The sequence below is a fragment of the Gymnogyps californianus genome, chromosome 2 (assembly GCF_018139145.2).
Source record: "Gymnogyps californianus isolate 813 chromosome 2, ASM1813914v2, whole genome shotgun sequence".
NCBI lineage: Eukaryota > Metazoa > Chordata > Aves > Accipitriformes > Cathartidae > Gymnogyps > Gymnogyps californianus.
Genome location: NC_059472.1, coordinates 44,243,040 through 44,315,128, shown reverse-complemented (window position 1 = coordinate 44,315,128; position 72,089 = coordinate 44,243,040). Strand labels below are relative to the sequence as shown.

General features: G+C 38.9%; 1 protein-coding gene across 3 annotated transcripts; it reads right to left on the bottom strand.

Moving 5' to 3' along the window:
* Window positions 1–25,392: 25,392 nt before the first annotated feature.
* Window positions 25,393–71,402, bottom strand: PCMTD1 (protein-L-isoaspartate (D-aspartate) O-methyltransferase domain containing 1). Of its 3 annotated transcripts, XM_050892880.1 has the most exons (7): window positions 71,204–71,402; window positions 50,746–51,172; window positions 46,600–46,702; window positions 34,199–34,370; window positions 33,614–33,634; window positions 32,475–32,598; window positions 25,393–28,063 (listed from the first exon to the last, which is right to left on the bottom strand). In XM_050892880.1, exons 2-7 carry the CDS (start codon window positions 51,050–51,052, stop codon window positions 27,693–27,695), a joined length of 1,098 nt encoding a protein of 365 aa, XP_050748837.1. In that variant the 5' UTR covers window positions 51,053–51,172; window positions 71,204–71,402; the 3' UTR covers window positions 25,393–27,692. The 3 variants fall into 3 exon arrangements, with proteins under 3 accessions (XP_050748837.1, XP_050748838.1, XP_050748839.1); XM_050892881.1 differs by lacking the exon at window positions 33,614–33,634; XM_050892882.1 differs by lacking the exons at window positions 46,600–46,702; window positions 71,204–71,402 and having other exon boundaries at window positions 50,746–50,795.
* Window positions 71,403–72,089: the final 687 nt, after the last annotated feature.

Here is a 72,089-nt window from a genome sequence, read left to right as displayed (position 1 = left end):
AGCTACGGTAGGGCACAGATGTAGAGGACTGCACCATGTTCCTAGATGTATTTTTTATTTTGCTGTCAGAAGCATAGTATTCCTTTGAAGCACTACGCTAGTTCCATTGTCTATAATGAGACCCCTCGTGTGAGAAGTGTGCGTAGATCGTGCACAAGTATAAGCAACATTAGGGGCTTTGTATTTCAAAGATAAGAGAACTTGGAGATATACCTCAGTAACATTTTGATAATATTTCCTCTTTACACTTGGTGAAATTGTAACAATCCATTTCAAGACCCAGAAAAACAATACAAATAGAGAGCTACCTTTTTATTTTCCTTTTGGAGACAGAATTTCTCTAAGTATTATTGTACTTTTTGGCTCACTGAACTCGAATTTTCTGGGAATAAATGGACCTCATGCATGTTTTATTTTGTAGTTACATGCATGTTCAGTCTGACCAATTCTGCTGATCGTGACCACACAGAGATGGCCAAAGCTATCAATGAATTAAAACCCCACTATCCAGCCTAGTCCCAGCTCTGAATTAACATCTCCAAGAATGAAGGCATTGCAAGTAAGCAAAACAGCTGGGCTGAATATTGTACACATGCAAGATCAACACAAGAAGGGAAAAAAATTGTCATATTTAATTTAGTTTTTTCTTCTGCATCGAATTGGATTGGATTGAATTCACATAGTCATCTAAGGATAAAATGTTAACAAATATTCACACTTATGTATCTACATATGCTGAAGTAAAGAAGTTAGGTAATGCGTTCCTAGGAGTACATGTTCTTCCTAATCTCTCCAGTTTCTCCTGCGACACAGCCCCTCGGCCAGTACTGTAAAAGCTTTGTCGTTTCATGCAGCTGAACCGCTCATTAGTACAGTAGTTGATAGCATTGCATAAGGCAGCACACATACTGTGTTGGAGCGGAAGATAAGAAAGAAAATGAAAGTAGTAATTTTCTTTTGCTCAGGCTTTTTCTCCACTTTGATGTGATTTGTTAGAACGCACTTAGTAATTTGATAGCGTTCTTTTTTTCCCCAGTCAAGTTCCAGCAGTACTTTAACAGTGCCCCAGGGTGCCTGTCACTCTCTGACATCTGTTACAGTTGAAGGCCATCAGCTGGGTTTGCATGTCGAAAACAAATTCTCAGTGGGTTCTGCAATTCCTCTGTGCTGTTGCTGTGCAGCAAAGTAGTATCTATTGATCATTGACTGGAACTGTGGTAGGTCAACCATTACTGCTGATGGGAGCTCTCCTACGCCTCAGTGTAGCAGCACGCATTTATGTTGCTCTAAATGAGCAGGTGGAGGGGAGGGTACTTGGGTATATGAGACAAGGAAAGGCTCTGCCCCTGAGAAGCACTTTTATAAACAAAGAAACTTTAAAGCACTTAAATGTATAAAAAGAAAACCACATTATCTAATACAGAGTATCCATCTGACACAGGAAAAAAAAAAAAAAGGCCAGGAAAACTGAAACTTGCACAAGATGAAATTAAATATCTACATCAAAAAGTCAGAGATGATAATGAATTATTCCTAAACTCTCTCAATGCTCCGTCCTACATCTGGAGTTTCAAATACAAACACACACACAAGGAATTAAAGAAGTACTAATGTATTCTGAGAAGTACTAAAATAATTTCTGCTTAGAAGTGAAGCTATTTTAGACAGTATTTCTTCCCTTCCCTTTTACAACATTACAAGATTTTGCAACTTCAATCAATGCAATTCCACACTATAGTCAAAATTACCATGCTAATTGTAGGTGGGAGAATAGTAGGTGATTGCACATTTTTAAACAGTGCTACACAGATTTAGACACTTGGGGGGGGGTGAGAGAAAATAGAGAGCATGCAAATCAAGCCAGAAGTTTGGCAATGATGTGGAATAACACATGTTGCTTTGTATCAAAGGAGGTAATACATAAATATCAAGCCAGTCTCACTGCCCAGAGCCTTGGTATTATGGCGATTAGATTTCCCAAAGATCTTGTTTCAACCTTGGTTACTAAGACAGAGTGCAAATGGCCACCAGCAGGTACCTGGAATGAATGCAGTTTGTGAAACTTCACTGTCAAGTCTGTCGGACAGTTAACAAATCTGATTTCTGTCTTTCTATGTCTTTCACTCTGGAAAGAAACAGTGTTTGAAGTATATACTCTACCAACCATGCCAAATGCACTGCTGCCAGAAACAGGACCAGGAAAACTGTTCTCAAGTTCCCTAGGCCAGCTCACACAAGGTTCTGTGTCTTTACCCAGTATGATCAAGGTCTCTGTTTCTTCCCCCCGACACCTCCTGGTGAGGAGGCTCCTCTCCTACCAGGCTACACGACCACCAACTCCGGGAGCTGCTGCCTGGGGGACGAGATCCGGCGGGGCTGGAGTTCCCTCACCTTCCCCCCATCTCTGCCTCTCCTGTCTCCCAAATAAACCTAAACTCAAAAATGCAAGCCCTCTCCTCTCTGAACAGAAATGATATTTTGCCTCTGAAGTAACCCATAACACACCTTATACTGGTACATTTGGTAAAGGGGTACAAATAAGCCCTGTCTTAATCTTGTAAGCCACTCACGAACAGAGCAGAGACACTCAGTCTACTGCATTCATGTTTTCACCAACTCTACTCCCCATTTTGACATGAAAAGGAGACTAAAGAACAAACACACACAGACTGACAGACTTTCTTCTACAAACAGAAAACTCCCTTCATCTGGAGAAAAGAGTCTTTGCCACTCTTACCATGACACATTAAGGATGCATTTGCTTCATGGCACCTCAGCAGAGAGCAGGGATGGGGGGAAACAGGAGTTAAGCACTGGTGGTTTTGCATCAACAAGCAAGAAAATATTAACTAGAAACATATCTAAATAGAAAAAAAATACATTATTTGTGTTAAATCATAGCAGACACTTTAAAGTTGGAGGCTGCACTTGAAATAGCAGAAATGCCTAGAAAATAACAGGACAAATAACTGATAAATCAAATCTGAAGTTTATGAAAGTGCAAGCAAGAGCCGTTTGAATTACTCACACCAGTAGGACTTAGGCAAAGGGGCTAAAGCATTTCTAATAGTGCCTCTTTCTACTAATTACAATGACACTACATGGAATTAAACCATGGCAACAGTCTTGCTGCTTTCAAAGAACATGATTTGAAACTTCTAATAAGTAAGAAAGAGACAGAATTACAAATGAAGTAGAGTGAAAAGGTTTGTGGACTCAGTTGTGCCCAAACAAATATTTGGTAATAACTATAATATTTAAGATGCTCTCTTTTGGAGCAATAACAACGTTGTACTTCCTTTGCATTGCTTAAAACTTTGAAAGCATAGGAAGTACAGCAGAGGCATAAACTTTCTTGTCTTAGATATGTGTCCATTTGTTTCATAGTCAGCAATTCTAAACCATCGTTGAATACATAAAAATACCTTTTCTGCATCTCTAAAAAAAGCTGTTTTCCCTTCCCGTGTTTAAAAGGACACAGCAAAGTGCAAGTAACTTGGGACACAGTTCTAGTGCTGATACACCAGCGGCATCAGTCACAGCAAATACAATTATATGAGCATAAATCAAGTCAAATGCAGACGCACACAGTTTATTCAATCAACTGATAAACTGTTCAGACTGCATTTTTCCTCTTTTGCTCTAGTCATTTCTGAAATAAGCTTGCCACGTGCAACCACAAACACTATTTTTGTGGCCTCTGGTTATAATCTCCTTATGCTTTTCTGCTTCTAGAGTCTAGGGCTTCAAATTCACCATCATGTCTCCAGTATACAAATGGTTCAGTTTAGCCTAACCTGGTTTTCTTACCAAAATCTAATCACTTTCTTTGTCAAGCCTTAACTCTGGATATCACGGGAGTCTACCACAGCAGATTTGCTGCACTTCTATTTATGTTGTTTTCTTCCAGTACGATAAGATTATGTCTCAACAACTTCAGCGCACTCTCAAAATCTTCTATGTTTTCTACCTCTTTCCAAGCTCTCTATAAATTTCACTTTTATGTGCTTTGGGGTTTGGGAGGTGTGGTGAGGGGAATGTGTTTGGGGTTTTTTTTGTTGTTGTTGGTTTTTAAATCTTACTCAGTTTGTCTTATTCAAATCTCTCTTGCCCAGTTAAACAAAAAGAAAGCAATCAAATAACCCTGGAAACCTTGTTGTTGTTGTTGTCGTTAACACCTCATTCTTTCATTCAGGTTGTTTCTTCCTTTTGGTTCTTTCTGGCACCCAGCAGCAGGATGCATGCTGGTTCACCCACAGTTTCAGATCTATCCGTGAGAATCTGCAACAATGAAAGGCAGGCTCCAAATTCTTCTTCCTTTGCCATTACTACATAAAACCATGTGCAATATGATCAGCGACGCAGAATTTAAAAATGTAGTTAATGACATTTTTTTAACCTTTACTTGGAAGCTTCTTTTAACAGTATAAACCAAGTCTAGTCACTTCATTAAGAATTTCAAAATATATAAATAAAAGCTATGGTTCCGTATTCTCACATAATAATACCCTGATAGAAGACTTATTTATTGTATTTAGGTATCATTTCTAGACTATTATTTCTATTTTCTTTGCCCACCTTTTGATTGATTAAGAGAATTGACAGGTTATATAACTGTAAGCCTTTTGAGCAGTGTAAAAAAACGCTAGATTTCTCACACTGACAGTAACAGCTAAGTACAGACAGAAAAAGAACAAGCTTAGCAAATGTTAAATTGCTCTATGAAAATGGGTTCTGTACAGATACTGAGCCAAGTTTCCTATTTAGCACCCTAATGAGCAAAAAGAAAAAGAATTTGAAAAATCAAATTCTTATCAGTCAGGTAATCTGCATAACATGCACTTTTAGGTCTCTGCAACATTGCAAAGAACTACCATATGGAGTAATGCTGCTAATCCTACTTGAGACCACAAACGTAATGAGACAATTTAAGTAAGCCAGGGAATAAGCTGTGCTCTTCTGTGCAATGTTGAATTTCATGAATAAAAAAGGAACAAGAATTACGATTAGCAGCCTTTGTAAAAGTAGCAGAAATACTCCTAAGAAAGGAAGAGCAATTGAAATTGCACAAAGTACATGCCACAAAGCATATTAAAGTATGTCTGGACAGAAGCAAAAATTGTATTTAAATTGGATAAATGCAGCGTACCTTGCTCTTTTACAGTTTAAATTGCAAGGCAGTTCCAAATCAGTCAGATAATTTAAAACACAAAAAAATAATGGAGTCTGTTTCCATATCACTGGCTACATGCAAAGCAAATTTTGCTGAAGTAATCCAATTATTCTTTCTACTGTTTAATTTGATAGCATGCTGCCTCCAACTAATTATCAGAAAAGCTGGACAGATGTAGTTCCATAGGAATTATGCTGGTACCAGCAGCTAACATTCAAATACCATGTAGGAACCAGCAAGTGGAACACTTCATTCCTGGATAGTGTTACTTGTTGTCATAAAGCTTTTGCTCAGAGATACTCAGGCTCTGGCAGTTCCTCTGATGACTCTTATTCTGGTGATTTAAGATTTTATCTTCTCCAGATACCTGGTAGGCATCTGGCTTGTGCCAGAGATGTGCAATCTACACCTCAGCTACCCCAATTCCTAAACTGACTTTTAGGGCAAACAGTCAAAAAGGGGCTTTGCTGGCCCATCAGCAGGTGAGCCTGAGGTATAGAGATGTCCACTTTGGTCAGCTGAAGCTGCCATAGCTCAATCAGGCAACGTCTGTGAGGGACATGGACCTTTGCTGGCCAAATCTCTGGAGACAGTGTCTGCTGTGGTAGCACACACAGTGCTTTTCTGGACCTTACATTTTAGTAGACTGCAACATGTTAATCATGGCTGCAGTCAACAGATTAAATAAAAAGAGGAAGATGTAAGAGTTCCTCAGAGACTGTTAATATTTTATTTGTAAACATCGTTTTTTCTAATGGGACTATATTTTATGTAGAACAGGTAAAAGTTATCATATATTTTTATTTGGGATCCAGTATGACTTCTGCTAGTCTCTGGCAAAGTTTCCATTTGACTCAACAGAACAGGCCTGCATCCTGTGAGTGGCTTTTTTTTTCTTTTTATCTTTTTTTTTTTTTCCTTTTGGAAGAATAGGCAGTAATTTTTAAACAGTTAGGAGACTGTATCTCTTGCATAGAATTATGCAAGAAAACTGATTTACCAAACTCGCTGCTAAGTCAGTCCTATCATTTTTTTTTAAAATTCAAGTTGAAAGGAAAAGCAATTCTTTCCTCTCCGCTAAATTAAAACTTTTTTTTTTTTAAAATGGACATCAAATGGGACAATTTATTGTATCATAGAACCAAAATGTTCTGTCACAGCTCTGAAATGTATCTCTTGTCAAAAGTACAAGAGAGATATTTGTTGCTAGGAGTGTATTATATACAAGGTCTTCCTAAATAATCCAAGAAAACTCCATGCTGAAGCCTTGAAAATCTACTTTTTAATTCCTTGTCCATATTCATCCATTCAGTCCAGTAATTCACCTTCTCCCTGACGGACTGCTATTAACAATTAATTATTGCAGCAGTGCTACTTTCACACAGAACCACAGCCTTTGACTTTTTTCTCTTCAGTCCAAATGACTGATAAATTTTTGTCTTTTTTTTTTTTAAAGATCCAACCATTTCTTCTGAAACTTAATGTTTCTAGTTATAATGAAATAAATTCTTTTAGCCTTGTTTATTAAGACACAATTTTTGCATGAAGGGGCATTGAAGAAAATTGAACCTTCAGTTTTTACAGGCCCCTATCATCAGATATTTCCCACTGTTAGTCTAAACACACAAATTACAACCTACATTCGTGGCTACTGAAATTACAGACTTCAGTCCAAGAGGTCTTCAAGTAAAATTATCTACGGTAAACTTAAGTGTCTATCTCATTTTGCTTCCACACTCCTCCCCTGCAAAACTGACTGCTGAGTCTAAGAACATGAACCTGCAAAGACTGATAGAGTAACTTTAGTTGCAGATGCAGAGATGTGGCCCTCAGCGTTGCGTGTGTACACAAAGCAGGCGTTTGCACTTTGGTATGCAGATTTTAGGAGTCTGATATGATATTTACTGCCCCAAAATCTGCATCAGGCTCTAAAAAGATCATCAAAAAGGTCACAAGGAATAAATAAAAACAAAGAACAGCAGCAAAGGCATGTTACATTTGGCTTTGCTGAAAAGCAACAGGAGCATAGTGGAGTCAGTAAGCAAAGATTCCCCACTTCAAATGTAGTAAGGAAGTATTTTTTGAAATAAAACTCTGAAATACAAGACAATTTTGCATAGACCAGCACTGATATGGTGGGCCTTGGGGTTTACCCCTTCACAGAAATCAAAGGAACAGAACCAGCAGTGTCCTCTGCGTGTCCTTCCTTTGCTGGCAAGTGGTGCCAGCTCTGGGGCCCCCAACATAAGAAGGACATGGACCTGTTTGAGTGAGTCCAGAGGAGGGCCATGAAGATGATCAGGGGCTGGAGCACCTCTCCTATGAAGACAGCCTGAGAGAGTGGGGTTGTTCAGCCTGGAGAAGAGAAGGCTCCAGGGAGACCTTACAGCAGCCTTCCAGTACCTACAGGGGGCCTACAGGAAAGACAGGGAGGGACTTTTTACAAGGGCATGTAGTGATAGGACAAGGGTAATGGCTCTAAACTGAAAGAGGGTAGATTTAGATTAGATGTAAGGAAGAAGTTCTTCACTGTGAGGGTGGTGAGGCACTGGAACAGGTTGCCCAGAGAGGTTGTGGATGCCCCATCCCTGGAAGTGTTCAAGGCCAGGTTGGATGGGGCTTTGATCTAGTGGACGGTGCCCCTGCCCATGGCGGGGGGGTGGAACTAGATGATCTTTAAGGTCCCTTCTAACCCAAACCATTCTATGATTCTATGTTTTTTCTGTACCTTTCTGTCCCACTTTTCAGCATGTGAACTTTGTTTTAACCAGGAATTTTCTTCCAGACTTACTTACCTGTAAAGGTTAAGACATGAACAAATAGAAAATAGTAAGCATGGCAATCATTAGAAATTCCAGCCTATCAGGAGAAACTGCCTAAAAAATTGTTACATGTTCTAGAAAAAAAATTGAATTTGCAGGCAATTGCCACAAGCTCTACCCAAACTTGCCTGTGATCTGTGAATATGCTAGATACTACCTCAGGCTGCAAGCTGCACTGTTACTTGAAGCTAGAATGAATTATCAGGCATTAACACCATTACAGTAGCATACACTAATGAGATCTGTACTTACACTAAATCTGTCTTGATGTCCTCCCATTAAGTGAAAGACATGAACCTAGGAAAATTTGTATGTGATTTTTTTCCATTATTATTTAAAAAAAAAAAACAAAGAAAAAAAATACTGAAAATATTTTGTAATTAGAACCCATTAGAAATTTGAAAGCACACCCTTCTAATAGTTTTATATTCCTTTATTTTTCCATTATTGACAGTGAACTTATTCACACTGTTACTTGTTGTCCTGGTTTCGGCTGGGACAGAGTTAACTCTCTTCGTAGTAGCTGGTACAGTGCTGGTTTTGGATGTAGTGTGAGAATGATGTTGATAACACTCTGATGTTTTAGTTGTTGCTAAGTAGCGCTTATCTTAAGCCAAGGACTTTTCAGTTTCCCATGCTCTGCCAGCAAGCAGGTGTGCAAGAAGCTGGGAGGGAGCAGAGCCGGGGCAGCTGACCTGAACTAGCCAAAGGGATATTCCATACCATGGAACGTCATGTCCAGTATATAAGCAGGGGGGAGTTGGCTGGAGGGGCGGGTCGCTGCTCGGCACGGGTCAGTGGGTGGTGAGCATTTGCATTGTGCATCACTTTTTTTTTCCTTTCCGCCCCCCTTTTTTTTGTTATATTCCTTTTCATTACTATTATTAGTATTATTATATTTCATTATTATTATTGTTAATTTTATATTTTACTTTAGTTATTAAACTGTTCTTATCTCAACCCACGAGTTCTGCCTTCTTTCCCGATTCTCCTCCCCATCCCACAGGGAGCCGGGGGAGGGGGACGGGGAGCGAGGGAGCGTCTGTGTGGTGCTTGGCTTCTGACTGGAGTTAAACCACAACACTTGTAAACCATTAAAAAAACCTCTACTGATACTTGCTTCATATGCTCAGAAATCTTGCCTTTAAATACAAAAAATTAAAAAGCTTATATTATATTAAAAAAAAAAAACAAAGAAGAATATGATCCATTCACAACTACTATCCAACTCCACCCCTTTATGATGAGGTAATTCTCAAAATAACTTCTCCTCTAGTCTTTCATTGAGCCTCAGAGGAAGGTTTGCCCCATGGACCCGCCAGTAACCCCTCTGGTGAATGTCCCCACCTGAACCTGTGCGTTCAGCCACCCAGGAGCCCATCTGCCACACCACCGACCCCAACCCTCCAACGTGTTTGTAGCCACCAAGACAGCACCAGCACCCTCCATGGTGCCTTCTGTTCAATGAATTTCAATAAAAAACTTTAAACCACTTTCCCTCAGTTTTGCAGAGGAAGAGGTGTGCATATACAGTCATTCACCATCAGCTGTAGTGAGCGATGACTACTCCATCATTGGCTAAGGCTAGAAGGTAGCTGAGAAACATGAAATGGGAAGTCCTGTAGGATCAGACTGACAGTGCAATCAATATAGGATTTGTCTACAACTGGACCAGTACTGTAAAAAAAAAAAAAAATCTAATAATAGATGGGATAACCCATGTATCGATATTTAGAAACTGGAAAACAGCCTGATACATAAAGTTTTTTCCCCCTTCTTATACCAAAAAGCAGCCTGCCCACCTCAAAAAGACTATACAAATTATTCCGAAAACATTTATGTCATTTATATATTCCATGAACCTGTCTTCATCTTTACCCTGCAACAAAGTCAGTATCAAGAAAAGTACTGATAAAGGAATTTATTAAATAGTGAATTCATAACAACATACCATTGATACCCAGAAACTGAGAAGTTTATGGTTTTATAGATCATTACCAGCTAGCATGGTAACTGACAATTTTTGAATGATGCTCTGAAATAACATTCTTTAAGTAATTTCCAGTGAACTACATAAAAATGAAAATAAACTGCACTTCTCCCTGTTCTATACAATAAAATCTGTTCTCAGTTTAATTTTGTGGAACATAAATATACATAAAAGAAAGGGAGTGTAAAAATGCAATATATTGTCCTACAAGCATAGTTAAATCGGAAAGTTTTGCTAAAATATTTTCCTTTCTCCACTGAAAGCATTCTCTTGTGAAGTCTTGAGATTCCTCTGCTATCCATCTCTGCTTGCATATTTTACATGAGACTTTTCTGGCGGCATATTGCAAAAGGAAATGTGTCGCTGTCATTAAATTCTTTTCAAAGTGACATTGCTGAGCGTATTGGAAGTATTTTCCATGCTCTTCATGAATGACAGGCTGCGCGTCCCAGGCATCAGCTGCGTGCAGTTCATTAGTGCTACAACTGCAGCAAATCAGATGACTGTTTTACAGGGCTCTTCAAAGGCAGCGATAAGCAGCCAGCTTTCACTGACTGAGGAAAAGATGATTCCTACAGCCACAAACTTCGGCTTATTTTCTTTTTTTTTTTTAGAAAACAAGTTGTCAGCCAAGGAAAAGAAGAATGAAAAATAGATTTCTAAGAGACATGGAGACTTTTACAAGAAACTTTTCTAAACAGGGCAAAATGGAGAGTGGGAAATTGTTTGCTGGAAATTGTTCTGAAACAATTCTCTATTTTTCCTTGATGCTTTACTTCATAATTTGTGGAGGTTTTTAGGGCAATCTAACACAGACTCAGGAGCATCCAATATCTGGAAAGGGTACACAGAGACACTTTGCTTGCAGGAAATATACTTGAAGTTTCCTTAAATGTATTCATATTATACACTTTAAATTTGACTTGTAATTACTAATTCAGGCAGCTTTTCTATAAACCTGGTTATTAATGTATGCAGTGGGATCATTGCATTACCAGTAGCTCAGTTTCCTCTAATGGTTTGCTGTAGGACTAGATTTTCATGAATGGAAGTTGAACCAGTAGATTAAAGTCTTGCATGCACCCCAATAATTTGCAAGCATAGATGGGGAAAGACTAGAGCAGGAGTCTCTTAGGTCTTGTTTATGTAGAACCATTCTGAAGATTAGTTATCCTTACACTAAAGAATAGGATATTCCTTACCAAAAAAACTAGACAAAACATTTTTAAAAGGTAGAGGGGAATGTTTTACAAAATGCTCTATTAGTCCTCTAAAACCAATTTGTCAAGTTTAAAATTGAACTCGAACTCATGAATACTTTCAGAAACTCTTAGAATCGAGGTAGGGTGTTGGAGGGGAGAGAAAACTTCCCCTCTGCCAAATCATACTGCTAAGAACTACAGACTGACATGTAAACAGGTACATACAGAAGTCTGAAGCATAAACTGGACTGGTTTCTGCATACATTTGCCAAAGCATCCTGCTTCTCCTGAGATATATCTGACAAACTCTCCCACAATCCAGGACACTGACAATACCAAAGCAAATTTGTGCAGCCACATGATACCATACAACAAAATACACATTTAAAGAACAAGAGCATGCCACTTTTGTTAGCATGCCCCATTGAAAAAGTTACTGGAATCCAAACATCACTTGATCTTTCTGAAGGACCTCAAACCTGAACATCTGGCACCCCTACTATAAAATTCTCATGTCTTCTTTGCTCCTTCCTTTCAATTTTGGAGAGGTAAGACACCAGAAACGTTCATAGCAAACTGCAGAGCAAAAGACTTCAGGCTGGATAGACACTGTCCACGCTTCCTTTGTTTCTAAAGTCAGTTCGGATAAGCTTGTGACAAGAGATTGCTCAGCTACTGAGAGATTCATAACTAAACGTAACTAATACACTAAAACCAACCAACCAAACAAACAAAATCATTCTTAAATGGCTATTGGTGAGTGGCTGGTTTGACAAGACATCAGGTGGAGACGTATAGATGAAGGATACAGACTCTATTCAGGAAACCAGGTATCAAATTGGGTCCAAGCTCACAACGTTTCTACAACTGAGTGCTTTCATAAGCATCTCGCAAAAAAATTATTTTTGTGCATACTGAATTGGCTTCCAGCTCAAAGAATAACGCCACACAATACAAGAAAGAACCCCTCTCACACTTGATTACAGCTTTAGGCATATCATCTGAGATGTGAAAAACAAAGCTGTATTAGATCACCATTCCCACTAAGGAAAAATGAACTTCTTTTGATCCAATAAAACACATAGGTTAACAGCTGGAATGAGAACTGTCAAATCTCAAGCAAAATCCTATTTTGTCTTTGACAAAGCAGAAATGATTTCTTCAAGATGGAAAAGTATCTTTTTGACCGACCTTATTCTTTTTACAGTTTGTTTCATTTCTTCACAGGAATAGGTAAACTCTTCATTTCTACACCAAGCAAATCATGCCATAAATAGATCAAATATAGATTTGACACAATCCAAGTGAGAGAAATGCATCCTAAAATATATGAAAGGAATCCTAAAATCGAAAAAACCAACTGTTAAACAGGTGTTTAAAATTTATGTCTGAGAAAGCACTGCCTATATTCAAACGACAACCAAGTATTGCACTTATTTATTCGACCTTTTCGTTAGTTATCTTTTATATACTTACCCATACAATTCACCAGAGAATTGTATGACGTATTGCAACGATGCAGAGCACTCAACTGAAACAGTTGAGACAATGTTAGACTCTTTGTTAGCAAGCAGTTAGTTTGCATCTAAAAAACCTATATTTATTATCGGGATTTTTTAGATGTCCCAGTGTTCCGATCCATTTCAAAAAGCAGAAGATTTAAGCATCTTTTAGGTTGATAAGGGAATTCATGCTCTTTGAGGGACTTCATGGTATGTCACATGTAGGTATAACCAGGTTAATATTGAAGATAGAGGATAAGAGTTCAAGCAGATTTAGTTCTGCATTTAGCTTATTTGGTTTATGCTTAAACAGCCCTAGTTTTGTACACTTTGACAGAATAAGGTTATAGCTTAAATAATAAATAAAGTAAACAGGGCCAATTAAATGCATACAAACCTTTCCCTAGTGTGCTTGTGGGTACATTTGCAGTGCTAGGTAATTTTTTTCTTATGGTAAGTAAGCAGATCTGTTCCAGAGCAGAGCTTTTATCACTCGGATCTTTTTTCAGGTCACATGCCTGAAAAATAGCACACTGTGGGAGTTCAAGGCTTTGCTTATAATACATTGCAAACTTTTTTTACCATTAAATTAATTAAAATATTTAAAAATAAATCTCTCTGCTCCCAGAGGTTTTAATTTTCTATACATATTCCACCTTCTATGGAGCATGCGGTCTTAATTCTCTTTTAAGATCCCATATTAGTGCTGTGGAAGAAAACACTGATTAATTATACAGCACCAAAGATAAAGAAAACTACCAAGATAAAACCATGCTCCTTCTTGTGGAAGGTATGCCACAGTGATGATCATTATGGTAGATGGTAGATTCCTCACGTGCAGCAGCCTGGAGGGGACTGGTGTCCTCCCAAGTGACACAACTTTTCACAAAGAGAACCTCATAGGCATCCATTGAGGAAAAGCAACATTTCAGTGATTTTCTCTACAGACTTTTCATCTGCTCTCTTCTATTCTGTGTATATAATGTCTTCCCAGTGCTATTCCACCCCCTCTACCACACTTTTCCACATTTCTTTCAGCTGTGGGTAGCATCTCACCAGGTCCCCGGCTCTGACTGGGCAAGCCGTGCCGCTCAGGAAACTGGCAGCATTTATGTAGGACCTCACTGCCTTCCACAGAAGAGGCTCCCTCGTGGAGGAGCGATAGGCAGGATCTGACTTTATACTGCAAACTGGTGCATGGACCTGTGCAACGAGCTTGACATGTGGGCCCTTCGTGAATGATTTGTGACTTGAACAGTACAAACAACAATAGCAATGTTTTTTGTAATCTTGTTCTAATTCATCAATTAATTCCAATATAATCCACAGATGACTTAACTTCTTAACTAAGGCCTCCAGCATTCAGCTGTAGGTAGGTGCTGTGATTGTAAATTGTTCTTTTTTTCTTTAGGAGAAATAAGGGCGTGAGCTAGGGTGACATTTTTATTGATCTGAGCTTCAGGAAAGATAATTTGAAGGAACAACTCACAGTGTTGCGGCTATAAAACTTACTGCTTAGCAGCTTCAGGTAATACACTGTACTTGAGAAGATTAATTCAATTGTGATCAAATCCAACCCAAAGTTCTTTCATTCCCCTGTAACTTCCAGCCATCCATTGTTCACCCATTTAATAAACTGCCACTTGCTTCCTAGGCTCCAAAAAAGCATCAGGCAAACCGCTATTGAGGCTATAAAGACAAAAACAATGATTACGAAGTTCTCAACATTGCCTTCAGGAAAGAGTTACGACAAACTAGCACAACTCCTGACTCAGATCATCCTATCCACACACACAGAATTGGACAGGCAAACAGAGCATGTTTGTCCACAGCAGTTTTAATCAGTTACAATCAAACTAATTTTGATTTTAAACAGTTCACAAGGAGGTGGCAGGCTCAAAAACTTAATCACTTACAAGCACATACTCTGAAATAATAGTCATTTGATAATCCCATGCTGCTGTAATCATTATCCAGTGTTCCTTGTTCATATTACACTCCCACAAAACAAGCATTTCCAAGCATCCCCTTCTGACGTACAAACATAAGGAGAGCAAAAATTACATGTGGGAACCTTAACTAAATGACAGTAGAAGCAATCAAGCTGAAAAACATCTGCTATTACTGGCTGTGCAGTGAAGTTCACTATAAAAGCTACAGTGCAGGAGGCTTATCTCGTGAGCAGAGAAAAAGGTGTCCTGGCTTAGCAGCAAGGAGCACCAGCAAAGCCCAAACCTGCAAATGCACATCAGCCTCCTCCACCAGCAATTGCACTGTGGAGTGTGGGAAATAAGCACTTCTCATTTAAGCAGACAATTTTCTGTCCTGCTGCTGCCACCTTTTATTCTGCTCAGAGGTCCTGCCAGCACTAGGCTCTTTGGAGCTGCTGCACTTTCACCTTCAATATTTCCAGAAATTCAAATATTTTGAGGTTCTGCTCATGCACTGGTACAGTTTCCCCCTTCCCACTGCCCCCAACCCAATCTCTCCTTGCCACTCAAACTCTTCCAACCCAGGCAGTCACCTGTGGTCTGACCCTTCCCCGGAGCTCTCCTGAAACGTGGCAGAGCAAGGCAGCTACCCTGTGGCCTGGGGTAACATCTGAGGAAGGTGTCTGCATGCCAGCAGGCGCAGAGACTTTTCAAAGGGAAAGAGGAGGCAGAGAAAGAGCTCCTCCTCACCTGAAAAGTAGTGAAAGCTAGGCCGGACAACTTAGCTGTGCAAGTGCCTAAAGGGAAAGAGAGCAAATGTTGCTGATGCCAAACTGTCTTGCAAGGGGAGAGCTGCCAAACGCAGTCCGCTTCCAAAATTCCTCGGAGGTAATATCAGACTGTGACCAGCAAGAAGCTATCTAGATGCAGAGCGTGAAAGCTACATCACATTCTCTGCAGTCTGGGCAGGCAACCCCCCTCTCTTTTGCTCTTACTTCTTCTGTCTTTCCCCATTCTTTCCCAGTAAGAAGAAACTAGCAGGAAAGCAGCTCGCAGACTAGTTTTGTCCTGCACTAGGATCTAGGCCCAGCTGCATAAGGTCTCATTTAAATAATGAAGTGCTTCTTATAGTGAAGTAGTCCTTCTTGTAAAAGCATTTGCCAAAGGGGTTCAGTGACACAAAGCACGTTTTCCTGAGCGGTAAACTGAGGCACGGGCTACTGACATGTACAGTCACCAACAGACCACTGAAGGAGCCTCCAATTCCCCCCACATTTCTTGCCTCCCTCTTACTAAGAAAGGCTGTTTCCTCAGATCTGCTGGCAGAATTGGAAATTTGTGGCTATATCCACTGAACAGCTTAGATCTCTGTTTTAACATTAGCATTGCATACTATTCCCTGACTTTTAGACATGTTGCCTACAGATTATAAGTGCTCCTATTGACAGGCAACACTTCAAAGTTTTAAGAAAAAAAATTTGGAGACAGGCTTTTTGTTTACAGCTTCGCATTTTTATGAAAATAGACTGGCATCTTTAGAGGAAATTAATAGTTCCCTTGGACCACAGTGTAGTGCATCTATATTTATTCACAGCCTCCTGTTGGGCCCCATACCAAAGAGAGATTCCCCAGCAGCCCTCTCCCTCCCTCCAATCAGCCCCTTGTTTAACTGCAGATTTAAAGTTAATGCATGGTACCCTGCATTAAGCGCTCTCCCCTCCGTGTCTGTGAGGCCCCAAAATCAAGGCTGGGGCCAGGTGACAGGGGAACCGCAAAGGCCAGGGAGAGTATGCAGCTAAAAGGAAATGCTGAAGAAAAGGTGGGACTGGAAGTTGAGTCTGAAATCTTAGTTTTAGGCACAGGGTATTTCATTGAGTCCTACCATTTATCTTCACTGAGACGGAAAGGGCTGAGCATTCACCTGATAGATGCCTGTACTGCTCCTTTCTCATGAAAGAAAGTGCGAATGTCAGCGCTTTCTTTCCTCAGTAGTTGAATTACTACAGGAATGGTTTTCTAATATTTTCTCTGCTCCCTTGAAGGAAACGTGCTCTGCTGGTGGGAGATGGGGTGGCATGGCAAGCCCTGGCTGGGGAAGGGCTGGCCAGACCCCGCAGGGAGCAGGAGCCAATGCCCAAATCAGCCCTGAGTGACTGCCAGTGAGTTCATCCCACTCCCTTTTTGGGGGCAGCCACAGCCTTTCCCCCCCCGATCTTTGCATATCTGCTACCTTTTACCTGTTTCCAGTCAGAACTGTCTCCATTTTTGTGGCTCTGCCCCTACCCAGTTCCCACCACTTTCCCCTCCTCTCCCTTCCATCTCCATGTCCCTTCCTCCCTCCTGGGAACTGTGTTTAGAGATGTCTGAGCCAAACCCTTGTCTCTTCATCACTTGTTCTCCCCTTTTTGGACAGAAAACCTACCTGGCTTTTTCTGGATTTAGTTTGTTCCTTGTGAGGGTGCTCAAAATATTTAAACATACATTGGATTGCAGGCTGAAATTCAAGTCCCTTCTCTCCCCAGTGAGGACCCTACCCACCAAAACCATTTTTTTAGTTGTCTCTGACCTAATGTTTACTGAATTATTCCATGTAAATGAAAATAATTTCAGTTGAAGAGATTCAGAAAAATCACATTTCATCATCCACAGAGAAAAATCTACAGGTCAAAAGTTAGTACATTCAAAAGACAAGGAGGATTTTCAAACACTGATCTAGCACAGAAGTGCAACAGGCATATCACATACATTCAGTGGGCTATTGTTTCGTGTTTTTTTTTTTTTTCTTTGAGGCCTTACATACATTTTAGATTGGACCCTGAAAGCAAGACAGTTGGAGAAATGAAATTTGCAGAACCAAGGGATTTCAATGTGAACAAGACCAACTCACTCAAGAAGTAAGGACTTGTGCCAGTGAAATGTTTGATGCATCGGAATAAACTTTCTTGCCATTCTCTGAGTTATTTGGACAAATCTGGGAGAATTAATTGGTATCCCCTTTAGTCAGACTAGGTCAGAAGTCAAGCAAGGCTGTGCCGTAGCAGCCCAACCACCACCTACCACAGCAAAGAGGTCCCGCTGGGGCTTTGGAAGCTTACAAAACTTCAGGAGCTTCCCATGCGGGGTACAAAAATCAGCAGCTTGCTCTTCCAAGCTACAATACTATCAAAGCCATTTCGCATCTTTTCTTTCATTGCTGTTCATTGGTCCTACTCCCTCTCCTACTAGTAGAATCCCAGAGCAAACTAGGTGCATCCTTTCTGCCTGTTACTCACAGTTCCCTCTTTTTCCAACTTTCCTCCTTCTCACTTCCTCCTTCATCTGCTCAGCTCATATCCTAGCGAAACCTTCATGCTCCTGTGAAGGCTCCAGTTCACATCAAACCAGAAAAGGCCTTGCTTTAAATTTTAACAAATTTTTTTAAGAAAAAATAAAACATAAAAACTAATGTGACATGAAACTGGTTACACACTACTTACATACCATATTCCTTTCCTACACGCTTCATCTCTTCTTACACTATAAACTCTTCAGAGACAGGAAATTTTTTTTTGAACAGTGAAATCCAGTATTTATTGGAGGTGATAGCAGAGCCCCTATTGACTTGAATGGAATCAGGATTTCATCGTTTTCAGTTACTCCTACGTAGACTGCTGCTCTTTATCAAAATACATTAAGAGTTACATTTGCAACTGCTAGCACATTGACATTATAGGTAAAATCCAAGTCAGAAATTTACATTCTGTTTAAAGAGGTAAAGTTTCTAGAATATTTCTAGTATGTCAGAAAACAATACAGTGAGAAACTTATTGTTCAGCTATTTTTGTTAATGATTTTATTGTCTGTTCTTAGCCATATCCCCAAGCACTAATTAGGAAATTGCTTTGACACAGAGCTTTAAAAATTGTTGAAGCAGCATAGTTGGCGTTTGTGACCAAACACAATGCTTTCAATAGCCTTTTCAATCTCCCTTTATCGATTCTGAAATCTCCAACTTCACAGCAAAGCAAGGCTGCATCATTAAAGGCAATTTACTTACAAAAGCTATCATCTCTGCGGGGGGGGGGGGGGGGGGGGGGAAGATTTGAACCTAACAAAGCACATGTAAGCAAATACACATTTTGCTCTGTGGCGCCAAGACCATGGTGGGGCTTTTTTTCCCCAGAAGGGTTAAACAGATTAAGTGAGACCTGATATCCTGCTACCTGTCCACCACACATCTGAGAGAACTTGTGGGGAACAGCATGGCATTCACAGCAGTCAGCACAACGACATGGGAACCAATTCAACCAGCCACAAATATTGAAGCCTAAGAGACGAAAAGATGGCTGTCATTCACTTCCATAAATTCTCCCAACATGGAAGCTAGATCTCTTACCTGTCACTGGGGAACTTTCATTGAAAACCTTTGTCTTCCTGGTTTCGAGAGAGCACTTATATCAGCATCTCTTGCTGTTTGCAATAGCATCACTCACCTTCTCCAAGGTCCGAGGCCTACTTCAGCAGGAGCATTTTGAACTTTCACGACAAACTGAACTGGGGAATACCTGCTCCGTGATCCTTACTGGGACTTAGGTGACAACTAAGTTATATTAAGCCCCATGGCAGGCAGGTGGCAATTGGAGGTAGCAGTTGAGTTGAGAAGCTATGGACATACGAACTTTTATTTTAGGTGCCTCCAGTGGCAGCTGGACACTTGAACTCTTTTGTGGACCTTTGCCTATACAATTTGCAAGTCCTTTGATTTTTTTTAATTTGTACTTGCTTGAAAAGGATCTCATTACTCCATTAACCACTAGCGTTCAACGTTTCATCTGTGATCAGTTCCTAGAGATGACATTCTCCTCCCAGCATCTTATACAGGCAGTGGCTTGCAATTAGCAACCACTGGAGTCCATAGATTAGGCACAAGGTGAAAGATCAGTAGTGGATAAAAAAAGCAAGGTTACTGTGACAGAACTAAATCTGTCTCACCACAATTGCTACCACCACTGCAGAGAAAAGGACATTAGTGTGATGATTTTAATAGCAGTAAAATTAGATATTATGTTTACAGAAAAATAATTACATCAGAATTTATTATTAACCGCAAGTTAGTATCACTATCGCTCCCCAAATCCTCGCCTTCTCCACAAAAATTTAATGAGATATATTTTTGTGCTCAAGGGGAAAAAAAAATAGCCTGATTAATTTTTAAACCCAATTTCTTGAAGTGAGATAAGGTCATGGAGATGCATGTCATTATTAAAAAGATTTAGTAAGGGTTAAAGAAAACCTAAAATCCCAGTTGCTGGATATGGGAGAAGTCACCAAGTGCAGGTACTTAAGATGATGATCCTGTAACGCCTTTCTACAACATATTCACACAATGTCTATTTTAAGGAGCGTCTGAAAGTAGAAAAGAGGAGCTGTGGAATGAAGCACTAGAGGTTTTCATAAGGAGATGGCTCTTGATACCCCCTTCCCACATCTCAGCATGTACGGACTCTGGTCTGAAAGCTGCTTAGTAGCACTTTGTGTACCTTGTGCTATCTGAGCTAACAAGCCTGCCAACCTTTGCATCCATGCAGAACCTCACTCTGGCCTTTGAGCATTCAGCATTCACGCCCTCCCTCTGCTGTCACAATAGTTCAGAAATGTGTTTTGTTTTTCAAGAGAAGTTGAAACTGCATCCGAATAAGATTGTTGCCAACGCTCATCTCAGCACTGGCCCCATTAGCAAAGCTCATAGCACGCTGTGGAAACAGTATGACAGATCTGTTTGTCTCATGCTTTAAATACGACACTTGCTTTTTTGGCCACCGTTTCATATTTTTCCCAATTTTCAGAAGTAAATCAGCAACTGCCAGAGACTATAAACTCTCAGGACTGCAAAACTGCCAGTTCGCATAATCCAGAGGCTTGGACAGCTAGCTTGGTTGTTGCTGCAGACACTGAAGGTAGGACTGGGATCCATTTGTGGCATAGCTCGAGGATCTGGAATGGACAAAATTCTTGTTGGGGCCCCTGGCAGTAGAGCAGCAAGCAGTGGTCCAAGGTGCTTCCCCCTGAAGTTACACCTCTCTCCCTGAGAAATGCTGTCCTGCTGGGGCCAGGCTTTAGCGCCACATGCTTCACAACATTTAATTCATATTTGCTTCACAACTATGGCCTTCCTTCCAGCCAGTGTCTCTGCAACACACACTGCTCTGGAACTCAGGAGACGAGCAGCAGCACTGTACAGTGGGCACAGCAGCAGCTGGCTACTGCATTGCATAGGTCTGCAAGTCATGCACAGGTATGGATGACATCACACATGGCAGTTTTCTGGCCAGCCATGCTTTCCTCACATGCCCAAATGTCCAGTCCTCACATATGGTCTCAAGTAAGCATTAGTACGAAATCCAAAACAACTCTGGCAGGTGAAGACATCTAATGCCCAATTACACAGCTAGTCAAGCCCTTACAGACCCTTTTACAGTGTGGTACCTTAAATTTCTATGAATGGAAGGCTTTATCCACATCAGCAACTCTGGAAAGGTCTCAGCTTACATTAAAGCATGCCCCAGGAAAAAATCTATTACACTATACCCCTAAACCAGAAATTTCAGAAGATTATTTGGAAAAATCATAAAAAGTCTCTGAGAATGATTCTATATCTTCCAGACATATATCTAAGCAAGTTACTCAAAGAAATATTTCATTATAAAAACATCGATGTAGACGTTTTATTTGTCTTTTCTACCAGTTGTCAGCACACTGCCTCTAAGTTTCCTGTAAGGCCATACTGCCCTCTTTTGGTGTAATTCATTATGCACAATGTTTTTGATACAATTCCTCAGCAAGGTCAGAAAGCATTTTTTAGGGATATATTACTTTTTTATTTTGTAGAAAACCAACCGAGTTTTTAAAAGAAAAGCTAAAACAAACAAACTACTACAAATAACAGACTTAGTTTTGTAGGATGTTGATCTAAAAATGTCACCACAACAGATTACTAAAAGCCAATGTTACAGAATTTGTTAGATGAGGAGCAAACAGTACAAAAATAGTGCATTATACATTTGCTCTTACTGATTACAGCACAAATACGCACTGTACCATTTTGCAGAGACAAACTGAAGGTCAGGGCAACTAAAGTTAGAAAGATTAAAAACAGGTATTTAAAGTCGTTAAAACACCAAGCAAAATCTCCTTTCAGGCTAACATACAAAGACTATTGATTGTACAGAGCTGGGAACTGGCAGAAATTAAAGATTTTGAAACAGGAATCAAAACTTCTCGCTATATTTTTTAATGATATAAACTGACCTGTTGCTACTGTTTATTTATGTCACTTCCCCCTATACAAATTTCCCACCTCTCACTCCTCCTTTATCCTTTCTCCTAGCCCAACCCTAAAAAAAAAAAGCTTTATCACTTAGTCAAGCAGAGATATAAAAGCTTGTTTTCACCCTTGTGTAACCCTGTAATACGGTATTGACATTGCCAACAGCAGGCCATACACTTTGTACTGAGTTTGCAAGGCCTCTGGACTGGCTACATCTGAGTTTTCCTTCCCGTGCCCATAGCTTTTACTCAGTTTAGCTGTGACAGCAATCTCTGTAGTTGACCTGGTGTCTATAAGTAACCTGTTTTGCTCATGTTTATCTTTGTGTGCTACAAGCCTAGTTTTATACAGATAACAGTAACAAGCCATTACTGTTGGCAGAACGACCTATTTATCATTCTCACACAATGCCGTAGTGCAGAAAATGCAGTGCTGGTATGTGAGCAAAGGCCCCGAGAAGCAGGGACACAGGAGGCCGTGTCGGTGAATACTGGCATGGGGTGGCAACAGATGAGGCCCACGCATGGTACTGGAGATCCCACAGCTGTGCACAGCTCTATAACGGTCAGTTAAAAAAAATGCAGACCTGAAGCTTGACAAAACTGATCTTAAGGGTAACAAAAGAGAGTATCTAACATACGCAGATTATCATGTATAGAAAACTTGGATACAAACTAGAGCTACAGAACAATGAAGAAAGAAGATGCAAAATCACATGACCCAACATAAAAATGACTCCCAAGCTGACCCCAGGGGAGTAAGAAGGAACCAGCAACATCAACAAAATATTCCTCCCATTAAGGACTGCAGAGGCGCAGAACTCCGTGTTACCCTCTCCATCAGCTGCAAGCTGTGGATTTAACACTGGGGGGAAACGAAGGGAGGTTGAGCCTAACTCCAAGAGAAGGAACAGAAATGAAGAACTGCATATGCTACAATTTTAGTTGTATTACTGTGATTATTACTGTGATTGTCTTTCCTCTATATAAAGGTATTCTAACTGCACTGTTCTTTTCTAAAATATTTAGATCTAGACTAACCATGATTCTTAAATCAGACTATTAAGATCTGTGTGTGTATATATATGTATCTGTATCTATCTCCCTCTGCCTAAAACAATGATTTTGAGTGTAACACCTTCCAAAGAGAAAAACTACCTACCCCTTCCTAGGAAGCAGAGATTAGTGAGCCTCCAGATCTTGACTAGGAATCAGGTGAAAGCTTCAGTAAAAATGACCACTTCAGTCATGATGGTTTATATCAGAAGATTGAAAGAGTCTTTATCTCGGACACACAGGTTGTCATATAGATTTGTAATAAAGATCTGCAATTTACCAACACAATTTCAGAAGAGTCTAAAGTAAGGCTCCTGAACTAGGTAGTTTCCTTATTTCAGCAGCCTGATTTTCAGAGATGTGACATGAACAGAAGCCACTAGGCTTCAAAATCAAGGTATACAGAAACCTGATCAAACTGAATATACTGGTGCAAGAACTCAAAAGGATGCCTGACAGAAAAGACTACCAGAGTGTGTATCAACAAAAAAACCCTGTAGGTCTATTTGCCTGCAAGGAACATTTCTCAATTTGTGGAGATCATCCACGTGTACTAAAGATGTTTGAAGTAGGGCAGTCAAGTAAGCAGTAGAGCAGTAGGAAACCCTAATGAATTATTTTTCAGTCAGGACAAAGAGGCTAGCAAAATGGCAAGGAAATGCTCATAAAAAGACAAAACAGCATTTAGCATGTACTGATACACTTTTGCCCTCTGTTCCCTCTTCTTCCAGCCTATGATCATCATGGCTGCTTGTAAATGCATGAAGGAAGAGGGAGAGAAAACAATTCAGTGCTTTCTGCAGTGCTTTTGTTTCTCTCCAGCACGTACTTTGCAAAATATCCTGGCAAGGTATTACATAGATTCCTAGCTCACAGCAGCAGAGGACAGAGCTTTAACAGGGAGGTGTAAGTTCCCCTAGCTCCCCTGACAAATCTCTTCAAACCATCACAGAATACAAAGGACGAAAATCAGAAGACTCTAGAAAGAAAATGTTACCATCACGTTAAAAAGCACTGATAAATCAGCGTTAGATTCTTGGTTCCATACTGGCCATAAACATGGTGCAAGCCTGTGGCTAAACAAGCCAGCTTTACTTGAACAGAGAGAGTAATTCAGCAAGTTGACACATACACTGTGAAGCTACAGAAGCCAAAGAGACAGGTACTTATCAAGCCAGCCATCTAGATTTTACTGAAGTTAATTTTACTAAAGGATATCAAGAAACACACAACTTTAAAGCCTTACTGTTCCAGTTACACACCAATGACCTTCTCAAAACAAGTTTATGGAAAGGACCTCATGCATAATTCAAGTGTTGTCAAAATAATTAGCAGCTCATTAAGGTGGAGTTCTGTATACATCTCTAAGAAGAACATAGCACACAACTCTTTTATAATTGATTAGTAAATCACACAAAGGTAGAACCCTTCAGTTTTACTCAATTATGTGAACGATGGAAGGAGACACTCTTGAGGAGATATGGATTAATATTTAATGAGTTAAAACAGCTTTAATCAGAACATAGCACATTTGATTACATTCCCTATTTGTTTTCAAACTGACAGGTAAAGATGCATTTTAAAAAGTAGTTTAGAGAAAAAAATGTCAGGATTTAAAAAAAAAAAAAAGAATAGATTAAGTTGCCAGCACCTAAACAAGCAAGAGACAGTGCTCAGCTGAAGCGAGCTGTTCAGGCTCATTTCAATGAAAACTGTTTCCCAAGTTTTTGGGAGGTAGCTGTTCAGTCTTTCCTGAACAACATGGGATTAAAAACTCCAGGTCTTCTGAAAAGACTGCACTGGTCTTGAGTCCTCCTCCAGATCAAAGATAAAAACCCCTGGAAGTTCCAATTCATCACACCCTTCCTTACAGTGACCACAATTACAGTATTGCTAGCCAGCCTAGTCTACCCATCTTGTATTTTTCCTCTAACTGGTAACAAAGTAAGGCTGCACCAAGAGAGGGAGTTTCAATAGGAAGCGTGACTCGCTAGTTGCTCACCACCCTTGCTGTTCTTACCTCAAAATTTTCTTTATTTATTTTGACCCAGACAGTTGTTCTGTTAAGGGTGAAAACAATCTCAATATTTAGAAGAAAAAACCCATTAAACTCTTCTTGAGTATATAGTTCAAGTATAGCTTCTGGACTCTCCAGAAGAAACTAACTCTCTACATGAGTACTTTGAAAGTAGTGCTGGGCCCAAAATAGCTTTCCTGTGTCATGAATAACATCTCATCTTCCAACCTTTGCAAAAATTCAAAATTTAGCAAGAAGGTATATTACTCTATTTCTGAAATTCAAGAATAGCCTTTATTAAGAAGTTACTGACCTAACTATGAACAAACTGGTATCTGAATTTCCAGATAACTGAAAATACTTGCACAGAAACACAGAAATTCAAGCAAGCAGAAACCACAAAAAAAATCCCCATTTTATTGCAACAATGTCCCCATCATCAACTGAGATGGCAAAAATTAAGTTTTAATTCATTTTGCGTTTCTACCTTTTTATTTATGTAAATATAAATTCAAGAGTGTAAAATAAATCCACATATAAAACACAGAAGAAACATTCTCTTTCAGTGACTCCAAAAAGAACTTACATACTGAAGAATCATGACAAGTCATCCGCTGTCCACTTTTCCAAGTATACAGGCGTGAAAGAATGCAGAAATTTATTCTCCAAAAGCATCCTGTATAAAGTCCTTAAAGTATTTAAGTAATATTTAGTAATCTCATACTCTTGAGCTTATGGATGTAGATTCCAAGAAAAGGAGAGACAAAACATCTCAAACTTCAGATTATTTAAACTCTATCTAAAATAATCCATTTAAAACAAGATTATGTTCAATTCTTATAGCTGAAGCATCACAATTACTGTATTAGTATCATTATTTTTGAAAACCATTTATTAGTTTTTCCTGCTTTTAAAATAGTCAGAATATTTATTTCAAATAGTTTTGTTTACTTATACTGTAAATATATTGCGGAAAGTAAGTCCACATGCTGGTAACAACAGGCCTTCATGAAGTTCCACTTAAACATTACTATGATGTACCTTAAAAAACAGGGACTACAGCATGAAATGCACCATAAACAGTGTCATGGGATTACGTATTCTCTTCCTTCTCAGATGCAACAAAATGCTTACATATTTTGAAGTTAATATTGGACTGTTAGACCACATGAATATTGGCTGGTTGTAAATACTTGGACTAGGAACATTTACTGTTTTAGAAAGATGTGATTATTTTGTTTTATTGTTATTACACAAAAAAATTGTTACCAATATTATAAAATGTATCGTGCAGGATATTCAAGAGGAATGTTTTTCACTGGGTCCAACAGAGCTATGTTTCCAATGATTGTGGCTTTTAATGCATATCATGCCAAGTTCTTAATAAACAGTGTTTTCCCTCATGGTTATGTTACAACAGAATGAAGAAATTAAGATGGTAAAAGCAAACAAAGTTAAAAATGAGAACTGCAAGTAACTTCACAACTAGAAGAGGAAAAATCATAGAAGGATTTAAATCAGCACTATTGTGGGTCCCCACAGTTGCACTGCTACTCTTAGGTTTCCAAAAGATGCGTATGATTTTATAAATATTTTTGTGCTAAGAGCCATGCTCAGGAACAAAATATAGGCTAGCACAAGTCTACCTTCTTGGAGATGCATGTTAAGTATAAAATTCACTTACTAAAGTGCATTTGCTGAACAAATTCTAACTTCTACTATTATAGCTATCTCAATAAGCAATACAAACTAAACTTCGTTGAAATTCTAACTCTACTTAAAAGCAGTAAATATAGATGACTGAAATCTAAATTACAATCTTGTATTACCAAACATTTTGACTCAATGCTGTGAGCTGCAGAAATAAACAAAATGTACTGTCCTAAATTTCCCACAAATGAGGAAGTGCCTCTAGTTAGATATACTGAAAGTGTAGAATGGAGTTAAATATAAGCAGAGCTGAAGTAAGCATTGCTTTGCTTCTTATTCAATATGATGTTTCTTTAAGGCTCTGAGAGAAGCTGTTACTTTTCTCAAGATCTTTTGGCAAAAGATATAAATGCAGAAGTAGCAGGGTCATCTGACATTTCAGAACTTGTATTTTCATATTTCATTAAAGCCAGCTCATTCAGTGTCTGTATACATTTATTGCACTTGTGTTGTTGGAATACATCTATACCAACATAGTAATAATGATTGCAACAAAGCCATAGTAAAATAAACTTTAAAAGGGTCTGATTCTGACATTAGAGGATAAGTGTCTGCATGTTTAAAATGTTCCCCTAATAATAATAAATACAGACAAATTGCTCATCAAGTCAGATGCACATGTTTAACAATTATTTAGCATATATAAAATTTCACTCATCCTTTTATCAATACAAATCTGTTAGGGATCAAAAAAGACTTACCATGCAAAATATTGATTAGTGCTGCATAATGGAATATATATTTCTATCAGAGTTAAAACAGCATTTTCAAAATTTAAAGAAAAATAGATTTTTAAAAAGGGATTCTACTGTTGAATGCAAGTCTTCCTTGTAGCAAAGACAAGATAGAGACAAGTTACGATTTATCGCTGTACTTCAGTCTTGATGAAAGACTAATAATAATTTGTCCACCTACTTCTTAATAAATGCTACATTTTCAAGAATAAAGGAACTATCAGTAGGCATTATTTCTACTTAAAACAAGTTATTTCTCTCTGTAATAGGTCAAGTATGCTTTTAAAGATTCAGGTAATGGTAGACTCATAATTTTCTCTCTCAACAGATTTCGAGGAGGCTCTTCTGGCTTCAAGGCCTCACTGTGATCTTTATCCTCCTCCTCTTTGTTATCATCTTCCATTCTTTCGTCTTCTTCACTATCTAGAGGCTGAGGAATGAGCTGATTACCAACAAACACATAGGTGTTAATCCTGCGTCTACGACATCTCCTGCGTTTTCGTTTTGGAGGAGGCTTCTGAGCAATACCCTTGGCTTTCATCTCCTCATTTATGAAGTTTCTAAGGGTGCGTCTGATATATATTCGAGCTAGGTCCTGGAGATTCCTAACAGCACATGGAGCTAAAATGAAAGAAGAGTAGGTTATACTAAGTGAAATTCCCCTCTAGCAAAAAAATTAGCTGCAAGGCAGTAAGACTAATGTTCAAGAACAATTGAAATTTTAGTACATGATACAATACGCAAATGAAACAAGGGCAGATAGAGCCACCTTGACAAACCCTGTGGCACGCTCCAAGAAATGAAGAGGTCTTTTGACAGATGTGCAAGAAAAGTAGAAAGCATGAACGGATTATTAATGTAAATTTAAGAAAGCATACAACAAATACTGTCACCTTTTAGCACCTGGCAAGTCTTGGGACGTACTGCTGGCACTGTTTTAAGATCCTGCTGCTGGGAAACAATTTCTACCCCTATATGACATTTGTTTAGGCTAGTGCCTTTCTTCTGCCTCCCTCTTCTACTCACTATGCTTTTCCCTACTTCCTACTGAATCCAACTGATGAGGGAGGGCCATGTCAACTTCACAGCTGACCAACCAGGTAAGGTACTCATCGTTGCAGGAGAAAAGGAATCAAAAATCACTGAAGTCCTGAACAAAAAAACCAGCAAGTAACAAAAAGCCAAAACCCACATATTTTCCAATGACAGACAGGCAGGTGATGACTAAGTATTGCTGGGCTGGTGGATGCCTGCCCTAGATGAGCTACAGCTGGCTAATTCCAACAAAACCAAAAAAAGCACACCAATCAAAACTGCAGCCTGTGCAACTTTCTTGCTTGTCATTTTTCTTCCTGTACAAAGTAGCATAAAATTAATGGGGACTACAGCAAAGAACTTAGTGAAGAAATAGTTTTGATAATTACACTTCCAATATTGCATTCAGCTGAAAAAAAACCTCAATGTATTTCAAACAAAATCTATTGTTTCACACACTGACTTCAGCTGCATGCTAGTTACTCGTATCTGAGACAGAAAGGATGTTTATGACTGACAATACTGATTTCAGCTAACGCCAACAGCAATAAAAAAAAAAAGCCTCATTTGTTTAATATAAAACCAACTCAAAATTCAAGAACAAAACTCTAACTATCCAAAACACATTTATAAGATCAGGCTAAACAAGCTATGATTGTAGATTGTATGCCAATCATAATAAATGCAAGCACAAGGTATATAAAATTGAAGTTATGGACTAGCAGCCATGCGTCCCATATACAGAACTGTGTAAGAGAGACTTCATAAAATTAGAAGGAATAAAAAAAAAGTATTTCCTTCAAAAGAGGATGAAACAACATTTTGGAACACTGAATCCTGAAAAAGGTGTAAAAGCAGTAAGCTCTCAGCTTTACCCTGTAAGATAATATAAAACAACCATATTATTTTTAGTGCTAGTTATGATTGATTATATTCTATTTGATTTTGAAGACAACAGCATCTAAAAGATTTAAAGACAAAGTAAGCTCCTCACAGTCACATCCCGGATCATAAGCTATAATTGGTAACTACCAACAATTCATACTACATAAAGGAAGTCAAGCCCTAAAGCTCCTGCACTTCTGTTCAGAAGTCCCAGACACACACAGATAACATGAAGAAAATGAACTTTTAGAAAACTTCAGACTTGCTGCATTTAAAAAAAAAAAAAAAATGCTTGATAGGTAGGAAGGATAGTTAGGAGGTCCTACAGTGAGACAGTCAGAAATCTCTCCTACACAGGTAATAAGATCTGTTTGAATACAGAACTACTCAGGAGGACACCTAGGGAAGACTTCAAATAACAGAAGTAGCCTTAAGTTCCACTGATATTCATGGATTTAAGCCAAATTGACCAAGAAATACAACTCACTTTTGTTTTGATTAGTGATCTGCTCAAATGTGCTTGATGTTTAAAAATTACATGAGGGTAGCTAAACTTAAAAATCTAGTAAAATTTAACTGAATCTAAGAAGTTTCATCTTTTTTCCTTCATTACGATTAAACAAAAAAGAAAATTAGACTTCAATAAAATCTATCATTGTGACTTATCAGTGATGTACTGGACTCATGATCAGACAGAGTTTTTAGTATATACAGTACACTGTGGGGTCAACACGAGTTTATTTCCCACACTAAGTTAAGCATGAAGATACGCAACCATGTTAACATCCTGCTCAAATGTAAAACTTTGTTGAGATGCAGAATATTTACTTTACCAATGCTAGTGGTGCTTGACCTTTATCACATAGCTCACAGCCTACCCAAAGACAGAGTTCATCCTTACTTGCAACATGCCACACAGGTGTAACCACTCTGGTGTTGAATAAGCCATCTTAAATCATTTACACATAACATGAGAATCTGGATATGGTTTACTGCCAGTCTGTCTTAGTTTCTCTCCCAAAAGCATTAATCAAACTATTCACATTATTGATATTTTCTTTTAAATGAGAGGAATAGGATGTAATTTTTGGATGTTTAATGTCCACTTCTTTCCAATCGTCTAGCAGCAGTGAACTGTGTCCTAACCAATAACTAAGTTGGTAAAATGATCCTTTTCGCAACACCTCTGTAGTTTTCTATGAGAAAAATATTCTACTTTGAGAATGACTGGCTGACAGATATTGTACTAAGCCCTATGTACATATGAGAGTTATAACTGTAGTCTATATATAACATTACGTATGTGTCACAAGGCATTCAAGGGTTGTCCGAAGTATGGCATAGACTCCATGTTTACTTCATAGTGACATCTGCAATTTCTGGCTAAAGTTTGCAGAATAATGTTTACTAGACTACTCTGAACTTAAGATAATTTATAGGTGTGTGGATTTGAAACAAATAGACAACGTTACTATAAAAGAGAAATCGGCTAGAATTTTTATTTCTTGAGCTTCAGATCACTACTTTTTACAAACACCCCCTTTTTTTCTTTTTTAAGCTTCATGATAGAACTAGACCAGCCTGAACAGTGGAAAGAAGCCTATCTTACTGATTTCATTTTAGAGTGCAACTTCAAGCCCCTAATGTTGTTGTTTTTTTTTTCTTTTAAATAGTGCCAACTTAGCAGCACATTTGTGTGTTATTTTCCTCTTCTCACTAAAAAGTCATTTCAAAATAATTATATTAAGCTACTTACAGGAAACACCTTTATTGTACTACAGTTCAGTTCTGAACTCTACTGGTCTGCACTATTTTCATTCTGAAAATTCAGGAATGGTGATAGAGAACACTTGAAGATCCTCTTCTATCTTCTAGGGTATTAGACTGTATAAAATCATAGTAAGACAAGGAAGTTTGACAAGCCACCTCTGTATTTCACTGTGTGTCATGATACAGCCTATCTATTATGGACTACATCTAAAGCAAAGAACAGAGGAAAAAAAAATCTTGTATTAACAAGTTAATTTCAGGAAATAACTTCTGAGGTCTCAAAAAGCAAGTGTTAAAACAACCAAAATGAATTATTTCTGTACAAGACCTGATTACATAAAGGAAGGGATCTTCTATACTTTGAACAAAAAAAGTAAAGGTAACTGTAATAAGGAACTATCCTCGGCAAGCTCACACACACTCTCAAAATTAATAGCCAGATCAGGAGTTATAGGCAATGCAACCTGATAGGACATCCTGGACTCCTGAAGGGTTTATACCTGTTTCACAGTTAAAAAATGTGCATGGAGGCAAGAAACATGCGAAGAGGACAGGGGGATTAGTTCCCTTTGGTTATATGTTAACAAAACAGGAGAGAAGAACTATTATCTTCTAGGCTCTTTGTTGGGTTTATTTAAGTTCCCACATGCTACTGAAGCTCTGTGTATTATTCTACTCCTAGCCCTGACTACTCTGACAGAAAATTTCAACTCTACATCTTTTGCTGCCACTTTTTTCCCCTTCCCCTTATCATGCTATCTAACCATCTTGGCAACAGATGTACTTTCAGAGACTTTCTAAATACCTTTACTAACGTAATTCAAAGCATTGCAGCTAGAAAGCCAACCCCAATGACTAAAAAAACCAGCTACGCATGACTGTATCAGTTGCAGACAGACAAGCACACTCAGCTATTAATATCCTACCATACCACAGCTGCAGTTTAGACCTGTTCCTTCCATTTCAGGGGGAAGAGAAGAAAAATTTTTCTCTGGGAGACCATCAGAACGTTAGCACTCCTGACAGACCTACTATTTATTAGCTTGCTATTTTATCTGTACCTCACTAGAAATAGAGAAGCTGAACCTAAAAGGAGAAGAAGTCTGGAAAAATAAGCTGGAAACACTGTATCATTTTAATTCAGAATATTAACTGTTAAGCAACACAGAACATGTGCCAGGGGCACAAAAATGTATCGGTGAGCTACTGCTTTGCTAAACTGTATGTTCCTGTTCTATCACATTATGTCTGTATAGCATAGTCTCCCCACTTCCAGAGCACCACCAGCAGGCACTATAACCACCCATCAAGCCCAAGGGTTGCAAGCACAAATGACACTTACGCAGTCCTACAGTGTCATGTTTGCCGTTGTCATTTCTGTTTGGTTGCACTAGTGGAGCAAAGGAAACAGCAAGGATATTTTTACTTTCCCACGTGTTCTGTCCTGTTCTCAAGATTTGTGTTAGCTGCATAAAAACAAAAACAAAATAAATCAGTGGTTACAGTTTTGTCATACTCAATACTATTCAGATTGGTGTTCAAACACACTGCTGTTTTGATTTGCTTCAAAATTAATTTAAAAAGGCTGTTTTATGAACAGAAAGGACTTTCATATTCCTTGACATATTACTTGGTCGCTAGAGTACTGAATAAGGCTCTTTGGCAATGGGAAGAGATGTAGCTGGAAAATTAAGGCCTGAGGTAAGTTTTGCTTTTTCTGATTTTTTCAAAAGATCACAGAATACTTTAGACTGGAAGCACCCTCTGGATTCCTACCTCCTGCTTGAACAAGACCAACTTCAAAGTTAAATCAGGCAACTCAGAAGCTTTTCTGATGAAGTTAAAAAAGATCTCCTAGGACTGAGATTCCCCAACCTATCTAAGCAACCTGCTGTAGTGTTCAACCACTCATTATGAAAAACTGTTCTCCTGATAGGCAGACAGAATGCCCCATTGCTGCCATTTGTAACATTCTCCTTTCAGTTTGCTGTGTATCTGCACGGAGAATTGGACTCCTATCTACTAGGTAAATTCTCCACCCCTTTAGGAAGCCAAGTCAGGAATTAAACGTTCCCTTAGCTGTTTCTCTGTGGGCTGGATTAACCCAGATCTTTCAGCTGCTCCTTATACTTTACATACTCTAGCCCCCTAACCATTTGTATATAAGGTAGAAATACTCAGTTTTAATTTTGCTTTCAAATTGTGACTACTTTTAAGTTGGATTCCATCAGTATCTTAGTCCAATAAATACTGAAAAAAAGATCTTTATGGAACTGAATCATGCAGGCTATGTTTAAATCACTTTGGTATTTTGAGAAAGTAGATACATAATGTGATAATTCTTTTTGGAAGATAAAGTAACTAGTATGTTTATCAACAAGCATTTCAGTAATTATCTGTATTTAGGATGACATCAACTTAAGTCACATAATCTGTCTTTCTCAATTTCCCTATTAGTAAAACAGGGAGAATACTACTTACCTTTGTAAAGCCTTTTGAGATCTAAGGATGAAAAGTGATAGAAGTGCGAAGTATTATTAAAATAATACACCTGTCTGAAAAACGTTTAATCTAACATGGAAAAGCAACACTGAAAACTGCTGGAAGTCAGTCACATTTTTTCCTTCAGTTTTTTCCTCCCCTTACAATGTCCCACTAATCACAGCTATTTCATATTTCTCTGAAATAAATTCTCTTGGTTTAGAGAGTGGTTTCTTTGTTTTGAAGTACTGACTGAAAACGTCTGTGTGGCAGGGAGACTACAAAGCAGTTCTGGGACTGGTATAATACAACGAAAACACTATGAATGGAGTTCTAGTTTCACTGAAGACACAGTTTTGCCACGGACTTTGTTGGAAGCAGGATATTGATGCTTTCCTACAAGTTTAAGGGAAAAAAGTTCAAGACTTCATTAACAAGACTAATATCTGCTTAACTGCAACAACACACTGAATCAGGATATCATTAGTTGAATATTAACTTAGTCAAATACACATTTAAAAGCATTCCTTAAATTATATATTTCTCATACTAAAAGATAAAAAGGGGAAATTGTCACTAAGTCACCTGATCTTCTATAGGCATTACTAAAATGCCTCCAACTTTCAATAAAATTTTCATGTAGTTTTCATGGTCTTTCTGGACTCCAGCTCCACAGTAAATCCGGTCATATTGATGACTGTCTGAGGCTATTTCCAAACAATTACCAACCACAAAGGCAGGTTCACAGAACTCAAATCTAAGGGGAAGAAAAAAAAACACAAAGAGGAGACACATTTCAAATTAGGATTTTTAAGAAAAGCCAGTCCAAATAAAGACAGAAAAATATTTTTCTTATCTTCCCTTATGTAAGGAAGAAAGATAAGCATACATACTTTAGAAGTCTGTATTAAGGCAATACTACTTTGAAAATAATCTTTTTCTGCCACATCAGGGACCACCAAAGAAAAACTCTTAAGCAGTTACAATTAAGTATTATGCAAAACAGAAAAGGCCTCAAAGCATCACCAGACTTCCTAACTGCAAGCGAATAGATTTGTCTAAAGAAACCTTACAAGCCATACAGTAAAAGTGACTTTAAAATAGTACTTTTATCAACAATGTGCAATATCCAGGCTGTTGAATAAATATTGAAACAGTTCATTTCCTAATAGCCCCCCTTAATTTTTTTTAAATTAGGCTTTTAAAAGACTTGTTTTCCTCTACCTCCCAATTTTCCACCTTGAGCCCAATCCACTTTTCCCCAAAAAAGGAATTTAATGGAAAAGTCTGTCATTTTCTGACCACACACAAAGCAAGGAAAAAAAAAAAAAAAGATTAATTATCTCAGAAGCATCTGTTCTAATTTTCATTAGCAAATGAAAGTTATACAACTGCTTTTAAGTGGATCTAAGTTTATAACAGAAGTTGCAAGGACTGCAAGTACTCTTTGTCACTGCATAAAATACCAAAGGAAAGATGTACAGGATAGAGCTTTATTGCCAAAGCTGCATATATTCTCTATTACACTGATATTTGCTGACATTTTTCAAATCTTTGCAGCACCTTACTGCTTCAGCTGTTAACACCATAATAAAAGTAATTTACCTTTTTGTAAGAAAATTCCTTCAGTGAATAACTTTACGTTTTCCCCAAGCACTTTAAAATTAAGAAGAGAGGTTACAAAGTAGCTCAGAAAGGATTTATGGTTTTCTTTGAAAAAATATTAAGTAAAACCTAACACCTTGTTGTTGCATGAAATAGTTCATGAACTTCATCTGGCAGTATTAAAATCCAGTGCATCTCAAACTTCATCCAGAAGGAATGAATTTTTCTAAAAACTTATTCAAATACATGTAGCCACTTTATGAACTTTACAGCTGACTGTCATTGGAAAAGAATTTTTTTTACTTGGCTAGCAGTAGCAAGTCCCAGTACAACACCTGACAACATTCTAATCAGTATTTCTTCAGTTACAGTGAAGCTTGGCAGCTTTCACTGCTTAGGGATGCTGCCTATAAGGCTTGGCTGACTTTCCTATCTACAGCACTGCCATTAACAAATCAGAATTCTATTAAACAAGTTTTTGTTTGAAGTATATTTTTTTTCCCCAGGATGGGATGCTTGATCTTGAAAATAATGCAATGCTTCCTTTGACTAGTCACAGACAGACCCCAGAATCCTTTACCAACTACTCCATAGCTCTCCCATTTACTATATGTGGCCAACAGTCCATAATGTTGTTTCCTCATCCAAATCCAGAGGAAAAACTGAAAGCTACAAACAACACTGGTAGATTAAAAAGAAAAAAGGAGAGGGAAGGGGAGTGGGGAAGGACTGCCTTGTTGCATAAAAGTGGGCAGCTAGCCTAGCCTGAACTGTGGTTGAAGTAATTTCAGATTAACACAGAAACATCTAGAAATACATTAGGCAAGGTTAAATGCTGAGAAGAAAATGAAACCCAAGGCACTGATCACTTTGCTGAAGACACGATCTCATTTCATAAGCACTTGGACTATCATGTATTTTTCCACAGTCAGTAAAGGTCAATCAGGCAGTTCATGCTATAGTTTTTATATCAGGTTGCCTACAGTTTAAGTCAAGCATCACCACATCAATTTAATTTGAAAGTCTGAGCAAAGTACCTTTTTGGACTTCAAAAGTACAAGGGGGGGAGGGGGCAGGGAGAAAGAGTATATGGTACTTCTATAAAATGCAGTTTTAAATCATGAGACAGTCCCTGGTTAGTTCTAGAAAAATGAAGACAGCCTGCCTGCTTAACCTGGCAACTTTCACAACTTCCGATCTTCTCAGAATGCTCCTCTAAAAGCTGGCAAGCTTATTACCAGATACTCCTAAACTGCTGATTCTACTAGAAACCACCCTAAAGCTCATGAAGCCACTGGTCACACTCTCTTAAAACAAGCAGGAACACCAAACTCTCCAAGGAATCAAAAATACAAGACAAAACAAAAACCTGCAAAACATTCCCCAGACACAAAATACCCTAGACATGAGCTGTGGATGAAAATCCACAGTGGTCTTCACAAATATAGTAAAAGCTGAAGAGAATTTCTCATTTAGCTGCACAGTTTGCAACCAGAAGGGCACAAAGTGCAAATGAAGGCAGAGAAGCAACTTGCTATTACACCTACAAGAATGAGATGAGTTAAGCACTAGAGACAAACTCTGTCTACAGGCACTTTAAATTGGCTGGACTCTGCTCCACATTCTTAGCACAGTTTTGTGGAGACACGAGGCTTATGACCAAAACAGCCAGTTATTTATTAGTCCATTTACTTCAAAAAATACCTTCTTCCCCCACATAGCTTTAGCTAGTTTCAACCCAATTTGTCAACAGCTGGAGTTTCCTGAAAGACTAATTTCCCACAGCAAACCTAAACGCTGTATGGACTAGGGTACGTGTAATTCCTGAAGACATCTCTTTAGTCCACGTCAGGTGAAAAACCAAGGGTGTCTACTCAGCTTACCTGGCCATGCAACGGTAACACCCAGCTGGCCTGCATTGATATGCTAGCTGCCCACTCAAACATAGGCAGTTCAGGAATTGCCGTATGTAGCTTCCTGTTACCCAGAAAGCTAAAAGTAGGTAGAAGAAATGGGAGGAAAAGGCTATAAACTGTCTCTGGTCATAGCAATATGCGAGTTCAAAAGCCAACCCTCTTCGTTCGTGTTTCCCACAGAAGCGACTGCTTCCTGTGGTATGATATGAGCAGTGACAAAATACCAGAAATAAATGCATAGAGTTCATACTTAGTAGAGTATTATGGACTTCTCAAACCTAGTTAAGTTGTACAACAGTGAACCTTACTCCTCCTTGGGAACACTCCCAAGTAAACCTCACCAGTGATGCAACAATACTCTCTCCCTGCTCCCTGAATCTTCAGCTGATTCCATTTTCACAAAAAGATACACACACCTCTGAATCACAAAGAACTGATAAATGCCTGTACCATTTTCTTGTATTTACCTAATCCAGTAATTTGTGATGACCTTCCAACAGAGACTGAAGTATAATTTTGAGAAATTGTTCTACTAACTTGCCCAAACAATTTTCAAAATGAGCAAAGTTAAGTTCAGTTTTACTCAAGTATAAAAGACTCCATCATTTGATCAGGAAGTGATCCAAAATTTAAATACAAAGGTTCTGCAAATTACAAGTAAGCAAGCGATTTTAAGAATACCTACCAACAGCATCACAAGCCTGTTAGTCTTACAGTATGAAAGTAGTATCAACCACATTGTTTTTACAATGGAACTTGACCTAATCAAACCCAAATACTTTTAGTCCTAATTGTCATGATATCCAACAAGTTGATTTTATTCCTATTGCCCTTGGGATAGCAAAACAGATCAGATATTCAGTTTCCTTCTGTGTTACACTGAGCTATCTTTTATTAGATTAATGACACTACTGAAAATAAATGGTTTATTGCTTTAACATGCAGTATTGACAATCACAAAAGCTACCTATCAAGATGAGGCAATATTTCACCTAATTTTTTTTTTGTAGTTACTGGGTTGAAATGGAACTAAGAAATGCCAAGTGTTCTTTACCATTTGTTCACCTCTACCAAATGGCCAGAGTGGCCTTACAGAGCGTTATATAGGTAACATGAAAAAACCTCTTATTTCATATATCAGATGCCAAAAAAAGGCAAAAAAAGTGCTGGAACAATCTGGAGAAGTTTTAATCACATTACGTTCTTCAGTTGAATCTGGTATCTTGATTACAAGAGAACCAACAGCCAACAGAACAGAAATTAAGAATTCCCATTATAGATAACAGCAACAGAAAATTTCTGTTTAAACAAGCACTTGCCATAAGATAAATTTAAGCACACACAGATCACGTTTAGCAATGACCCAAGATAATCAAGCAGTTTCAAGCACATAAAACATCTGTTGACCTGATTCTGCCCTGCCATCTTCTGCATTTTTGTAATCTATCCCTCAAGGACGGGCGTTTCAAGTTCGTCGTCAACACAGCCACAGTACTTTTCTTCCAGCTAAATGTAAAAAAAATCCTGTATAAAGTGCATTTCTGTCTTTGCTGCAGCAACTTAAGAAAATTTTCAAGTAATAGATTGTTACTGCCCATGTTCTTTTAAGATTCCCCATAGATATCAACACAATGAAGTATTACTATTGTAATAAAATGAACATCCATTTTAAAAAAAAATTATAGCAAAGAACTAAGATTAAAGTTTGTTGCTCTTGTATCCATATCCACCAATCTAGTATTTGTGTGATAGCAAGATATTAATAAAAAAAAAGTGAGAGCATAGTACAATAACCTACCCTAATAGCAGGGGTTTTTTTACAAGCGGATTCATTGGTTCGTCCTACCATAACACCCACCCAGAGAACCTACCCTTTGATTACTTCCAACCCTGAAGATGTACAGGATAATTCTTGGGCTAAGCTCTTCTATCTATACAACCTTCATGGATGCAGGATGTTATCCTGATGTCTCTTGCAGATGAAACTAGGTGCAAGTAGGCATGAATTGTCTTTTTTTTTTTTTCCAAGTGGTAAACATACTTAATTCTTTAAAAAGGAACAAGTTGAATAAAATTGGGGAGAAACATCAAGTAATTTGAAGGAAAAACAACTTTCAACATCCACAGGCTTGTGTTTGAAGGAAACAGTAAAACATGTTACAAGATGCTTAAAACAGCAATACTGAGGAACCACTTAAACTACTTACACCTGTCTTTTGCTAAGAGAAAAATTAGTTAGTTCTTAAAACCAGCATTACTCCAGCTACATTTTATACCTCTCAACTACTACATTCATACCAGGATATCATCTAACAGTACGCTTCTGCCTATCCCTAGATTTACTAACCACACTCATATCTCAGCTTGCTGCTCACAGCCCTTACAGAAAGAAAACTCATTTCAGTATGAATTTAGTATACTGTTTTCCCATCCATACTCATTTCCTTTAGTTAGTCAACTCAATACCTCCAAAAAGTCTGAAATCTCATTCAGCACCATCAAGCTGCTCCAAGTAATTCCCCTCTAATAGGAAATTTATTTAAATTTATATAAATTTAGGGCACAAAGGACTACTCTTCAACTTTAATAATGTATAAGAAAAGGTTGGCAGGTTGTTAACACTTGCCATTTGAACTACAGTGACACTACATTGCAACAAAGAATTCAAAAGCATTGCAAGGCAAATTTCACGCATAACTCTTCATGGAAAAAACGCAACAACCCAGGTTTTAACACATATTCCAAAACAGAACAGTAAATCCAGTGTAAGAACTCATAAAAATAGCTTTATATCAAACTTTCCTTAAACCATCAAATACATTAATAACCAGACATTGAAATGAATCTCCAAAATGTGTAGACTCTGAAAACATATGATAAACGTTAAACTATTTTTGCTACTGTGACAAGGAAATAACACTTACTTTTGTCCTATACTAATATACTGCTGTCCTAACTCTAATATACTGCTGACCATATTTTCCGCAAAAGGACTCCTCAGTATGGGGGAAGAAGGGGGGCGGGCGGGCAGAATCAGTTCTGTCAGATGGGTTTAGAAATTTCTTACTCTTTTCACCAACAAAAAACTGGCCTATCTTTTTAAAACACAGCTACAGCAGCTGAAAAATAAGTGTTTCCTGCGGTTATTTTACGACACAGACTGAAAAGCTACACATAATTTAGTCTAGGACGTTCTGGCTCCTTTGTCCATTTGCATTAAAAAGACAATACTCTCAGAGCTTCTCCTACGTCAAACGTAAGAATTTCATAAATCAGTAATCTTATTCCAAGTACTCCTAGAACCTGTTTACACACTAATGCACTCACTGAAAGAAACCTTGAAGAAGCTTTCATTTAGTCAATTTTTCAGGATTTAAACTGACATAAAACTTATCTTCTTTGAAAACCACAGATGAAGGTCAATACTCGCATGGCTTTGTGTGATATAACATGCCACAAGAACATGCAACAGAATAATGAAATACTTTCCGGTTTCTATGCCTCATTAGCCTTTCTCATTTTACTCGACTGCAAAAGTGCTTAAAAACTAATAACAATCAGATTAAGAGGTACTTCATATATTGCAGGAAAAGGTTTTCCCATTTGTTTCTCAATGGATACTTCCCATGTTATATCCTGTCAGTGATGTCTATTTAAGATTAAGTCACTAGTTAACAAACTTAAAACCTGCATCAGTTAATATGGGAAAACAATTTTTAAAGAGTGTTAATTCTTTTCCTATTAAGTGGGACAATAGCAGGGCAAGATGGCAAGTTCTTTCCACCTTATTTTGTATTTTTTTTTCTCTATTGTTCATTCCATCTCATTTAAGCATTTTTTCAAGCTCTTTGAACTAGTCTTTGGTTTATGTATAAATGGATATTCATGGATTGCTAGCACGTTTTATTGAAAAGTTACACAGATTTTACCTATTAGTATTATTATTTGTGAGACCTTCTGCATGTACACTACAAAAATTAGAATAAACAGAAACAAATAAAAATATTACATCTTTGAAAACAAAATCTACAATGACGACTTTTAAGTCCCTTGCATCCAATTACAATAATAGTAATTTTAATCAGCATTAGAGTAATAGCCAAAAGTGATGCTGGTAAAATTTCTATTCAGTAATTTTTTCTTGAACATTTTTTCAGCTTCCAGACCATGCTGTAGGGACAGTAAGTGAGAAACCCGTATCTCTACTTCACTTGTGTTTGTCATCTCCATTTTTGAATAAAAATGTCTTGGTTCTTCTATTATATAACCTCAGCTATCTTGTTTGTAATTTCTGATATTCTCATCAGTTTCACTGAAGTGGACCAAAACACATTACTCTTAATTATTTCTGAAGAAAAATTCAAACACTGGTTCTTAAAAATACTTATGACTCATCTCACTCCACCTTCAACACTGGTTTACAAAATTTAAAACTTCATTATGTACTGTATCTAAACTTTGGTGGTAAAATGAAGAATTATATTGACAGAATACTTTTTATCAATTCCACAGTGAATTTTAAGAAAAGTAGACAGGAACAGGGAGGCAAGAAAAAATTTCTGTCGCTTGAGTTTATTGTCAGGGCCCTAATACATCCACAGATAAAAGTCTGGAAAACAACTTATCTGTTTACAAAAACAGAAGAATATTTGCTTTCTTTTTTTACTGAAGCAGAAAAGTGGTTTTATAGGTTGAAACTGTCATATTTTATACTGCGGGTTTTTGTGAAGCAACAGATTTTATAGGAACCATGCACTGAGCATTGGCATCACTTGCTTTAATGTAACAAATGTTCTAAATACTACCAAAACTTGTAGCAATGAGAGATTTCCAAAGAAAGGCAGTGTCCACCATGGGATTTATTTATTTATTTCTACAAGATATTTTATGTGTGGTTCTGAGAGGGCAGGAGTATGTATTTCTGCAACTATCAAATACTTGAAAAATGCAGGTTTAGTTCCTTCCTAGATAAGAGTAGATTCAGTTGTCATTTTTGGAGCCTTCTGGTTTACAAGGTGTACTATTAGAAACAGTACTTTAATATCTCTAAATAAAGAGATATCTATCTTTAATATCTTTAAATAAAAAAGGGATATTCCAAAAGCTTAGTTTCCTTTCCTTTTTGTTTAACATAACCTGTGGTATCAAAGAATCCCACCAGAATTCTTGTAGTCCCTGTGTTGTTCTGGTTAGACTAAACCTCAACAAGAATTCATTCACCACTACAAAAACCATTATTTACACTATTTGAAACTAAGTTATCAGTGAGGTTTAAACTGAGAAAGCCATCAGTGAGCTTTGGAGACAGTTTGCTTTTCCTGCTTAGATTTTTACTGCAATCATTAACCAGCTGCACAGGCAGGAAGGAGCTTTATTTTACTTGTGTGTACACAAGGAACTTTCTTTTCATTAAAGCAGATTTGAAACGGAAAGTGGGCCTTCAGAGTCCTAGCAGGAGCCCTGAATTTCAATGAAGACAAAAATATTCTGTTGGAAGATTAAGCTTACTATTTTTCAGTGCTAACACAATCTACTACAGGACTTCAGAAGAAGTTTCACCCAGAACAGTTATCCCAGAAGTAATACTAGGGTTCTTGTCACTTACCATTGCAGTGGTTTCTTTTGATCCTGAGAAGGGTTGGTGATTTTCTTTCACAGCAGGGACTTCACCAGCTTACCCAGGTTTGGTTTTTGATAGGGTGCTAGAAGATGGGCAACCTAGCCTTGCCCTGTGGCTCTCTCTCCGAGCTGGATATTCTAGGTCTAGAAGTTGACTGGGAGCAGAAAAGACAACACATTCCCCTTCAATAAACAGGTGAAGCGGGGCCTGGTACTTGCACATAAGTGTTTCAGACAGAGCCTTCTTAAGGAATGATTTTTTTCCCCTTAATTGGCATGCATTCCCTGAAGGTTTTAAGAATGAAAGAGAGCCTTACATGTATTTCAGACTCAGACAGAGAACTTTCTTTAGACTGTACCTAAAATCTTTGCACCTCAACCATGATGACACTTTCAGATGGAACTTCTCCTTTGCCTCTACTGGCAAACATATGTTGTCAAGTAAAATCAAGGCAGCATTTTACCTCTCAGAATGAACACCACCTGCATTTGAGGAAAGCTATTTTTATAGATTGGTGGGATATGGATACAGATACAAGTGACTACTGGAATTATTTGTCTTTCTGAAACGGGTGTCTGAAAAGCTTTTCCTCCGATGAACAGTTCAGGAGGCCAAAACTGAGAGAAGCCCAGCTACCAGAGGTAGACAACTCTCCCTTCAGGCAGAGAGGACGTCTCAAATCCTTCTGGACATGCTATTTTTACATTGCTTCCAGTCTTTGGTCAAGCACCTACCCCAATAATAGAGAAGTTAATTACATTTCAACAACATTCTTACCAGGAATCAATGAAAAAAGTTATATTATACCACACAACACTGGATTATTCCCCCATAAAAATGGCATCAAAGCAATATTCCATCTTGCTTTCAGGCAAAAACCCACCTAAATCATCATCACCCAGCGCCACGCAAAAGTCAGATGCAAAGCCAATGGCCTATTGCTCCAAGCAAAGGAACACCACAAAGTTACACAGTATTTATTTAGGATCTAGGTTGAAGCTTTCCAAGTATCTACCCATAAGATTAAACCCCTGGTTTTTGTTTCAAAAGGAGATAGCTTAAAATATTCAGACTAGACTGAAGAACATTATCCACTGAAGAAAGAACGCAGGGAAGTAGCATTGCAAAGTTTTACAAAATTCCCCATTCACGTAACTGTTACTGCCAGGAAAACAGATCGTGGTCTCTGTGCTCCTTCTGTCCCCCGCGTGCCTCAGTAAAGGCTGCTGGCAAGTGTACAGTATTTTTCCCCATCACACACACACATCCACTCAGACAATTAACTTCATTCATACCAGTCTGCCACATAAAATCTATTTTCAAACAGTAAGGACGCCTGCTAGGTATACACCAGTGTTCAACAGTAGACAGACACCGCACACCTTTTTCTTGGGTGGTCTTTCGTCCAAATACTAAGCTGACCAAATCAGTAGTTAAGTTCAGATGCCACAGTCCGCACAATTTTGGGTAAATATCTTTCACTTATAAATGAAGATGCAGGAAAAAGTTACTGAAACAAGAATCAAAACCAGACTTACTGACCCAGAGCACATTACTTTGAAAGGCAGATTAAAATACAAGACATGCTGTACAAATTTGCTTACATTAAAAAAAAAAAACATAGAAGCACCCCATCACAGAAAAACCCACAAAACATCTTCATTAACTACATTAAAATACAGAGTATTTACAAAGAAAGCAGTTAGCCAGAATCAGCTATGCAGACAAGTTACAAATCCCCCCACAAAACACAAAATCCAACCAGCCAATCAGTATCACATCAGCTGCAGTGCAGCTATTACCAAGTAGATTTCTATCAAAAAGCACTTTCACAGAAGTATAATTTTTGTTAGGTTGGTGAGAAGGGTGTTTCTGGAGCCATTGCTTAGTATTTTACTGTTGTGAGGAAAAGGTGGATTGTTAAACAGCATATGACAAGATACAATACACAAATTAGTGATAAAGTTTAGATCATATTCACCAACCTGCTGACTTTTTCCCCCCCTCATCAGTATAACACTGTATAACTAAAGATCAATTTAACTATCATTGTAAATAGCACACAGCATTTATAACACTGTCCCCAGAACTGATCTTCCTGAATTAGGGGAAAATACTCTTCTCCTTTAAGAATACTTAGATCATTTACTATGTATGATCACTTACTCCTTCAAACACAATATACATACAACACTAACATTCACTGATGCCAAGTTTAGCAACACTGGGTTTTTTTTTTCCAGTTCTTGCATGTTTTAAAGCATAAACCCCAGTGTTCTGATATTCATTTACATAAATATCCTAATCAGATTTTGTTTAAACACTAATAACATTTCCTTGCTATCCCTTCACTCAATTTCTCTTAGTTTCTCTACAGAAACTTATCACCAAATTGGAAAGACATTTCAATCAAAACCAGCTTTTCGTATGTCTGAGTACACACACCTACAGGAATGCAGGAGTACAGGTATGTGCAGGAATTGATTAGGTGGCAGGTACATCTAACTTAATAAAGCCACTAATGCACTATTAGTAATGATCACGAGTGACCACATTTCACACACTTCTTTTAAGACAGATTATATAAAGTGCATCATAAAGTTCCTGACTGAATCCATTTTTATTTGTTCTTGCTTCTATATATATTAACCTCAGCTAACATAAGTGCTTGTATTAAAATTAAGAAAGTAGTAATGAAACATACATATTTTCTCTTACATAATTTTATTTATTCTAATGGGGGAACACAGTACTAAAATCACCTAGCCCATATCAGAAGTACAGAATTGAATTCAGATATGGGTAACACTAGGATGATACTTTAAACTTAACTTCATACTCTAATTAAGCACCTTCTGTTACTTAGGAGCATAAGGAGTAAGGCCTGTGGTCAGACCAGAGCTCCCAAAGTTCGGGGTATGGAAAAAAGTGGATTGAGCTCCAGCCAACGTAACCAAGAGCATGGCAGTTCATAAAGCACATTACAACAAAGGTAAAGGGATAGAAAGAATTTTCTCTCCTGCCCACTGGGAAAGAGAAGAGGCATAGGATGTGCAATTCTTCGGCTACTCCTACAATTCAAAAGCTTTTCTGCCTTTCCAGAAGCTACCTTATCATCACTGTTGGAGAACTTACTGCCTGTAAGGAAAAAAGTCTTTACAGAGAACAGCCCTAGCTACAACCTTACTTTCCCTTTCACAGAGGCAGAGAGGCCCAAGATCCAGATTCTTATGGGCCAACTTAACAATAATAATAATAAATTATTGAGTAGGTAGAACCAGTAAGGTTCAAAGCCCTGTAACCCAGAAGTATACCAGTAAAAATGAGTGCTGTGTGAGCACAGATGAATACTCCTAAGTCCATCTCTTCAGGTAATAAACATGAAGACAATCAGATAAATTTACTCATGTCTAGATCAACAGTGGTAGAGTACAGAAAAGTTAATACTGTACAGAAAGATGATGTACAATTATATAATAAAAACTGACTTAATGGATACAAATTACTCTACACATGCAAAGACACCTGCATATCACATCATTCTCTTAAGTACGTATGTATATATGCACGTACGTGCACATACATATGTGTGCGTATGTATACACATGATCAAAATGCAGGGAAATCAATTTTGTTAAGTATTACACAGCAGGAATACTCCCACACTTCTAAAGAGTGCTTTCTTAAGCCTTAACTTACCGCATGAACTAGTGTCAAACCAGAAGTTTTACGTTTTGGTTGTGTGATGTCATTCTTCTCCCGTCCCTAAACTCATAAGCAACGATGCACTCAGTTTAAAAACAAAAACGTTGCTGCAAAGTGAACTAGACAAATTAGATACTTACTTATCAAAGCTATCACTATATTTTATGAAGCTCTCCAATTTTTCCTTGGCATATTCTACCACATCTGAATGAAGCTCTATTCCATGATTTATCCCAAAAGGTCCTGTAAATAAAAACAGCAGGGTGGTTTTTGGGTTTTTGTTGTTTTTTTTTTTTTTTCCTTTAAGCACAGCACAACCGCATGGAACAGCATTATACCTTTCACGTGTGAAAGCACTAACATCACATAAAACACAGAAGTCTCCCAACACCGCCAGACAAAGTTATTTTTTGCATCTGCATTACCAATGCTTAAGAGGAAGGTAAAAGGCCAAAGGATCAATGAAAGAACAGGGACAGAACTGTGGCAAAACAATTTTATAGAATGAATTTTCTTCATAAGCATGCAGAAAAAAAAGAATCTGACTACACTTAAATCAGTCTGAGCAACTTCTTTTTCAACACAGTATTTAGTTGGAATACAACAATTTCAAACTATAATTTAGTCTGTATTTTGGTATTTTGAAGTTTTCTTATGGCAAAATTTTCAGCTTTTGACAATTCAGAAATCAGGTATTATATCCCTTAGCCACATCTGCTCTTCTATTTTGCAGGTTCCAAAATCAGAAGTCTGCTCCTGATTTACTTATAATTTCCATTTAGACCATTGAAATTGACCTTGTTATGTTCACTCATCTCAATCCCATCACAATTGCAACACTGCTTTTCTGCAATCAAATCCATGTATATTTCCAAGTCAATTTGTGTGCCAAAAGTTAATGCTATTTTTCAGGAACAAGAAGAAATCATGAGACAGTATTATGAGGATTATCCACATCAGGAAGGAATCCGAATCAGATAGTCACATTTGCTGTGGGGATTCTATATTTAACATGCACTCGTAGCCCAGGGACTTTAGTCGTTGGAGCACAGAACTGGAAAAGGGAGAGGGAAGGGGAAGAAGGGAAAGCAAACATCAGCAAGATTAGACAAAACTTATATCCTCTACTGCATTCTAAATCTTTCCTAAATATTCAGCTCAAAGACATTACTCCAATGAAACAGAATTCAATTTGTCTTTTCTAGGACACCGATTAACAAAACAGACCTAGGGTTACTGAGAAAGGTTTCATTTTACAGCAAGAAAAAAAGAATATATGTCACTAAGCTGATTAATAATTGCAATACTTAACATAGTTTACAACATTTTCCACTAGGTGAAATAAAACCAATCCACTAGACTACCATAGGCAGTGCTCGTAAGACCTCTCTGATGGTAGGCAAGAGGTAGGTGGATCATCCAAGAGATGTTCTTAGAACTTGTGAAAACATGCACCTCCTGTTAACACTCATACCTACTGCAAATTTAGTTTATTACCTATCACATTAAGCGAAGCATTAGCATAGGCAATCCCCTCCTAGCTGTTTAATTATTTAATGTTCCCTTGCACAGTAATAAGCTATGATGTTTCTAACCAGTGTAGTTACAGTTCTACAGCATGCAGCAGCATCCAGGTAGATGTTTTCTTTAATTAAAATTAATCACCATTCCTTTAACCTCATAATTTGAAGCAAATTAAAAATGCATCCACATCATCTGTTCCAAAATTCACACACATTCCTTTCAATACTCAATTTTGAAAAACAAAGAACTAAAAAAACCTGTAAACGTCAGTTGCTCCAACAGCTTGAAATTAAATCTATGAATGCAAGACACCACCACATCATGATACACCACAGTATTCATAATTTGAACAGAAATACGAGAAACTTGTTCTCTTCTTTCATCAGGAAAGTCCCAGCTGTACATTTAAGCAAAGAGTCAGTCATTCTAAAAACACAAAACCAATTTCTCTGCTACTCTCCAAAGTCAACTGGCCTCTTTCAGCATAATGAGCTAGCAATTCCACCATCTAGTCTGAACTACATTTACATTTTAACAGTATCAGCAACAGTTAATTTCATCTGCATGGAGTGGTGCTTTTTTTTTTTAGTATGTTGCTATACTTACAAGTGTTCACCAGTTTCAAATTATTTGCCAATTTAATCTAGTCATTTTGACACTGCCTACATGGCAGAAATACCACTCACTACATTGTCAAATTGAAAGATACCCAACTACTGTAAAAAACCCACATGGTTCTCTGTTACGAATTGCAGTGCACACTGAAATCAGTTTTAAAAAAAATGTGAGCTTTTAAAAATATGATTTGTCAGAAAATTATGTCTGTTTTTTTCCTTGTTAAAGCAGATGTTCCCTGGTTTAAAACAGACACTAAAATAAAGAATGATTATATGTAACTAGTAATTTTATCAAAAGGGAGCACAGTAAGAAAATAAAGGCACACAAATTGTATTTACACCTTCCACGCCTCATCCTAGCACTCAAACCACATTACAACACTAAGCAGACTTTGGAGACTGGGTAGAGCACTACAGAAACATGGAAAGTCTACTTCTGTAAGTAGCTGAGCAGTCGCTGCTCCAGGCTCCTCAGCACTGCTAGAGAAGTATCAGCACCTGAGCTGGCTCTCTGGGAACATCTGCAGTGTAACTGTGCTCCTCGGGGGCTGTCAGCCAATCTCACCCTCTGTAGAAGACATGCCTTTTCCTGTTTTATTTCTTCAACTCTGCATATAATATTCTGAAGGATAGGAGTTCTGCTTGATAAGGAGATGTCAAACCCAGGAGCATTCAACAGCCAACCAACAGACACTCAAAATAGGTTAGATAAATACACAGATACAAGTGCAATATATAAGCCACAACTTCTTTTTTAAACATCATAGTTAAGAAAGAATAATGAAATAACAAAGCTTTCCACAAGGCAGAGAAATAAATTAATACCATCACTCACTACCCTGAGCAAATAACTTTAGAGAAAAAAATGCAGCAATATTTACTGTTTTAATACTGAAATAGAACACTGAACTTAAAATATTAGTCTAATTAAAAATACCTACTCTGAAATAGAAACACTATTGAAAAGCGCAAAGCAACATTCTAATAGAGCAGATACTTTTTTTTTTTTTATTTTTACCTGTGAATGAACATAATTCCTGTTTCCACAAGAGAACAGTGGAATCTGTTGAATTTATTGGTATTAACTGGAACAAAAGACACTGCCGGAGATGCCAACAAATGACATTTGTTATGTACTATTAGGAATAATTTCTGCTCTTTAATAAGTAAGAACAGATGACAAAGTAACTAAACTGAAAATTAACAAACCAACTCTTCACACCTCAGTTGTGTATAGAAATAAATATATGTAAAATCTGTATATTACCTGTCAGCAAGGTTTCTGCAACCAAGGAAATATGAAAACTCCATGTAATGCAGTCAATAAAATTGTATCTATGAAAACTACATACTAAAATAAATGAAGTTATTTCACATAATGGAATTCATTTGTAAAAAAATTATTTGTTGGTACACGTGCTCTGTTTTCTAAATACTGGGGAGGGGGGGAGAATTAAAGCATTCTTCTCTAAGGCAGGTTTTTTAAATTTAAGTTTAGACAGCAATATTTCATGCCATCTTTTTTCATACAGGAAATATATTTGAAAACAGAAGAAAAAACACAGTGCTAATCTGTTAAAATAGTTTTAAAAACCTACAGACCTGCAGTGCTTAAACAGTCTCATCGGTCTACATCCCAAAACTTTCTCACTAATAAAATGATTAAATAAATGTATTTTAAAATAATTTTTTGCATGCTGATGAGAGATTTATTCTTCAATTAAGTTTCTTCAAGAGTCATTAGCCTTCACAATTTAGATTTTTCTTTCCATAAACTGAAGATCAAAACAGTAACCTAGAGTAAGGGCATAAACATGATGCAGACTAAAATTTTAGTCTTCAAAAATCATTCCTCTGTGCCTTTTCCTTTTAAGCAAAAGGACTGTTTCCTGTCTAATGAGAATTTTAGATTATAGAAAGGCAAGCAGGAACAATTACCTCTTCCAAAACACTCCATGAAATTTCACTGAACAGCAGTGTCAGTGAACAGCTTGTAGATAACACACAGTATTTTAACAACATATCTCAAACACCCAGTCTTAAGTATAGTACTGCCACTTTTAAAGAAGTAAAGTTCTACAGGGCTTGTATAATCTTCTAAAAATATGCAGAAACACTATATTAAAATAAAAACGTTCAAGTTACCTAATATTAATCCCACCATTGTACTCAAGTATCCGGTTCCACTGCCCAGATTTAGAAAAGATAATCCAGGCTGAAGCTTCAGTGCTTCCATGACTTCAGAATAAATGCAAGGTGCTGACAAGTGTATATTTCCATGCTTCCAGGCCAAGTCTTTATAAGCATTGTCCCTGTATCCTTCCAGATAATAATCACCACGATCAATTGCTCTGAAGGCTTGCTCCACACTCTCAGTGCGAATGTATTGAGCTTCTTTCAAGTTATCAATTAAGTCATCGTTGTCTTCTCCAGCACTCACAGCTCCTCCCATGCTGAATTTCTGTGATAATTCAATTAGCTTGCAAAATACATTAGGAGGAGAGTTTTCCCAAAAGTGTAAGTATGTAATGGATTCTCAGTTCTTCTTTCAGAAGCACATCACAAACGAATCCTGGAAAATAGATATGTTTACATAACTTGAGTTTCAAAAGAGAAACAAATCAACAACTATTAGAGGGTGATGAAATACTGTTAGTATTGGATCACTTTACGAAGCAGAACTATTAAGACTCAGGACAGCATGTATTTAATAAAAATTCTGCCCTTCAGATTTTAACTCAATTCAATGTTTTTCAGCTTAGCTTTAATATGTCAACATGGGCTGTCTACATTAGCAAGTAATGAAGCGTAAGAGTTTTTTTACACAGACACTGAAAACACTACAGTGCTAAGAACCTATCACCCATATTACACATATTTGGGGGGACAGCAACTACCTTTGGAGTAGCTCTAGTCCCATCTTGAGAACTAAATGTCCAACCGCAGTTGAAGCATGTACCAACTTAGTTACATTTGAAAGGAACTGGGTTTACACGCTCTGAAATCACGCCACAGTGGAAGACAAAGCCAGGTGAGTGGTGATGGTGACGAGATGCTTCTCAGATGTTCACTTTTGAGCTGAACCAGAATACTAGTGCAGACACAACTACACATTGCTCTGTTCTGGATTCAGCACAGGAAACCCCTCTGAATATCTGAGGTCCTCCTAACGCCTGCCATATTCACTAGAGGAGTACAAATTTCTTAAGCACCTACAAGTTTTCAATAGCTTGCTGGCTCTTAAGTGACTAGTAAGTTTCATGAATTCTACACAGCACATTTACTTCAAAATAATTCCTTCAGATCTGTATTTTATCTGCAGTTACTACATTATTAATCACTAAACTCATAAAATCCAGATGTTAAAATTTTTAATGTTGCATGAATTACCAATAAAATAGCAACAGAAGACCAGAAGAAAGGTAAACAAAATAGTTTAATCCACCACTTCTAGGTGAATGGAGTACTCGTAGCGAGCCAGTTGTTAACATTAATTACAAACTCAGCCAAAAGAAGAAGGAAAAGATCATCATGAAACTTATTGCATGTTCTAGGTAACCTAGTTAACAAAGGAAAAAAAAAACCCAAAACAAAACCAAAGACTCACTCACCCCTGACTTCAATTGCATTGCCAAGTATCACCTTTTAAAAAATTCCAACCTGCCTCTTCAAACAAGCGTATTTCACCGAGCATTCTTTTTAAAAATATGAATAATCTTTTATCTGAGAATACTCCAGCGCAATTCAGCAAATTCCTGTTTTGTACATGCCTATTTGTGCTAATTCGTGAGTCAGGAATTCACAAACACAATCCAGATGCCCAAGGTCATTTAAGTTATCAGAATGAAGCTGGTTCCTAAGTTTACATTGTGGGGATCACTGCAACACAGTTTTTATGGTTAAACACTTTAAATTAAGAACCTTCTTAGAACACCAATTGAATCCTTTCCCACATGTTTAACAGGTCTCTATCAAAACAATACTAATAAACCTTTCCATAAAACCAAATGGCAACATCCAGAAACTACAAGCAAACTGAAGTTTAGTGGTTTTTTTTCCCCCCCATTGCAACATTAAACAAAGACTTTTGGAGTTTGAACCATTTTCCTGAAGGATTAAACTGCAAACAGCAATGATTCTGAAGTAAAGCACTAAAACATCCTTGCGAATGCAAAAAACTTATTCACATCTTGGACTGTGGTTCATTGAGTAAATTCACTTTTCTGAACATCAAACTCAGAATCAAGAGAGTACTAAAACTATTAAAGATCAATTCTGAGCAGAAAGGGCATATATAAAGACGCACATAATCCTAAATAAGGGAAAACTAAGATTAAACTTCAAAATTTGTTTTGGCTTGCTATTTTCTTCTTGCTTAAAAAAAAAGTTTCTACAGTGTCCAACACCAAAAGTTGTACAATTCTTATCCCTCCTCTGTCTAGATGGCGATCACAAAACAGCCTTCCAACAACGGAAACCTCATTTCTATTTGCAATTCTGACTGACAGAAGTGTTTCCTTATCCTTGCCTTGCATTAATTTACTTAAAACACCAAGTCACTAAAGAAGATGAATAACCATATAGTACCAGTGCTAAGACATATAGCTAGGTTTAAAATTTCAAGCACACAAGCTCAAATTTACCCCATCATACAGTCACAATGCTTCTCCTTAACTACAAACATACTTAAAAAAGAAGGGGTACAGGGGAATGCTCAGGGCTGCTAAAGCCCTGGTAAAATCATGGGTGAAAGATGACTGTTCACCACTCAGCTGTGTGCTTGTCTGAAGCAAAACCAATTCTCACTGACCTTCTGGAGTGGGAAGTGGTAAAAAGCCACCAGGTGCCAATTATCAACCAGCAGGAAAACCTTTGATGAAAGTAGAAAAACCACACTTCTCAACATCTTAGTGTTTCACAGCAGAATAAACAGGCCAGTGTGTGTTTAATTGCACAGGAACCTCCCTTTCTATTTGTGAAAAAACTAAGGGACAATTTAGACAGGAAACGTGGAACTTGAGGAAGGATTTTTTTTTTTTAAAGTAAAAAATAATTTGTAACAATATTCCAGCCCTGCTCATTTGTCTGCACTTGTATCACACCTAACAGTTCAATGAACTACTGAATCAAATGATAGCTAACAAGTTAAATAATCTACAGTGACTAAAGCAATACATTTTGCCATCCCTTCACCCTAAAAAGCTCACGATTGTCTTGAGATATGTTTGGAAATAATTTTAACTAAAAAGTAGATGTAAGAACTGAGTTTCTTGAAGACTAATGCAGCTGCTACATTTGAGAAACAGAAATACCACTTCCAGCCCTACCTGCAGCATGCATTCACCACCTCGCACCAGCAGATGGAGAACTTCACCAACTATCTACACTCACCTGGTGAGCAGGCAAATATACAAACCACTCAGATGGAAAAAGGCTATTCTTCCAACCTAAAGCTTTATTGTTTCTATCAAAAAATGTCTTTACTAGTTTCACATAAAATTTCTTTCCTGTAAGTAACATTTGCTAATTGCAATATAGTCACTATGCTAAAACATAATTAATTTCTTCAGGTATTTTGTAATTTTATATTCTTGGTATTATCTGACAGCTAAAGTTACTGTAGTATCACAAGATTTTCTACTGATGACACCCACCAAGCGTTTCACCTTCATTAATGGTTATCACGCAGAATCTCAAAAGGCAAGAACCGAAAAGGTCTGGTACACAGCATGACATTGTGGGAAGTAGGGGAGAAAACAGAGAGCCTCCTCCCAAGAATGGGACGCTTACACAGCACAACAGAGTGGCTAGTTGGAAGTGCAGTTGAAGGTTGCATCTCATTCTGGATACACTGCCCCTGGCTGAAAAAGGTGACATTACATAGACAGTGATATGGTTTGCTTTTTAGATATCTTGCTTTTGGTTTGCTTTCATTAACCAACTATGGTGCTCTACTCTGGACTCTACAGCTATAGGTAAGCAAAAATGCTACTCAAGTGGAAAGCATTTTTGTTAAAAAACACAAACACTCTAGGAAGTGAAAGAAATAGATCTTTTCATGAAAAGCAACCTCCTGTGCAGCAGAGAGATATTTTTTGATCTTTTACTTTCCTTCAATGCTTTGATGTTTGTAAGCTTTTACCTTATGAAAGCACAATTACTTGCTTCTAACAGAGGCAACAGATGTGTGAAGTCAGATACATTTTCTACTATTTTAAACACACAAAAACCACCTCACAAACTATTTTAGCACAGCTGGTAAAAAAGGGCAAGTTAGTCAAAGCTTCCTTGTGACAGCTGACCCAGGACCAAGATAAAGACAGCAGAGTATACTATGATAAAACTTTCTACATAGCTGCAAAGCTCACAGAAAGCATCCTGTGAAGCTTGATACCTAAACTGAAACACATGCAGTTCACAAAGAGCATGAGCAGCATTCCGATGCCAGTTACACCAAGAGGTATAGAAAGTTCAGAAGAAAGGGGAAGGGTGCATAACATTAACAAAATGCAACAATTGCCCTTAGCCTTAAGAATCTTTGGAATACAGAAGCCAGCGGAAATCATAGTTTAGGAGTTAAAATTTCAATAGTCTTCAGTAAAAAAGTTCATTCACTGATTAAAACCACCTACAATTAAAAAAACCTCTGCTTCTCATTCCATGCTATTCATGAATTTATTTTTACAAGTTGGAACACTTCATCTTGAAGTTTCTTATATTCACAATAAAAATGAGATGTCAACACACTTTCCAATTTCTGTAAAAATCCACACAACTGTATCACACCACCTCTGACCTGTTTCTGACCTAACTTGTAACCAATTTTACTGGAATTCCTTATCATAATTTCCCATTTTTTTTTTTTTTTTAAATATTGTCACATTAACTGAAGAGGTCTTCTTTGGCTATGTGAATCTAAGAAGTGCTGACAATTTGAGTGCATTTTAACTCTTCATGATTTTATAAGCTATGCAAAACTCTTAGCTGAGAAGTTAGTAACCAGATGTAAGGTTTGCCTAGGTTTTTTTGCCAGCTCTCAAAGGGACGCAAGTTTTGCACATTTCAGAATTTTTACAAATACATTTGCACTTCAAGTTAATTCCTTAGGTCACTAAGGACTTGCACACCCTCTTAAATACAGACTAAATACCATGCTAGCAAGGTATCCAGTTAATTTGACAGACCAAACCTCACCTTTGCTGAATCCACACAATGTCAAGTATCTTACAAATTTAGTATCTTCTAATACTGACACATCCTGACTCTACATAGATGACTCCTTAAAAATACAAGTTATTTGAGCCTACTAACTTGACTGTTGTTTCAAAGGATGAAAAATAGAAGAGAAAAAATAATAAATGGGATCAGCCGTATTTCAAGTCTCCTCCTCAGAACTATTTTCACTAAGATATCAGTTTGGAGCACACCGTACTGAATCAAGACTGTGATACATTACTTCAAACTCATAGATGGCATACAAAATTGCTTGGTGACCCTTCCACCTTACCCAGGAGGTGAGGACAGGGAAGAGAAACAATAAACCAGTGAGCTATGCATTAATATAGACATAGGAGTCAGCTGTTAAGTTTCCCCAAAAAGGATTACACTGTGTCACTTCAGTCCATTTAACAGTTTCAGCGTACTCATGACAGAAGTCAGCAACACCACTCTGATCAGCAGAGGTTTAAAGTTTCCCAGGCCACCAAGCAACTGTTAGGCGTACTTCTGTTCAGACTCAATTCGTGCCACTCCTGCAGCCGTAATAAACTCAAGATCATGCTTTGCCTGCCCTCGCCCCGTCCAAAGACTCCTGCAATAAAAGGACTCCATTTTTAGTTTAGCTTCTCCTTTCCTCCGAAGTATTGTAACAGTGCTGCACAAGAGGAAATTCAACTCCAAATTGCAGAGCCAAGTGTAAGATTTCAGCAGCACCTTTTGAATAAACAGAATGATTGATTACTATCTGAAAGAAAAACTGTAACGTTAGCTTCACCAGGCAAAGGCTGGAGAAAACCAAAATATGAACTGTGTGCTAGAGGTAATTGTAGTAGGTGACTACAAAAATCAGTATAAATTGTGGGACACAGAGGTATTTCAGAATGAAGTCTTTACAAACATTTTTTAAGCTTTTATACATATGCCTTGCTGCTAAACTGCTACTAAAGGCAATAAAAAGCCTAGGTGCTTTGGAAAATTAGTTGCTACCTGAACTGCCTTCTCTTCCACAGCTATTTGTTTTGTCACTCCAAATACTGCAGAAAGAAAGAAAACTGTTGTTTTCAGGATATAGTAACATACTACTTGGTGCATTAAGGAAAACACTATTGGAAACACTGCACATTTTTGAAGTCTATACTCTAGACTCATCTCACTCAAACACATTCACTCCTAACCTACTGTTCAGTGGATCATTTCAAGAAGCTTTTCAAGTTAAACAAAAACAACTACAAAAACAAGTACAGTCAGCTCTCCAATGTAATGCACTCCACAAAGCATACTTCAAGGTTCCTTGTAATATACCAATGGAACAAGGAACAGACCACAGGATTAACGTTAAGCCAAATGAATGTAAACAGCTACAACTACTGACTTAACCTGAATTGCATTGACCTACTTGGGCAGAAAATGTTTGTCAAGTCTGATGTAAGCTGAAGGCCTAAACAGGAGAATCAGGGCTTAAACAGCTGTTTATGCAAGATTCCAGGTGTGTGCTTGCTCTCACTCTTCCTCCACCTCCAGTCACCTGAACACACCAAACAGCACACATGGTACTGCATTTCTCTCAGAAGATGCACTGAAGCTTATGGCACTCCACAAATGCATGAGTAGTGACATGCACATCAGCGCAGATTTCATGATCAAATGACCTTAACCTTGGTAGTCACAGAAGGGCATAATTTTTGGACCAACCTTGCTGAACGTCTACTGAACCTTTTGACTTTTCCTCCTTTTTTTTTTTTTTAATGGAGACAGTTCACAGGAACTTAAAGTAAAAAATAATAAAACAACATAGAATTTTGTTCGTTGTCCACTCAGGGGAAAAACAACCCACCCACTTTTTTTTTTTTCTTCTTCTTTGGACTGGAATACATTCCTTTCTCAGTCTATGTTTTCTTCTGTACTGGATTTGTTTTTCTCATCTGAAATTCTATCTAACCTCTTCACACAATGGCAAGGATTGAATGCTGAAAGGAACATTTTCTATATACCAGTTCTATATGCCAGACCTGTTTTCAGGTATGCTGAGAAAGACTTTAAAATTCATTACCTTTTATTACAAAGCAAAGCAAAGAATCCTACGTATTTCCTGGATGGAACTCTTAATGCGTAGCTTAATATCACATCCTGACTCAGTTCTCCTTACTGCTTGAAATCTGGGCAACCAAAAAATGTTTGCAAAGCTGAGCCTCCTAGCCTTCAGTAGCAGTTTCTTTTTCAAACAGTCTCCCACCTGTGACACCACATAAACATGTTCTGAATGCCTACTTCAAAACAAAGAAGAGTTCACCATTTCCACCTGAGAGAGCTAGAAGTGTAGTTTGCCATACTGGGGTGAAATCTAGAGTACAGGATGGTTTCTGAAATTTAAAGGTGTAGATCTATAACCAGTAAGTACTAAAGCAGCCCTATACCCTCAGAGAGCAAGTCCTCAGCTGTGGTCTCTACCTATTTAGGCCTGGGCTTATGATTCTCCAATAGTTGTCACTATGGTCACCAGAGACTCAGCTTCAGTGTTGACATCCTAGAATGCCCTCTGGGCCACTAACTGACCTTTCTTAATTATATCCTGCAAAAACTCCCTGCCAAGAGACAGGAAAGCTGTCTCACTGCCCTAGTTTACTGACTCATTAATAGCTAGTAAAGAGTATCCGTTGGTCATCTGCACAAAATTATTTTCCCCCCACCTCCTACCTCAAATACATGAGATCTTTGGGATTTGCATACCTACAAATATTTTGCATCTAGTCATTCATGTTACAAAAAGCTTCAAACTGCGACCAAGCACAGAAACACTCCCTTCGCTTAAAAGTATTTGCTAGCATCTAATCTCACAGTAAGTTTTAATTTAGTCAGTATCTGCCATGAAACTTTTGTTAAGAAATGCTCTTATTTGTAAAATGAAAAAGCCTCCATGGATGAGAGGCTGATGAGATGATAAACAGCTCTGGAATACTCTGATTAGCCCGTCTGCAAAAGTCTCATGAGATTTTAAGCACCTGACATTATTACCTGTGCAGAAGACATTAGTCTGTCAGGCATAAAGAGCTGTCCATTACTGATGAACAGTATTAATAACCAGTTGCTGCTCAGTCCCCAGAATCAGCTCCTCCTGAAATCTGAAGCAGATGTGCTCTTAGGTGCTCTGAAAATCATTTTCCAAAGCAGCAAGATGCTGTTAGCTAGCATCATCAGGAAAATCAAAGAACTAAAATTTTTTATGGGTCAGTCCAGTGATACTGTCTACAAGATTTAAAAAAAAATTTCTAAATTATTTCAATAATTTCAGAGAGCAGTATTAACTGCTAACAAAGTCTGAATACCGATTGACAATGACAAGAACTGATATCTATGGCAGTGTATGATGCAGCTTGAGTGGTGGAACTAGACAGTTCCTGGTAATAGTACTTGATCAGAGCAGCATGGCATGCTTTTTTCACAGTACATGGTGATAAGGTGTCAACAAAACAATAGCTGTCAGTCTGTTGCTTGCCAATAGAGGTCAGCTATATGCAAACTGGTGATTACATCTCAAGAGGTTGTATGTATACCTTTATAAGTGAATGAACACTAGCTCTGCCCTGATTCTGTGTACCCTATAGTATCCCATCAACTGTAGATTCCAAAACAATTAATATTGCTTCTCTACCCACACCAGTCCAAAACATTTGGTGCTGCTTGTTTGTAAGACATTGCATAAAATGGTCTCATCTCTGGGGAGCCTAAGATGGCTTAGTGACCTGTCAAAGTTCCACTAAAAGATTTCAAAAGCAAAGGATGTCAGCTTAACCCAATGTCCAATATATAGAAGATCCCTTATCCTTCCTTTGACAGCAGTGTCCATGAAAGAACCTGGCAGTCCTCTTATAGCACACTTTTTAAAGGTCTCAGCTCCTGAGGGGTGTGCCTACAGCTCTGCCTATTCCCAGGCTACAACTATTTTAAGTCTGTCCAGTATAAACTAGTTGAAGAGTACTGCTTTATCACAGACTGGCTGGGAGAAAGGAGAAAGATGAGAAGCTCCTCTAGAAGGCCTAACAGACATACAGAAACAGGAGGTACCAGGTAATAGTGGCTTGTTCACTGGCAAGACTAAAATACCAGGACTTCATAAGACAGATACGAATCAGTGATGCTTAATACATACAGATGTCTGATATTCACTGAGTCTGTATCATGCACCTGTTTTTCAGAAGAGAAACTGCTGTCTGTGCACATATTTCACACGAATTAGCGAGCTACAGAGTGACCAGGCTGCAAAACTCACTGCCACAATACACAGCTTTGTACAAGGGTATTTAACAGAGAATACTCATTTCAAGCAGGTTTATATAAGCCATAACAGTCAAATGTTAAGAATTAGACGAGCTGTAGAGAGATGTGTAAAAAAAACACTTTTGGAATATCTAATCCTGTTTAGTCTGAAAAAGCGAAAGGCATACAAGTGGCAAACATTTCTGCAAGTTTTAACATTATCCTGATCATAAGCCAACTAAGACACCTTGACATAAAGGACAAGCCAAATACTCAACATTTTTAGAACAAAACCTGTTTCTCTTCGTGAAAGGAAATGCTTAACAATTTAGTTTGTGGTGACCAGAAGGTAACAAACCACAGTAAAATATGATGCTCCTTTACTTTCAGTATCACCTTCAGAGAGCAACCAATAACAGCTGGGGGGGTGGGGAGGGAGAATCCTCTTTTATAATGAAATACAAAGCAGGTTTAGTACAAGAACTGAAACACACTTTCCTAACCTTTTACCACAAATGTAGTTTCTGCAGCTATAGTTCTTAAGCACATCAAGTCACAGTTCATATAATTTTGAGCAGGCAAAATGTGGCCCATGACAAAATATTCACTATTTCAGCCAGTGCTAAAGTTCAAAAGCCTATTGAACATAAACATTTCAAGTTATTTAAATAACTCACTTCCAGCAGTAACAGAACAACATACGCCTGTTGCCTTTAGCAAAAGAAAATAGAAATGAGGTCAAGTGTAAAAATAGAAGATGGTTACATTCCTGACACTTGAAACCTCATCTTAGAGCTATGCATTTACTGCAGGCTCTACAAAAAAAACCCAGGCCCAAATAAAAAACAAAAATACCAATCAACTTTATCAAGCTCCTAGTGAGCTAAAACCTTTGGGTTTTCTCATTTTTAGAAATATATCTAAAAGCATCAAAATAGCATGTAATAATCACAGCACGAGCAACTTTTATTACCATATTATCAAAATGTTTACCTTCACAGCCTGAGAATCTCAACTTTTATTTATTATGTGTCCTCATCTTACGAGACAGTAAATAAATAAAATTTTAAAAAAATTCAAGTCCTGATCCTGTTTACTAGATTCTTAAAACAGTCCAGTGCAATACAACACTTTGTTTTGATAAGTTACTTTATTACTTAGGCCTGTAATCCTCAAGACAGAAGAATGAGTAAGGCCTACTCCTGCTTCTCTTCCTCAGAACCATGACACAAAATTCTTTCACTGATGCAATCTTCCAGAAGCATCACACTGGCCTTACCAGTTTTTTCAAGTGTAACTTGTTTACTAAAACACATGCACACTAACAGTTACTTTTATCTTGTCAAAGAAAGCAATGGATATCTACTTGAACCTAATTTTCTTCTTTTTAATCCTAAATCCTGCATATCTCCAAGCTCCTCACACTTTAAGGCCCATGTCATAATCTGCCTCATTCTCCAGACATACCATAAATCCATAAACAGCATACCCTAAAATGACATGACCTTGTCCATAAATCCCTATTTCTTAAGATGTCCAATGCTTACTTTATATAAAACAGAGATTAACTATCCCTTCATGGTTCTTACCAAAGGAAAGTGATGATTTATCAAAACTTTCAAAATGTACAAATCAAGTATGAACTAAATATATTTTAAAAATCTACCAAAGTCTCTACACAAACGCAAGTCATTGGGGGTGGAATCAACTCCTTATTTTACAATTTAAAAGGCTACAGCATTAGTACTGTTACCAAAGCCTGTCCCACAAAGTTTCATGCAATCATTCTAGTGTTCTCCCTGTTCCTGTTGCTATTAAAATACCCTACTTTGAGGTAACATTTCAAAGTATTGCTTTTGTAACAGTATCACTTTAATTCACACCTCTGTGGCCAGCCAGTAACTTCCACCATAAATTTTCAACTGGGCTTGCAAATGATTAAACAGATTATTTGCCAGCACATATCAAAGTTAACCCTGTGAAGTTATGCAATAAAAAGCTATTCTGCACACAGACAAAGGAGCAGAGAGGCACACTGGCAGGTGGGGGAACCCACCTAAATACCCTGACCCAGCTGCTCCCAGGGCTATCGCAGGAGAACCATCGGCTCTCCCCACATCCCCACCACCACTGGGCCTCTCCAGGGCACTTTTCAGATCGAGAGATGTGACTGCTTATTGGGCTACCAGATTTATCATGGGATGCAGGGGAAAGGCACCTGGAGATTGCACAAGTCCTGTTATGGGATGTTTAGGGGAGGAACCAAAGGCGGGGAAAGGGAAGGATCAAAGTGGCTTGGGGAGGAACAAGCATGGGAAAACCAGGGCTATGGTGACAAGAGGGACAGGCCACCTGTGAACAGGTCAGTATGCATGTCCAGCTGTGCTCTGCCCCAAATCACTGCTGTCTGTCCTGTCTGCTCATTAATCTCCTTTTGTAATTCTTTTCCTGGGGCTCTATTCAGCATGCATGTGCGTCTACGTGACAAGTGGAGTCAGACCACAGGTCACAGGGGCCTGTGGGTCTGTGGTGCCAGCAAAAGAGGGGTGAGCTTTTTGCAGGTCAGGGTGTGATCACAGGGAGTACCAAGCTGGACTAGCCAGCAAACTGGCAGCGTGGCCTGGGAACCAGGGACAGGGCAGACTGTCCAAGCGAGGCAACTGAAGGAGTTGGCTGCTGGAGGAAAAGGGGGGTCCAAGGGAGCTGCTGGAGAATCTGTGGTGTTAGGGATTGGTGGCTGAGCATAAGTGTGCGAGTGTGTGTGTGTGCGCAAGAGGCAATGGGGGATAAATGGACCCAAGGGCCAGTTTCAGGGTAGAACGAGTGTCTAAACCCAGTAACTGGAAGGATCCATACTGTATACATTCATGTGTTTGCCACTAGTAGACATTCAGCTTGACCATCCAGAAAGGGCAACAGGATAAGGCCATTGGCGCTGTTTCTGCTTCCATTAGTGCTGTGTTTTCTGTGTTGATGTGGTGGCCAACTATGTATTTATACACGTACATGCTGAATACGCACGTTTGTGTGCTACTGAGAATACGTGCTTAGCCTCACTACTGGCTGGACCTGGGGCCATGCATGCCTAAACTAAGAACCAGAAATACTTGAACAAAACCCCTTATAGGCTGTCTTTAAAAGCCAAAACCAAAATACATAAGCACATTGTTAACTTGAAAATGTTTCTGCACTATTGTTTTTCTTTGTCTCCAGGTATGAATCAAGTACTATTGCAAATATGGCTCCAAAGTTATCATTTACTTACAGTACAAACAACAGCAGATGTAGTCTGGAGGGGATCTGGAGCATTTGGGAAAGCTTCAGTGACCATTTCACGATATTCAAACAAATATTTCACCAAGAAATGGAAGTTGAGAACCTTTTATCATTGCTTATGTAGCACCTGTGCACTTGCACAGTATAAGTGTACCTTCATCCCTATAATCCTACCCCATCAGGTTTTTTTCAGTCATACAAAGCACATGGTTTTCACCTGAGAGAAGTGTAGTTTACAGATACAACACAAGAGGCTGCTACAGTCACATAACCTGCTGCAGTTATATCATTAACAACTCCAGTTTATCCAGAGCATCCCAGAATGGAGAAGTCAAATCCTACACTGACTTCTTCTGACAACTGAATTACTCCAGAAAACATCACAGAATCTCAGGAAACTCGGCAGCAGTGAGTCTTAGTCATAACGAATGCATAATTAACTGAAGTAAATAAGCAGAGACTAAGGCCTATGGGATTTAAAATGTTGCAACTGTCAGCTCGGCAGAAGTTATAAAGAAACTCAGCAACTCAACTTTTCTGTGTCCTTCCAGTTTCACTGACCTCCTCACTGCAATAATGCCAAATGTAGAGTTTCCTGAAGGAAGAACACAGCAAAGCTTAAGAAACTGGACAGCAGGTGACTACACTGAACAGAAACAAAACCACAGTTCATTCTCAAAAGGCTGAAGGGGAGAGTTTTGCAAATAAACAGCAGGGTCACATGCCCCAGCAGAAAAAGAGCCAGCAAAACCCCACCTGCCAGAATCCAACACAAACAAGAGTAAACAAGAACTTTATGAGTCTCAGGCAAAGATTTTCAGATGGAAATCAAATCCTTTAATGGCAAACTGATGTCCTAGTAGAAACACTCACAGTACTCCTGATTACTTGAAATTATTAGTACTGCAGAAGTATTAACCTTTTGCTTTTTTTGCTGAAATCAAGCATCTCCTTTAGTGAACTTCAGAGTTTATTCTTTCAGCAATGCTAACTTGCATACATTTTAGCCATACCTATATCAAGCAAAAACAATTGTGTCGAAAATATGATTACCAGGATAGTGGCTCCAACTCTCTTCTCTAACTTTGATATATAGACCATTATACAGCACAGTGGTCCTGACTGGGTTGAGTAGTATTACTTGGCTTTTTCTTTCAAATATTTGTCAAGAAAACCACATGGTAATTCCTGAATATCCGCTGAAAACATCTGCTACAGAAATAACACAAATAAATTCTCAGAATAGTAACCACTTCTCATTTTCTCCCAACCACATGGTTCTAATTCCTCTTTCAATGTTAAAACAACCATTTATAGGAATCAAGCCTTTCATTTGGGACAGGGACACCACAGGCATATCAACTGCTGGATGTGATTCACTATCTGACTATTACCATAAACAATTCCAATGACTTTATCACTTCACTTATGGAAGCCATACATTGATGCATTGGGTTTTGGAGAAGCAGCTTTTTTGTCATTTTTTTTTTTAAATATGAACAAATAATTAAGATATGCATCTCAGATGTTCTCTTTGAAATTTAGTTCCCCTTCACTCCTGAAGACAACAGGAACTTATAGCAAATGCTATTTGTTTTGCTTGAAGGATAGTACGAATATACATACTTTGAATAGTTACACTCAGGAGCGCATGTATTTTGTGTCTACTATATTACTGCATACTGCCTTTCACTACATCTTAAACTACTATTGTATAAGAACTCTGATTTGACTCTAACTCCTACCAAAAATCTATAAAAACATTTGCAGACATCAGCTGGAAAAAAACCCGTCTTCCCAATGACAGTTAGATATCTCCTGGTAGAACATTATCCAGTATCACAAAGTTGTTGCTATTCCTCCTGAAAACAGTTTTCAAGATTGCTTAATTTGCCATTAGAAATATGCACCTATCATTTAAGACTTTAACAACCCAGTTGTTTAAAAAAGGAAGAAATAATCATGATTACTGACAGCTTCAGTAAGCACTATCTATTTAGAAATCATGCAAAGGTAAGTTTTTGTAATAATAACAGCAAGCCTTTGATACTTGCAATGAGACTCAGGTGCTTAAACACAGACCTCTAGTGCTATTTTAGGTGCTCATGCTAACTATAGGCTACTTGGCCTACGAAATGGCAACAATTAGTGTTAAGTAACACAACAGAAAACTCTTCTGCCCACATCCTGTCCTTGCTTCCCCGCAAATAAGCAAGAAGAGCTGCTGCTATTGTGTGATTTAAGACTCCTAGACAGAACACAAACCGCATAAAGCTGAGGGATGTGTCTTTTGAAAGGAATGCAACAGTTGGGACTGGAAAAGCAACCAGATAAAAGTTAAGGCGTGATCGGCCAAAAGACTCATAAGAAAATAGACCAAAAGAACGAACCTGGAGACACTGACTTGTGACCAGAACTGAATGTGCAGTCTGTCATCACCAGGTTCTAAAAACTCTCAGGACAGAGATCCTCTTCACAGTCACTACACTGCCGCACAACTGGTTGGTTGTGCACATATTCTTTGTGCGTGTGTGTATATAAACACACACAATCTCTAGTAAAACACGCATGTTAGCAACCAAGATAAAGACTGTCCCTTCTCTAAGTGCTCAGCTACCTCTACTTAGATTTATCCTGCCCACCATCTTTTTTTTTTTTTAACTTCAGAAGAATTTAGGCCTTCAGTGAACCCTACCTCATATCTAACAGCTCCATGTTGACAACTCAGATGCCCTACAGCACCTTCACATAAATTTCCTTCACACAGGATTCCAAACATCCCACATCACTATTAAATCACTTGCTCTAAGCCTATTAGTTTTTAAATTAGTTTTTAAACCTGATTTTAAGTTTTTGTTGGCAAGTTCTGGATTGTTTCCTCGAACAAGTTTTTAAACATTAATTCCATTTGTCTTCTTTTACATCCTAGAAACATTGCAAATCCAAATTCAGCATTTGTTTTGCAACTGTATGCTGAGCAAATACTACTTTGAGAAAATCTGGAGTGAAACGCAATACTTGAGAGAAATTCTAAGCCTCAATATTTTACATCACCTTAACAACACTCGCAGTATCTTAAATCTCCAACTCTGTGCAACTCAGAACTCAATGTTCTGCACTTGCAACAAACTAGATCTTTACATCCTTTCTTTAGTAAACATTATACAAAACAAAGCCAGAACTCCAAAATTAGCGTTCATTAAATGCATCTTCTAAGCAGTGGGCTCCAAGTCTTTTTCTGCCACAAGACAGCCCTCTAACCAGAGGAGCAGTTTACTCCTGCTCCAGTCACCTCCCCACTTGAACTCCCCCACATGAGAACACACCAGAATCTGTAGCCTGAGAGTTACCATGGTGACACCTGATGTCACATCTAAACTATTTTAGGGCTGTGGAGTTTGGTGGGGTTTTTTTGGTTTTTTTGTTTTTTTTTAAACTGCTCTATGATGACTTCTAAACCAGTGTTTTCTCCTCACAATGAAGGACAATTTATATTTTTGTGTTTCAATTTAAAGGCCTGATAAAATTCACCGACAAATAAGTTACATACCAATTGCAGTCACAACATACAAGTGATGGACACCACAGCTGCTCTCTAGATACAACTTCTAATACTTTTTGCTTTCAGAAATAAGTTTCTTAGGACTAACTGCCATTTTTAAAGACATCTTTACTTTCAGTTTACTTTTACTTTATTTCTTACTTTCAATGTTTCCAATAAGCTTCTGATCAGAAGTACATTTAACAAGAATCCACACACATACATTCATCAGGATTTCAAGCTCCTTGGGATTAGCTAACATCACTGTCAACTTTGCAGTAGCAACACTAACTCTGAAACATAAAGTTGGCATGATGTACCAGGACAAAAAGGACAAAGAACTAATACTACTGTTCTGAATAGCAGCCAGCTAATCTTTCAGTCCTGCAAAAAATTATATTCAGCATCCTAAGCTGCTACAAATTCTATCCTTTCTTCAAGGCCCAGAAGTCCAGCCCAATTTTCTTAACATAGCAGCAGCAACTGCTTTAAAAGCTTGCATTAAGCAGGCCTGAAGGCTCTCATTAACATCCAGCGCACACAAATAAGTCCCAAAGGAATTGGAGCACAGTAGTTATTTCCTGATGTTTTAATGTAATTATACCCGTAACATTTAATATAAACTACTTCACTTTACTCCCTACAATGCCATAAAAGGAAAAAGTGGAACAGTGTGATCACACTTCTGCAAAGGAGATACATTAAAAGAATTCTCCATCAAAAAAATCCACATTCATTGGTTGGAGAAGATGAAGCATACAGATCAACTTCTGACCCTACCGGAAGATTCCTAGAGTGCCTTTAGGCCAGTCACATACCTGATTATTCATTTGCAAAACAAGATGGCACATATATTCTTCCTACTTTTGCTTTGAGGAATTTACATTCTAAGTAGGTGAAATAAATGAGATAACATTCAATGATGTTTGCATTCAAGTGCTGTAGACTTCAAGGCACTTTTCTTACACAGAGTGCTAATTAACGATCAGCTACAGAGCATCACTTTCAGTTCAGCAGGGTAAAATAGCAGGTCTCTGTGACATTCCTGCTGAAAATGGGAACAAACCAGGAAATGAAAAGAACAGGTATGTGTAAAGACACTTCTCATCCAGAAACAATGACTGTGTTCTCAGGTGTTTCTCACCATGCACTGAAGACTGGGATGAGCATTCCCACATTGCCCAACTATTTCAGAATCGCTTTTAATGTATCTGTTTTGGGGAACTCTTAAAACTCCTGACATAAACCTTTCTGGAACACCGCATGGAAAAATTATCTTGCCTATACTGAATTTTGGGAGCATCTTTGGGTAAAAAAAACCCCTGCATTACTAACCATGTCTTGCAGTAGGAACTTCAAATTTGGTCCTTGTATTACTGTTTTTTCTTTCGAGTTTGCCTAAAAAAAGTCACAGGCAACATGCTCTTTAGAGACTTCCATCTGCACTCATATCATGCTTAAGCCTACCTTTAGCTTCAGAATACCCACTTACTATCTCAAAGCAACCACACTTCAAGTTTACAGAAACACAGCCAAGTGACTGCTCTGGCATGGTCCAGCACAGGCACGGAAAACTACAATACATGTCTGGCAGTCAGGTCCTATTGTTAGTCTCCTATTAGGCAGAAGCCTCTTCAAAAGGAGCTGCTGCAGCTTGGGGCAGTCACTGACAGGCAAATAGAATACTGAGCAATAAAAATCACCAATTTGCCAAGATTAGGACTATAAAAATGGCAAGACTTCATCAATTTATAAATAGAGTACTGCAAAACTGAAACTGGTCAAATATCTAAAGCAAGTCACAACATGAAGTCTGAGATTGGATGAAGAAAACCCAGAGAGAAAGCCAATTAGGAGAGCCAGAAAGATTTTTACAAGAATTCTGAAGATCGGAGATTAAGCAGGGAAGGAACCTAATCTTGCACAGACCCAGTGATAACATTTGGCCGTCCAGGGCTGTTCAATATCACATACTTCTTTCTGTTTCTGTAATTTCATGACATTCTCCTCACTGCAGACCTCCCAACAACATCCAATTGTTTTTCCTTGCATTTCTGAGGGACACTGACTGTTGTAAAGAACATCTGGCTAAGTGTCCATCTCCAAAGCCCTCATTGTGGCTCTGTGATCTCACTCACGTACTATGTACATTCCTATCATTATATTTATTCACCCAAAGTCAGTTAAAATACCAATAGATCTTTCACACATTTGTCCACCTATACATCCAAAATATTTTTCAAACTTTCCCAACAAATCAGGCAGGAGTTCTGCAGAAGACAGCTCCATTTATCCAAGCCTGATTCCTTCCAGAGATGGTCTGCCCAGAGTAAGGTAAGAGTCCTGTGGGGGAGAAAAATGTATCACACATATTACGATTCATTTGCAAGAATAATGAATTACGGTTACAAAGGCATTCGCACAATACACTCTCGTCATTTACTAACTTTAAGCATTAGATTTTTTGCATCTTAAAAGCACTCTCTGTAACACAGAGGGCATATGGTTAAGAGGGATTGGGTATCTTCACTAATTCACTGAAGTGGTGACTAGCCTTACCTGTGTCTCTTCTTTGTGTGTGTCTCAAAGTTTACTGCTGCTTGTCAAAACAAACCTTACTTCCTTGCTAAAGTCTGCAGTTCAGCTGTGCTTGACTTTTACTTGACAGCAGTAAAAAATACCCACTAGGAGAACAGTAGCTACATGGGCACCAGTAAGTACTGCAAGGACACAAGCATTCTCCACACATTGCACCAGTTCAGTACTTCCTTCTCTCATGCAGACCCTGAAGATCTTTTCCTTCGTCTTCCACCAAGAAAAATGAACACCACCCGCCCTTCCACCATAGGAGGTTTTTGGTTTTTCCCTTTTGCTGTCAAAGACGACAGAGTTGTACAAAGCAGGCCCAGGCTGCTGACTGCGTATCAAATAAATGCCAAGATTCCTTCCCCCTCCGCCCTCCCTTCCCCTTCCTCCAACTTCACTGCGAGCCGCTGACAACTGCCGAGGCAAGGGGGAGGAGGGCGACGACGGAGGAGAGACAAGACCTGCACATGCACAGAAGAAGGCGGCCCGAGGTTTCGGGCCGCAGAGGAATCACATTAAGCGCAGCTCAGCTACAGGCAGACGTGACCCCAGGACGCCTCCAGCGAACAGATAACAACAAAGAAAACAGAGTGGGGAGGAGGTGGCTGCCCCGGAGCGAGTTCCTGCTCCTCCCCTTACGCTGCTCCCAGCCAAAACAGAGACCACAATGTAAACAGAGACAAAATGTGCGTTTATGGCAAAGCGGGGGGCAGAGGCAGCCTTCTCCTTCCCTCGCGGCTGCCGCCAGGAACGCTCACCGACTCCTACCGCCGCCCGCCTACCGTGGCTTACGGGGCGAAAAGCAAAGTTATCATGCCTTTTACACACTTCATTTATGTAAGCAAAGAATTTTCCCCTCGCTGCTGCCACACCACCTCCCTTCCCGAAAGAAAAAACACCCTTCCTTAGCCCATAGGTTTTTCTTGAAACAAAACAAAATGTTATCTCGCGCTTCCTTTTGCCTCCTCCAAAATGCCTCGGCCTGGAAGACGCAGCCCCCACAAGACCCTCAGGTTATAAGGGTTCGCGACAGGAAAAAAAAAAAAAAAAACCCCACCAAAAAACCAAAACCTGTAAGCTCCCATTCTCACTGCATTTCCTCAAAGGCAAAGAAAACCAGCCGTCACGGGGAGGAGGCAGGGCGCAGAGCCGCAGCGGGGGACGAGCGCAGCGCTCACCTTGCCTCTACCCCCCCCCCCCCCCCCCCGCCCGGTTCTCAAGGCTGGAACCTTCTCTCTTGTCCCCGTCCCCTCACACCTGCCCCGGGCCCGCGGCAGCCACACCAACCACCTCTCCTCCCAACCCTTTTTGGGCCAGAGATTATTTATTACGCAGGCGGCGACAGGACGCGGGGGGTGGAGGGGGGGAACCGGGCAAAAGGAGGAGGAGGAGGGATGGGCTGCCGAGGGCGTACGCACTCTCTCCCCGTCCCGTCCCTCCCCAGCCCGCAGGCGCGAGCGGCAGCAAGCCCTCGCCCTGTCCCGGCTGCGCGAAAACAACCTTCCCCCTCCCCCCCCCATCCCCCCACGCGCCTCAGAAGGGCGCGCGCCTGCGTGCGGGGCCAACGGACAATGGGAACCGGAGAGCCCGGGGAGGCGAAGGGAGAGCAGGGGGCCGCGCTGCCCGCCCTCCCGCCGCAACTCACCGTCCCGGCTGTCCGACGGCGGCCTCCACGCCGCACAGCGCAGCCGGAGAGCGCAGTTCTGCCCCCCCCCCCCCGACACTCACCCGTTCTGCGGCGGGCCCCGGACCCTGCGCGGGGCGGCAGCGGCGAGACCAGCCTGGGGGGGAAACGCAAGCGGGAGAGCGCTCCGGTCGCCGGGGCGAAGCGCAGCGGGGGCGATCGCCGAGGGAGCGGGAGCCGGCGCAAAGCGGAGGGCGGCGTGCCCCCGGCCCGGGCGTCGGAGGGGTCCGCGGGTCGCCGCCGCCGTTTGGGTTGGTGTGAGAGACGGCGAAGGGAGGAGGGGCCCCAACAGCTGAGAGGATGTAAACAGAAGGTCACGTGACCCTGCCTCCGCAGGCGGCCAAACCCCCTCCGCGCCACGGGGCGGCTTGAAAGGGGGAGGGGGAGGAAGGCCAGCCGCTCTGCTTCGAGCCGTCATTGGCCGCGCTTTCCTAGCCCGAGAGCCAATGGGGGGCTGGCGTTCACGGCGCTCGTCACCAGTCGCCTGGGGAGGTGGCGAACCTGGTGCTCGCGGTAGCGCCCGGACATGGGCTCTCCCCTCCCCCACCGGGCTGGAAACCCCTTCCTGGGACCGGGACCGGGCCCGGCCCCGCCGCCCGTGTCCCCGCCGCCCGTGGCAGGCGGCCCGCTTGTCTCCCGTGAGCCGCTGAGGCAGGAAAAGCGGGGACCGGGTTCTCGCAGCGGAGGGACGGGCCGGGGGCCGGGGCCGGCCGTGGGGGGAGGAGCAGCAGCACCGCAGGAGGGCGAAGGAGGACGCGCAGCTTCTCGGGCCTGGCTTTTAAAAAACGGACAATGCCCGGTGCCCATCCGAAGTTGCTTTGCTTTCGCCGGGCCTCCTAATTTGATGGCGTTTTCGCCTTCCTCCGACGAGCAGAGGCAAGGGGGAGGCCGGCGTCTCTTCAGATCCCCCTTCTGTAGGGCCTCTCGCAA

What these genes read in the sequence shown, in the direction of transcription:
- PCMTD1 (XM_050892880.1), bottom strand. Translation starts at nt 51,052, where the DNA reads ATGGGAGGAGCTGTGAGTGCTGGAGAAGACAACGATGACTTAATTGAT. An exon ending in AATGGTGGGATTAATATTAG is followed by an intron (nt 46,703 to 50,745) that starts GTAACTTGAACG and finishes TTTTATTTACAG; the next exon opens with GACCTTTTGGGATAAATCAT. An exon ending in TATAGTGATAGCTTTGATAA is followed by an intron (nt 34,371 to 46,599) that starts GTAAGTATCTAA and finishes TCTTCCCCTTAG; the next exon opens with ATTTGAGTTCTGTGAACCTG.